The sequence below is a fragment of the Mercurialis annua genome, linkage group LG3 (genome assembly GCF_937616625.2).
Source record: "Mercurialis annua linkage group LG3, ddMerAnnu1.2, whole genome shotgun sequence".
Taxonomy (NCBI): domain Eukaryota; kingdom Viridiplantae; phylum Streptophyta; class Magnoliopsida; order Malpighiales; family Euphorbiaceae; genus Mercurialis; species Mercurialis annua.
In genome coordinates this window covers 28,625,064-28,697,152 of record NC_065572.1, presented here as the reverse complement: position 1 = coordinate 28,697,152, position 72,089 = coordinate 28,625,064, and positions in this window count along the sequence as shown.

Sequence of the window (72,089 nt, the reverse complement as noted above, 5' to 3'; positions counted from 1 at the left end):
CAAACTCTTGGATTTGTTTCATAGCGTTAGTAAACGATTGGCTTAAATTGATAAAAAGGTGAAACGCTTGGATTTAATTTGTAACGTTTGTAAACATTTGGCTTAAATTTCTAAAAATGTGAAACGCTTGGATTTGTTTCAAAACGTTTGTTAACGTTCGGCTTAAATTGCTAATAAGGTGAAACGCTTGGATTTGTTTTATAACGTTTGTAAACGTTTGGCTTAAATTGCTAAAAAGGTGAAACGCTAGGTTTCTTTTCGTAACATTTGTAAAGGTTTGGCTTAAATCGTTAAAAATGTGAAACGTTTGGATTTGTTTCGTAACGTTTTAAACGTTTGGCTTTGTTTCATAACGTTTGTAAACGTTTGGCTTTGTTTCGTAACGTTTGTAAACGTTTAGCTTAAATTGCTAAAAAGGGGAAACGTTTGGATATGTTTTGTAACGTTTGTAAACGTTTGGCGTAAATTGCTAAAAAGGCAAAACGTTTGGATTTGTTTCGTAATGTTTGTAAACGATTGGCTTAATTCGCTAAAAAGGTGAAACGTTTGGATTTGTTTCGTAACGTTTGTAAACGTTTGGCTTAAATTGCTAAATAGGTGAAACACTTGGTATATATCGCTAAAAAGGTGAAACGTTTGGATTAGTTTCGTAACGTTTTAAACGTTTGGCTTAAATCGCTAAAAAGGGGAAACATTTGGATTTGTTTTGTAAAGTTTGTAAATGTTTGGCTTAAATCGCTAATAAGGGGAAACATTTTGATTTGTTTCATAACGTTTGTAAAAATTTGGCTTAAATCGCTAAAAAGGTGAAACATTTGAATTTGTTCGTAATGTTTGCAAACGTTTGGATTAAATCACTAAAAGGGTGAAATGTTTGGATTTATTTCGTAACGTTTGTAAACGTTTGGCCTAAATCGCTAAAAAGGTGAAACATTTGGATTTGTTTCGTAGCGTTTGTAAACGTTTAGCTTAAATCGCTAAAAAGGTGAAATGTTTGTATTTATTTCGTACCGTTTGTAAACGTTTGGCTTAATTTTGCTAAAAAGTTGAAGCATTGGGATTTGTTTCCTAACCTTTGTAAACGTTTGGCTTAAATCGCTTAAAAGGGAAAAAGTTTGGATTTTTTTCATAACGTTTGTAAATGTTTGGCTTAAATTGCTAAAAAGGTGAAACGGTTCGATTTGTTTCATAACGTTTGTAAATATTTGGCTTAAATTTCTAAAAAGGTGAAACGCTTGGATTTGTTTTGTTACGTTTATAAACGTTTGGTTTAAATTGCTAAAAAGATGAAACGCTTGGTTTTTGTTTCGTAACGTTTGTAAACGTTTGACGTAAAATTGCTAAAAATGTGAAACGTTTGGATTTGTTTCGTAACGTTTGTAAACGTTTGGCTTCAATAGCTAAAAAGGGGAAACGTATAGATTTGTTTCGCAACGTTTGTAAACGTTAGGCCTAAATTGCTAAAAAGGCGAGACGTTTGTATTAGTTTCATAACGTTTTATACGTTTGGCTTAAATCGCTAAAAAGGGGAAACGTTTGGATTTGTTTCGTAACGTTTGTAAACGTTTCGCTTAAATTGCTAAAAAGGTGAAACGTTTGGTTTTGTTTGGTAACGTTTGTACACGTTCGGCTTAAATCGCTAAATAGGTGAAATTTTTGGACTTGTTTCGTAACGTTTGTAAATGATTGGCTTAAATTGCTAAAAAGGTGAAATGCTTGGATTTGTTTTGTAACGTTTGTAAACGTTTTGCTTAAATTCCTAAAAATGTGAAACGCTTGGATTTGTTTCAAAAGGTTTGTTAACGTTCGGCTTAAATTGCTAATAAGGTGAAACGCTTGGATTTGTTTTGTATCGTTTGTAAACGTTTGGCTTAAATTGCTAAAAAGGTGAAACGCTAGGTTTTTTTCGTAACATTTGTAAAGGTTTGGCTTAAATCATTAAAAATGTGAAACGTTTGGATTTGTTTCGTAATGTTTTAAACGTTTGGATTTGTTTCGTAATGTTTGTAAACGATTGGCTTAATTCGCTAAAAAGGTGAAACATTTGGATTTATTTCGTAACGTTTGTAAATGTTTGGATTAAATCGCTAAAAAGGTGAAACGTTTTGATTTGTTTCGTAACCTTTGTAAACGTTTGACTTAAATCGCTAAAAAGGTGAAACACTTGGATTTTTTCGCAATATTTGTAAACGTTCGGCTTAAATAGATAAAAAGGTAAACAGTTGGATTTGTTTCGTTTCGTTCGTAAACGTTCTTAAATTGCTAAAAAGGTGAAACGCTTGGATTTGTTTCGTAACGTTTGTTAACGTTTGGCTTAAATTGCTAAAAAGGTGAAACATTTGGATTTGTTTCGTAACCTTTGTAAACATTTGGCTTAAATTGCTAAAAAGGTGAAACATTTGATTTGTTTCGTAACCTTTGTAAACGTTTGGCTTAAATCGCTAAAAAGGGGAAACGTTTGGATTTTTTTCGTAACGTTTGTAAACGTTTGCCTTAAGTTGCTAAAAAGTTCAAACGCTTGGATTTATTTCGTAACGTTTGTAATTGTTTGGCTTAAATTACTAAAAAGGTATACCGCTTGGATTTGTTTCGTTACGTTTTTAAACGTTTGGCTTAAATTGCTAAAAAGGTGAAACGCTTGGTTTTGTTTCGTAACGTTTGTAAACGTTTGGCTTAAATTGCTAAAAATGTGAAATGTTTGGATTTGTTTCGTAGCGTTTGTAAACGTTTGGCTTCAATCGCTAAAAAGGTAAAACGTTTAAATTTGTTTCGTAACTTTTGTAAACGTTTGGATTAGTTTCGTAACGTTTTAAACGTTTGGCTTAAATCTCAAAAAAGGTTAAACGTTTGGATTTGTTTTGTAACGTTTGTAAATGTTTGGCTTAAATCGGTAATAAGGTGAAACATTTGGATTTCTTTCATAACGTTTGTAAACATTTGGCCTAAATCTTTAAAAAGGTGAAACGTTTGAATTTGTTTCGTAATGTTTGTAAATGTTTGGCTTAAATCGCTAAAAGGTTGAAATGTTTGGATTTGTTTCGTAACGTTTGTAAACGTTTGGCTTAAATCGCTAAAAAGGTGAAACATTTGGATTTGTTTCGTAGCGTTTGTAAACGTTTAGCTTAAATCGCTAAAAAGGTGAAACGTTTGTATTTGTTTCGTACCGTTTGTAAACATTTGGCTAATATTGCTAAAAAGGGGAAACGTTTGGATTTGTTTACTTATTTTTGTAAACGTTTGGCTTAAATTGCTAAAAAGGTGAAACACTTGGATTTGTTTTGTAACGTTTGTAAACGTTTGGCTTAAATTCCTAAAAATGTGAAACGCTTGGATTGTAAACGTTTGGCTTAAATTGCTAAATAGGTGAAACACTTGGTATATATCGCTAAAAAGGTGAAACGTTTGGATTAGTTTCGTAACGTTTTAAACGTTTGGCTTAAATCGCTAAAAAGGGGAAACATTTGGATTTGTTTTGTAAAGTTTGTAAATGTTTGGCTTAAATCGCTAATAAGGGGAAACATTTTGATTTGTTTCATAACGTTTGTAAAAATTTGGCTTAAATCGCTAAAAAGGTGAAACATTTGAATTTGTTCGTAATGTTTGCAAACGTTTGGATTAAATCACTAAAAGGGTGAAATGTTTGGATTTATTTCGTAACGTTTGTAAACGTTTGGCCTAAATCGCTAAAAAGGTGAAACATTTGGATTTGTTTCGTAGCGTTTGTAAACGTTTAGCTTAAATCGCTAAAAAGGTGAAATGTTTGTATTTGTTTCGTACCGTTTGTAAACGTTTGGCTTAATTTTGCTAAAAAGTTGAAACATTGGGATTTGTTTCCTAACCTTTGTAAACGTTTGCCTTAAATCGCTTAAAAGGGAAAAAGTTTGGATTTTTTTCATAACGTTTGTAAATGTTTGGCTTAAATTGCTAAAAAGGTGAAACGGTTCGATATGTTTCATAACGTTTGTAAATGTTTGGCTTAAATTTCTAAAAAGGTGAAACGCTTGGATTTGTTTTGTTACGTTTATAAACGTTTGGTTTAAATTGCTAAAAAGATGAAACGCTTGGTTTTTGTTTCGTAACGTTTGTAAACGTTTGACGTAAAATTGCTAAAAATGTGAAACGTTTGGATTTGTTTCGTAACGTTTGTAAACGATTGGCTTCAATAGCTAAAAAGGGGAAACGTATAGATTTGTTTCGCAACGTTTGTAAATGTTAGGCCTAAATTGCTAAAAAGGTGAGACGTTTGTATTAGTTTCATAACGTTTTATACGTTTGGCTTAAATCGCTAAAAAGGGGAAACGTTTGGATTTTTTTCGTAACGTTTGTAAACGTTTCGCTTAAATTGCTAAAAAGGTGAAACGTTTGGTTTTGTTTGGTAACGTTTGTACACGTTCGGCTTAAATCGCTAAATAGGTGAACTTTTTGGACTTGTTTCGTAACGTTTGTAAATGATTGTCTTAAATTGCTAAAAAGGTGAAATGCTTGGATTTGTTTTGTAACGTTTGTAAACGTTTTGCTTAAATTCCTAAAAATGTGAAACGCTTGGATTTGTTTCAAAAGGTTTGTTAACGTTCGGCTTAAATTGCTAATAAGGTGAAACGCTTGGATTTGTTTTGTATCGTTTGTAAACGTTTGGCTTAAATTGCTAAAAAGGTGAAACGCTAGGTTTTTTTCGTAACATTTGTAAAGGTTTGGCTTAAATCATTAAAAATGTGAAACGTTTGGATTTGTTTCGTAATGTTTTAAACGTTTGGATTTGTTTCGTAATGTTTGTAAACGATTGGCTTAATTCGCTAAAAAGGTGAAACATTTGGATTTATTTCGTAACGTTTGTAAATGTTTGGATTAAATCGCTAAAAAGGTGAAACGTTTTGATTTGTTTCGTAACCTTTGTAAACGTTTGACTTAAATCGCTAAAAAGGTGAAACACTTGGATTTTTTCGCAATATTTGTAAACGTTCGGCTTAAATAGATAAAAAGGTAAACAGTTGGATTTGTTTCGTATCGTTCGTAAACGTTCTTAAATTGCTAAAAAGGTGAAACGCTTGGATTTGTTTCGTAACGTTTGTTAACGTTTGGCTTAAATTGCTAAAAAGGTGAAACATTTGGATTTGTTTCGTAACCTTTGTAAACATTTGGCTTAAATTGCTAAAAAGGTGAAACATTTGATTTGTTTCGTAACCTTTGTAAACGTTTGGCTTAAATCGCTAAAAAGGGGAAACGTTTGGATTTTTTTCGTAACGTTTGTAAACGTTTGCCTTAAGTTGCTAAAAAGTTCAAACGCTTGGATTTATTTCGTAACGTTTGTAATTGTTTGGCTTAAATTACTAAAAAGGTATACCGCTTGGATTTGTTTCGTTACGTTTTTAAACGTTTGGCTTAAATTGCTAAAAAGGTGAAACGCTTGGTTTTGTTTCGTAACGTTTGTAAACGTTTGGCTTAAATTGCTAAAAATGTGAAACGTTTGGATTTGTTTCGTAGCGTTTGTAAACGTTTGGCTTCAATCGCTAAAAAGGTAAAACGTTTAAATTTGTTTCGTAACTTTTGTAAACGTTTGGATTAGTTTCGTAACGTTTTAAACGTTTGGCTTAAATCTCAAAAAAGGTTAAACGTTTGGATTTGTTTTGTAACGTTTGTAAATGTTTGGCTTAAATCGGTAATAAGGTGAAACATTTGGATTTCTTTCATAACGTTTGTAAACATTTGGCCTAAATCGTTAAAAAGGTGAAACGTTTGAATTTGTTTCGTAATGTTTGTAAACGTTTGGCTTAAATCGCTAAAAGGTTGAAATGTTTGGATTTGTTTCGTAACGTTTGTAAACGTTTGGCTTAAATCGCTAAAAAGGTGAAACATTTGGATTTGTTTCGTAGCGTTTGTAAACGTTTAGCTTAAATCGCTAGAAAGGTGAAACGTTTGTATTTGTTTCGTACCGTTTGTAAACATTTGGCTAATATTGCTAAAAAGGGGAAACGTTTGGATTTGTTTACTTATTTTTGTAAACGTTTGGCTTAAATTGCTAAAAAGGTGAAACACTTGGATTTGTTTTGTAACGTTTGTAAACGTTTGGCTTAAATTCCTAAAAATGTGAAACGCTTGGATTGTAAACGTTTGGCTTAAATTGCTAAATAGGTGAAACACTTGGTATATATCGCTAAAAAGGTGAAACGTTTGGATTAGTTTCGTAACGTTTTAAACGTTTGGCTTAAATCGCTAAAAAGGGGAAACATTTGGATTTGTTTTGTAAAGTTTGTAAATGTTTGGCTTAAATCGCTAATAAGGGGAAACATTTTGATTTGTTTCATAACGTTTGTAAAAATTTGGCTTAAATCGCTAAAAAGGTGAAACATTTGAATTTGTTCGTAATGTTTGCAAACGTTTGGATTAAATCACTAAAAGGGTGAAATGTTTGGATTTATTTCGTAACGTTTGTAAACGTTTGGCTTAAATCGCTAAAAAGGTGAAACATTTGGATTTGTTTCGTAGCGTTTGTAAACGTTTAGCTTAAATCGCTAAAAAGGTGAAATGTTTGTATTTGTTTCGTACCGTTTGTAAACGTTTGGCTTAATTTTGCTAAAAAGTTGAAACATTGGGATTTGTTTCCTAACCTTTGTAAACGTTTGCCTTAAATCGCTTAAAAGGGAAAAAGTTTGGATTTTTTTCATAACGTTTGTAAATGTTTGGCTTAAATTGCTAAAAAGGTGAAACGGTTCGATTTGTTTCATAACGTTTGTAAATGTTTGGCTTAAATTTCTAAAAAGGTGAAACGCTTGGATTTGTTTTGTTACGTTTATAAACGTTTGGTTTAAATTGCTAAAAATATGAAACGCTTGGTTTTTGTTTCGTAACGTTTGTAAACGTTTGACGTAAAATTGCTAAAAATGTGAAACGTTTGGATTTGTTTCGTAGCGTTTGTAAACGTTTAGCTTAAATCGCTAAAAAGGTGAAACGTTTGTATTTGTTTCGTACCGTTTGTAAACATTTGGCTAATATTGCTAAAAAGGGGAAACGTTTGAATTTGTTTACTTATTTTTGTAAACGTTTGGCTTAAATTGCTAAAAAGGTGAAACACTTGGATTTGTTTTGTAACGTTTGTAAACGTTTGGCTTAAATTCCTAAAAATGTGAAACGCTTGGATTGTAAACGTTTGGCTTAAATTGCTAAATAGGTGAAACACTTGGTATATATCGCTAAAAAGGTGAAACGTTTGGATTAGTTTCGTAACGTTTTAAACGTTTGGCTTAAATCGCTAAAAAGGGGAAACATTTGGATTTGTTTTGTAAAGTTTGTAAATGTTTGGCTTAAATCGCTAATAAGGGGAAACATTTTGATTTGTTTCATAACGTTTGTAAAAATTTGGCTTAAATCGCTAAAAAGGTGAAACATTTGAATTTGTTCGTAATGTTTGCAAACGTTTGGATTAAATCACTAAAAGGGTGAAATGTTTGGATTTATTTCGTAACGTTTGTAAACGTTTGGCTTAAATCGCTAAAAAGGTGAAACATTTGGATTTGTTTCGTAGCGTTTGTAAACGTTTAGCTTAAATCGCTAAAAAGGTGAAATGTTTGTATTTGTTTCGTACCGTTTGTAAACGTTTGGCTTAATTTTGCTAAAAAGTTGAAACATTGGGATTTGTTTCCTAACCTTTGTAAACGTTTGCCTTAAATCGCTTAAAAGGGAAAAAGTTTGGATTTTTTTCATAACGTTTGTAAATGTTTGGCTTAAATTGCTAAAAAGGTGAAACGGTTCGATTTGTTTCATAACGTTTGTAAATGTTTGGCTTAAATTTCTAAAAAGGTGAAACGCTTGGATTTGTTTTGTTACGTTTATAAACGTTTGGTTTAAATTGCTAAAAAGATGAAACGCTTGGTTTTTGTTTCGTAACGTTTGTAAACGTTTGACGTAAAATTGCTAAAAATGTGAAACGTTTGGATTTGTTTCGTAACGTTTGTAAACGTTTGGCTTCAATAGCTAAAAAGGGGAAACGTATAGATTTGTTTCGCAACGTTTGTAAACGTTAGGCCTAAATTGCTAAAAAGGTGAGACGTTTGTATTAGTTTCATAACGTTTTATACGTTTGGCTTAAATCGCTAAAAAGGGGAAACGTTTGGATTTTTTTCGTAACGTTTGTAAACGTTTCGCTTAAATTGCTAAAAAGGTGAAACGTTTGGTTTTGTTTGGTAACGTTTGTACACGTTCGGCTTAAATCACTAAATAGGTGAAATTTTTGGACTTGTTTCGTAACGTTTGTAAATGATTGGCTTAAATTGCTAAAAAGGTGAAACGCTTGGATTTGTTTTGTAACGTTTGTAAACGTTTTGCTTAAATTCCTAAAAATGTGAAACGCTTGGATTTGTTTCAAAAGGTTTGTTAACGTTCGGCTTAAATTGCTAATAAGGTGAAACGCTTGGATTTGTTTTGTATCGTTTGTAAACGTTTGGCTTAAATTGCTAAAAAGGTGAAACGCTAGGTTTTTTTCGTAACATTTGTAAAGGTTTGGCTTAAATCATTAAAAATGTGAAACGTTTGGATTTGTTTCGTAATGTTTTAAACGTTTGGATTTGTTTCGTAATGTTTGTAAACGATTGGCTTAATTCGCTAAAAAGGTGAAACATTTGGATTTATTTCGTAACGTTTGTAAATGTTTGGATTAAATCGCTAAAAAGGTGAAACGTTTTGATTTGTTTCGTAACCTTTGTAAACGTTTGACTTAAATCGCTAAAAAGGTGAAACACTTGGATTTTTTCGCAATATTTGTAAACGTTCGGCTTAAATAGATAAAAAGGTAAACAGTTGGATTTGTTTCGTATCGTTCGTAAACGTTCTTAAATTGCTAAAAAGGTGAAACGCTTGGATTTGTTTCGTAACGTTTGTTAACGTTTGGCTTAAATTGCTAAAAAGGTGAAACATTTGGATTTGTTTCGTAACCTTTGTAAACATTTGGCTTAAATTGCTAAAAAGGTGAAACATTTGGATTTGTTTCGTAACCTTTGTAAACGTTTGGCTTAAATCGCTAAAAAGGGGAAACGTTTGGATTTTTTTCGTAACGTTTGTAAACGTTTGCCTTAAGTTGCTAAAAAGTTCAAACGCTTGGATTTATTTCGTAACGTTTGTAATTGTTTGGCTTAAATTACTAAAAAGGTGAACCGCTTGGATTTGTTTCGTTACGTTTTTAAACGTTTGGCTTAAATTGCTAAAAAGGGGAAACGCTTGGTTTTTGTTTCGTAACGTTTGTAAACGTTTGGCTTAAATTGCTAAAAATGTGAAACGTTTGGATTTGTTTCGTAGCGTTTGTAAACGTTTGGCTTCAATCGCTAAAAAGGTAAAACGTTTAAATTTGTTTCGTAACTTTTGTAAACGTTCGGATTAGTTTCGTAACGTTTTAAACGTTTGGCTTAAATCTCAAAAAAGGTTAAACGTTTGGATTTGTTTTATAAAGTTTGTAAATGTTTGGCTTAAATCGGTAATAAGGTGAAACATATGGATTTCTTTCATAACGTTTGTAAACATTTGGCCTAAATCGTTAAAAAGGTGAAACGTTTGAATTTGTTTCGTAATGTTTGTAAACGTTTGGCTTAAATCGCTAAAAGGTTGAAATGTTTGGATTTGTTTTGTAACGTTTGTAAACGTTTGGCTTAAATCGCTAAAAAGGTGAAACATTTGGATTTGTTTCGTAGCGTTTGTAAACGTTTAGCTTAAATCGCTAAAAAGGTGAAACGTTTGTATTTGTTTCGTACCGTTTGTAAACATTTGGCTAAAATTGCTAAAAAGGGGAAACGTTTGGATTTGTTTACTTATTTTTGTAAACGTTTGGCTTAAATTGCTAAAAAGGTGAAACACTTGGATTTGTTTTGTAACGTTTGTAAACGTTTGGCTTAAATTCCTAAAAATGTGAAACGCTTGGATTGTAAACGTTTGGCTTAAACTGCTAAATAGGTGAAACACTTGGTATATATCGCTAAAAAGGTGAAACGTTTGGATTAGTTTCGTAACGTTTTAAACGTTTGGCTTAAATCGCTAAAAAGGGGAAACATTTGGATTTGTTTTGTAAAGTTTGTAAATGTTTGGCTTAAATCGCTAATAAGGGGAAACATTTTGATTTGTTTCATAACGTTTGTAAAAATTTGGCTTAAATCGCTAAAAAGGTGAAACATTTGAATTTGTTCGTAATGTTTGCAAACGTTTGGATTAAATCACTAAAAGGGTGAAATGTTTGGATTTATTTCGTAACGTTTGTAAACGTTTGGCTTAAATCGCTAAAAAGGTGAAACATTTGGATTTGTTTCGTAGCGTTTGTAAACGTTTAGCTTAAATCGCTAAAAAGGTGAAATGTTTGTATTTGTTTCGTACCGTTTGTAAACGTTTGGCTTAATTTTGCTAAAAAGTTGAAACATTGGGATTTGTTTCCTAACCTTTGTAAACGTTTTCCTTAAATCGCTTAAAAGGGAAAAAGTTTGGATTTTTTTCATAACGTTTGTAAATGTTTGGCTTAAATTGCTAAAAAGGTGAAACGGTTCGATTTGTTTCATAACGTTTGTAAATGTTTGGCTTAAATTTCTAAAAAGGTGAAACGCTTGGATTTGTTTTGTTACGTTTATAAACGTTTGGTTTAAATTGCTAAAAAGATGAAACGCTTGGTTTTTGTTTCGTAACGTTTGTAAACGTTTGACGTAAAATTGCTAAAAATGTGAAACGTTTCGATTTGTTTCGTAACGTTTGTAAACGTTTGGCTTCAATAGCTAAAAAGGGGAAACGTATAGATTTGTTTCGCAACGTTTGTAAACGTTAGGCCTAAATTGCTAAAAAGGCGAGACGTTTGTATTAGTTTCATAACGTTTTATACGTTTGGCTTAAATCGCTAAAAAGGGGAAACGTTTGGATTTGTTTCGTAACGTTTGTAAACGTTTCGCTTAAATTGCTAAAAAGGTGAAACGTTTGGTTTTGTTTGGTAACGTTTGTACACGTTCGGCTTAAATCGCTAAATAGATGAAATTTTTGGACTTGTTTCGTAATGTTTGTAAATGATTGGCTTAAATTGCTAAAAAGGTGAAACGCTTGGATTTGTTTTGTAACGTTTGTAAACGTTTTGCTTAAATTCCTAAAAATGTGAAACGCTTGGATTTGTTTCAAAAGGTTTGTTAACGTTCGGCTTAAATTGCTAATAAGGTGAAACGCTTGGATTTGTTTTGTATCGTTTGTAAACGTTTGGCTTAAATTGCTAAAAAGGTGAAACGCTAGGTTTTTTTCGTAACATTTGTAAAGGTTTGGCTTAAATCATTAAAAATGTGAAACGTTTGGATTTGTTTCGTAATGTTTTAAACGTTTGGATTTGTTTCGTAATGTTTGTAAACGATTGGCTTAATTCGCTAAAAAGGTGAAACATTTGGATTTATTTCGTATCGTTTGTAAATGTTTGGATTAAATCGCTAAAAAGGTGAAACGTTTTGATTTGTTTCGTAACCTTTGTAAACGTTTGACTTAAATCGCTAAAAAGGTGAAACACTTGGATTTTTTCGCAATATTTGTAAACGTTCGGCATAAATAGATAAAAAGGTAAACAGTTGGATTTGTTTCGTATCGTTCGTAAACGGTCTTAAATTGCTAAAAAGGTGAAACGCTTGGATTTGTTTCGTAACGTTTGTTAACGTTTGGCTTAAATTGCTAAAAAGGTGAAACATTTGGATTTGTTTCGTAACCTTTGTAAACATTTGGCTTAAATTGCTAAAAAGGTGAAACATTTGGATTTGTTTCGTAACCTTTGTAAACGTTTGGCTTAAATCGCTAAAAAGGGGAAACGTTTGGATTTTTTTCGTAACGTTTGTAAACGTTTGCCTTAAGTTGCTAAAAAGTTCAAACGCTTGGATTTATTTCGTAACGTTTGTAATTGTTTGGCTTAAATTACTAAAAAGGTGAACCGCTTGGATTTGTTTCGTTACGTTTTTAAACGTTTGGCTTAAATTGCTAAAAAGGTGAAACGCTTGGTTTTTGTTTCGTAACGTTTGTAAACGTTTGGCTTAAATTGCTAAAAATGTGAAACGTTTGGATTTGTTTCGTAGCGTTTGTAAACGTTTGGCTTCAATCGCTAAAAAGGTAAAACGTTTAAATTTGTTTCGTAACTTTTGTAAACGTTTGGATTAGTTTCGTAACGTTTTAAACGTTTGGCTTAAATCTCAAAAAAGGTTAAACGTTTGGATTTGTTTTGTAACGTTTGTAAATGTTTGGCTTAAATCGGTAATAAGGTGAAACATTTGGATTTCTTTCATAACGTTTGTAAACATTTGGCCTAAATCGCTAAAAAGGTGAAACGTTTGAATTTGTTTCGTAATGTTTGTAAACGTTTGGCTTAAATCGCTAAAAGGTTGAAATGTTTGGATTTGTTTCGTAACGTTTGTAAACGTTTGGCTTAAATCGCTAAAAAGGTGAAACATTTGGATTTGTTTCGTAGCGTTTGTAAACGTTTAGCTTAAATCGCTAAAAAGGTGAAACGTTTGTATTTGTTTCGTACCGTTTGTAAACATTTGGCTAAAATTGCTAAAAAGGGGAAACGTTTGGATTTGTTTACTTATTTTTGTAAACGTTTGGCTTAAATTGCTAAAAAGGTGAAACACTTGGATTTGTTTTGTAACGTTTGTAAACGTTTGGCTTATATTCCTAAAAATGTGAAACGCTTGGATTGTAAACGTTTGGCTTAAACTGCTAAATAGGTGAAACACTTGGTATATATCGCTAAAAAGGTGAAACGTTTGGATTAGTTTCGTAACGTTTTAAACGTTTGGCTTAAATCGCTAAAAAGGGGAAACATTTGGATTTGTTTTGTAAAGTTTGTAAATGTTTGGCTTAAATCGCTAATAAGGGGAAACATTTTGATTTGTTTCATAACGTTTGTAAAAATTTGGCTTAAATCGCTAAAAAGGTGAAACATTTGAATTTGTTCGTAATGTTTGCAAATGTTTGGATTAAATCACTAAAAGGGTGAAATGTTTGGATTTATTTCGTAATGTTTGTAAACGTTTGGCTTAAATCGCTAAAAAGGTGAAACATTTGGATTTGTTTCGTAGCGTTTGTAAACGTTTAGCTTAAATCGCTAAAAAGGTGAAATGTTTGTATTTGTTTCGTACCGTTTGTAAACGTTTGGCTTAATTTTGCTAAAAAGTTGAAACATTGGGATTTGTTTCCTAACCTTTGTAAACGTTTGCCTTAAATCGCTTAAAAGGGAAAAAGTTTGGATTTTTTTCATAACGTTTGTAAATGTTTGGCTTAAATTGCTTAAAAGGTGAAACGGTTCGATTTGTTTCATAACGTTTGTAAATGTTTGGCTTAAATTTCTAAAAAGGTGAAACGCTTGGATTTGTTTTGTTACGTTTATAAACGTTTGGTTTAAATTGCTAAAAAGATGAAACGCTTGGTTTTTGTTTCGTAACGTTTGTAAACGTTTGACGTAAAATTGCTAAAAATGTGAAACGTTTGGATTTGTTTCGTAACGTTTGTAAACGTTTGGCTTCAATAGCTAAAAAGGGGAAACGTATAGATTTGTTTCGCAACGTTTGTAAACGTTAGGCCTAAATTGCTAAAAAGGTGAGACGTTTGTATTAGTTTCATAACGTTTTATACGTTTGGCTTAAATCGCTAAAAAGGGGAAACGTTTGGATTTGTTTCGTAACGTTTGTAAACGTTTCGCTTAAATTGCTAAAAAGGTGAAACGTTTGGTTTTGTTTGGTAACGTTTGTACACGTTCGGCTTAAATCGCTAAATAGGTGAAATTTTTGGACTTGTTTCGTAATGTTTGTAAATGATTCGCTTAAATTGCTAAAAAGGTGAAACGCTTGGATTTGTTTTGTAACGTTTGTAAACGTTTTGCTTAAATTCCTAAAAATGTGAAACGCTTGGATTTGTTTCAAAAGGTTTGTTAACGTTCGGCTTAAATTGCTAATAAGGTGAAACGCTTGGATTTGTTTTGTATCGTTTGTAAACGTTTGGCTTAAATTGCTAAAAAGGTGAAACGCTAGGTTTTTTTCGTAACATTTGTAAAGGTTTGGCTTAAATCATTAAAAATGTGAAACGTTTGGATTTGTTTCGTAATGTTTTAAACGTTTGGATTTGTTTCGTAATGTTTGTAAACGATTGGCTTAATTCGCTAAAAAGGTGAAACATTTGGATTTATTTTGTAACGTTTGTAAATGTTTGGATTAAATCGCTAAAAAGGTGAAACGTTTTGATTTGTTTCGTAACCTTTGTAAACGTTTGACTTAAATCGCTAAAAAGGTGAAACACTTGGATTTTTTCGCAATATTTGTAAACGTTCGGCTTAAATAGATAAAAAGGTAAACAGTTGGATTTGTTTCGCATCGTTCGTAAACGTTCTTAAATTGCTAAAAAGGTGAAACGCTTGGATTTGTTTCGTAACGTTTGTTAACGTTTGGCTTAAATTGCTAAAAAGGTGAAACATTTGGATTTGTTTCGTAACCTTTGTAAACATTTGGCTTAAATTGCTAAAAAGGTGAAACATTTGGATTTGTTTCGTAACCTTTGTAAACGTTTGGCTTAAATCGCTAAAAAGGGGAAACGTTTGGATTTTTTTCGTAACGTTTGTAAACGTTTGCCTTAAGTTGCTAAAAAGTTCAAACGCTTGGATTTATTTCGTAACGTTTGTAATTGTTTGGCTTAAATTACTAAAAAGGTGAACCGCTTGGATTTGTTTCGTTACGTTTTTAAACGTTTGGCTTAAATTGCTAAAAAGGTGAAACGCTTGGTTTTTGTTTCGTAACGTTTGTAAACGTTTGGCTTAAATTGCTAAAAATGTGAAACGTTTGGATTTGTTTCGTAGCGTTTGTAAACGTTTGGCTTCAATTGCTAAAAAGGTAAAACGTTTAAATTTGTTTCGTAACTTTTGTAAACGTTTGGATTAGTTTCGTAACGTTTTAAACGTTTGGCTTAAATCTCAAAAAAGGTTAAACGTTTGGATTTGTTTTGTAACGTTTGTAAATGTTTGGCTTAAATCGGTAATAAGGTGAAACATTTGGATTTCTTTCATAACGTTTGTAAAAATTTGGCCTAAATCGTTAAACAGGTGAAACGTTTGAATTTGTTTCGTAATGTTTGTAAACGTTTGGCTTAAATCGCTAAAAGGTTGAAATGTTTGGATTTGTTTCGTAACGTTTGTAAACGTTTGGCTTAAATCGCTAAAAAGGTGAAACATTTGGATTTGTTTCTTAGCGTTTGTAAACGTTTAGCTTAAATCGCTAAAAAGGTGAAACGTTTGTATTTGTTTCGTACCGTTTGTAAACATTTGGCTAAAATTGCTAAAAAGGGGAAACGTTTGGATTTGTTTACTTATTTTTGTAAACGTTTGGCTTAAATTGCTAAAAAGGTGAAACACTTGGATTTGTTTTGTAACGTTTGTAAACGTTTGGCTTAAATTCCTAAAAATGTGAAACGCTTGGATTGTAAACGTTTGGCTTAAACTGCTAAATAGGTGAAACACTTGGTATATATCGCTAAAAAGGTGAAACGTTTGGATTAGTTTCGTAACGTTTTAAACGTTTGGCTTAAATCGCTAAAAAGGGGAAACATTTGGATTTGTTTTGTAAAGTTTGTAAATGTTTGGCTTAAATCGCTAATAAGGGGAAACATTTTGATTTGTTTCATAACGTTTGTAAAAATTTGGCTTAAATCGCTAAAAAGGTGAAACATTTGAATTTGTTCGTAATGTTTGCAAACGTTTGGATTAAATCACTAAAAGGGTGAAATGTTTGGATTTATTTCGTAACGTTTGTAAACGTTTGGCTTAAATCGCTAAAAAGGTGAAACATTTGGATTTGTTTCGTAGCGTTTGTAAACGTTTAGCTTAAATCGCTAAAAAGGTGAAATGTTTGTATTTGTTTCGTACCGTTTGTAAACGTTTGGCTTAATTTTGCTAAAAATTTGAAACATTGGGATTTGTTTCCTAACCTTTGTAAACGTTTGCCTTAAATCGCTTAAAAGGGAAAAAGTTTGGATTTTTTTCATAACGTTTGTAAATGTTTGGCTTAAATTGCTAAAAAGGTGAAACGGTTCGATTTGTTTCATAACGTTTGTAAATGTTTGGCTTAAATTTCTAAAAAGGTGAAACGCTTGGATTTGTTTTGTTACGTTTATAAACGTTTGGTTTAAATTGCTAAAAAGATGAAACGCTTAGTTTTTGTTTCGTAACGTTTGTAAACGTTTGACGTAAAATTGCTAAAAATGTGAAACGTTTGGATTTGTTTCGTAACGTTTGTAAACGTTTGGCTTCAATAGCTAAAAAGGGGAAACGTATAGATTTGTTTCGCAACGTTTGTAAACGTTAGGCCTAAATTGCTAAAAAGGTGAGACGTTTGTATTAGTTTCATAACGTTTTATACGTTTGGCTTAAATCGCTAAAAAGGGGAAACGTTTGGATTTGTTTCGTAACGTTTGTAAACGTTTCGCTTAAATTGCTAAAAAGGTGAAACGTTTGGTTTTGTTTGGTAACGTTTGTACACGTTCGGCTTAAATCGCTAAATAGGTGAAATTTTTGGACTTGTTTCGTAATGTTTGTAAATGATTGGCTTAAATTGCTAAAAAGGTGAAACGCTTGGATTTGTTTTGTAACGTTTGTAAACGTTTTGCTTAAATTCCTAAAAATGTGAAACGCTTGGATTTGTTTCAAAAGGTTTGTTAACGTTCGGCTTAAATTGCTAATAAGGTGAAACGCTTGGATTTGTTTTGTATCGTTTGTAAACGTTTGGCTTAAATTGCTAAAAAGGTGAAACGCTAGGTTTTTTTCGTAACATTTGTAAAGGTTTGGCTTAAATCATTAAAAATGTGAAACGTTTGGATTTGTTTCGTAATGTTTTAAACGTTTGGATTTGTTTCGTAATGTTTGTAAACGATTGGCTTAATTCGCTAAAAAGGTGAAACATTTGGATTTATTTTGTAACGTTTGTAAATGTTTGGATTAAATCGCTAAAAAGGTGAAACGTTTTGATTTGTTTCGTAACCTTTGTAAACGTTTGACTTAAATCGCTAAAAAGGTGAAACACTTGGATTTTTTCGCAATATTTGTAAACGTTCGGCTTAAATAGATAAAAAGGTAAACAGTTGGATTTGTTTCGCATCGTTCGTAAACGTTCTTAAATTACTAAAAAGGTGAAACGCTTGGATTTGTTTCGTAACGTTTGTTAACGTTTGGCTTAAATTGCTAAAAAGGTGAAACATTTGGATTTGTTTCGTAAGCTTTGTAAACATTTGGCTTAAATTGCTAAAAAGGTGAAACATTTGGATTTGTTTCGTAACCTTTGTAAACGTTTGGCTTAAATCGCTAAAAAGGGGAAACGTTTGGATTTTTTTCGTAACGTTTGTAAACGTTTGCCTTAAGTTGCTAAAAAGTTCAAACGCTTGGATTTATTTCGTAACGTTTGTAATTGTTTGGCTTAAATTACTAAAAAGGTGAACCGCTTGGATTTGTTTCGTTACGTTTTTAAACGTTTGGCTTAAATTGCTAAAAAGGTGAAACGCTTGGTTTTTGTTTCGTAACGTTTGTAAACGTTTGGCTTAAATTGCTAAAAATGTGAAACGTTTGGATTTGTTTCGTAGCGTTTGTAAACGTTTGGCGTCAATCGCTAAAAAGGTAAAAAGTTTAAATTTGTTTCGTAACTTTTGTAAACGTTTGGATTAGTTTCGTAACGTTTTAAACGTTTGGCTTAAATCTCAAAAAAGGTTAAACGTTTGGATTTGTTTTGTAACGTTTGTAAATGTTTGGCTTAAATCGGTAATAAGGTGAAACATTTGGATTTCTTTCATAACGTTTGTAAACATTTGGCCTAAATCGTTAAAAAGGTGAAACGTTTGAATTTGTTTCGTAATGTTTGTAAACGTTTGGCTTAAATCGCTAAAAGGTTGAAATGTTTGGATTTGTTTCGTAACGTTTGTAAACGTTTGGCTTAAATCGCTAAAAAGGTGAAACATTTGGATTTGTTTCGTAGCGTTTGTAAACGTTTAGCTTAAATCGCTAAAAAGGTGAAACGTTTGTATTTGTTTCGTACCGTTTGTAAACATTTGGCTAAAATTTCTAAAAAGGGGAAACGTTTGGATTTGTTTACTTATTTTTGTAAACGTTTGGCTTAAATTGCTAAAAAGGTGAAACACTTGGATTTGTTTTGTAACGTTTGTAAACGTTTGGCTTAAATTCCTAAAAATGTGAAACGCTTGGATTGTAAACGTTTGGCTTAAACTGCTAAATAGGTGAAACACTTGGTATATATCGCTAAAAAGGTGAAACGTTTGGATTAGTTTCGTAACGTTTTAAACGTTTGGCTTAAATCGCTAAAAAGGGGAAACATTTGGATTTGTTTTGTAAAGTTTGTAAATGTTTGGCTTAAATCGCTAATAAGGGGAAACATTTTGATTTGTTTCATAACGTTTGTAAAAATTTGGCTTAAATCGCTAAAAAGGTGAAACATTTGAATTTGTTCGTAATGTTTGCAAACGTTTGGATTAAATCACTAAAAGGGTGAAATGTTTGGATTTATTTCGTAACGTTTGTAAACGTTTGGCTTAAATCGCTAAAAAGGTGAAACATTTGGATTTGTTTCGTAGCGTTTGTAAACGTTTAGCTTAAATCGCTAAAAAGGTGAAATGTTTGTATTTGTTTCGTACCGTTTGTAAACGTTTGGCTTAATTTTGCTAAAAAGTTGAAACATTGGGATTTGTTTCCTAACCTTTGTAAACGTTTGCCTTAAATCGCTTAAAAGGGAAAAAGTTTGGATTTTTTTCATAACGTTTGTAAATGTTTGGCTTAAATTGCTAAAAAGGTGAAACGGTTCGATTTGTTTCATAACGTTTGTAAATGTTTGGCTTAAATTTCTAAAAAGGTGAAACGCTTGGATTTGTTTTGTTACGTTTATAAACGTTTGGTTTAAATTGCTAAAAAGATGAAACGCTTGGTTTTTGTTTCGTAACGTTTGTAAACGTTTGACGTAAAATTGCTAAAAATGTGAAACGTTTGGATTTGTTTCGTAACGTTTGTAAACGTTTGGCTTCAATAGCTAAAAAGGGGAAACGTATAGATTTGTTTCGCAACGTTTGTAAACGTTAGGCCTAAATTGCTAAAAAGGTGAGACGTTTGTATTAGTTTCATAACGTTTTATACGTTTGGCTTAAATCGCTAAAAAGGGGAAACGTTTGGATTTGTTTCGTAACGTTTGTAAACGTTTCGCTTAAATTGCTAAAAAGGTGAAACGTTTGGTTTTGTTTGGTAACGTTTGTACACGTTCGGCTTAAATCGCTAAATAGGTGAAATTTTTGGACTTGTTTCGTAATGTTTGTAAATGATTGGCTTAAATTGCTAAAAAGGTGAAACGCTTGGATTTGTTTTGTAACGTTTGTAAACGTTTTGCTTAAATTCCTAAAAATGTGAAACGCTTGGATTTGTTTCAAAAGGTTTGTTAACGTTCGGCTTAAATTGCTAATAAGGTGAAACGCTTGGATTTGTTTTGTATCGTTTGTAAACGTTTGGCTTAAATTGCTAAAAAGGTGAAACGCTAGGTTTTTTTCGTAACATTTGTAAAGGTTTGGCTTAAATCATTAAAAATGTGAAACGTTTGGATTTGTTTCGTAATGTTTTAAACGTTTGGATTTGTTTCGTAATGTTTGTAAACGATTGGCTTAATTCGCTAAAAAGGTGAAACATTTGGATTTATTTCGTAACGTTTGTAAATGTTTGGATTAAATCGCTAAAAAGGTGAAACGTTTTGATTTGTTTCGTAACCTTTGTAAACGTTTGACTTAAATCGCTAAAAAGGTGAAACACTTGGATTTTTTCGCAATATTTGTAAACGTTCGGCTTAAATAGATAAAAAGGTAAACAGTTGGATTTGTTTCGCATCGTTCGTAAACGTTCTTAAATTGCTAAAAAGGTGAAACGCTTGGATTTGTTTCGTAACGTTTGTTAACGTTTGGCTTAAATTGCTAAAAAGGTGAAACATTTGGATTTGTTTCGTAACCTTTGTAAACATTTGGCTTAAATTGCTAAAAAGGTGAAACATTTGGATTTGTTTCGTAACCTTTGTAAACGTTTGGCTTAAATCGCTAAAAAGGGGAAACGTTTGGATTATTTTCGTAACGTTTGTAAACGTTTGCCTTAAGTTGCTAAAAAGTTCAAACGCTTGGATTTATTTCGTAACGTTTGTAATTATTTGGCTTAAATTACTAAAAAGGTGAACCGCTTGGATTTCTTTCGTTACGTTTTTAAACGTTTGGCTTAAATTGCTAAAAAGGTGAAACGCTTGGTTTTTGTTTCGTAACGTTTGTAAACGTTTGGCTTAAATTGCTAAAAATGTGAAACGTTTGGATTTGTTTCGTAGCGTTTGTAAACGTTTGGCTTCAATCGCTAAAAAGGTAAAACGTTTAAATTTGTTTCGTAACTTTTGTAAACGTTTGGATTAGTTTCGTAACGTTTTAAACGTTTGGCTTAAATCTCAAAAAAGGTTAAACGTTTGGATTTGTTTTGTAACGTTTGTAAATGTTTGGCTTAAATCGGTAATAAGGTGAAACATTTGGATTTCTTTCATAACGTTTGTAAACATTTGGCCTAAATCGCTAAAAAGGTGAAACGTTTGAATTTGTTTCGTAATGTTTGTAAACGTTTGGCTTAAATCGCTAAAAGGTTGAAATGTTTGGATTTGTTTCGTAACGTTTGTAAACGTTTGGCTTAAATCGCTAAAAAGGTGAAACATTTGGATTTGTTTCGTAGCGTTTGTAAACGTTTAGCTTAAATCGCTAAAAAGGTGAAACGTTTGTATTTGTTTCGTACCGTTTGTAAACATTTGGCTAAAATCGCTAAAAAGGGGAAACGTTTGGATTTGTTTACTTATTTTTGTAAACGTTTGGCTTAAATTGCTAAAAAGGTGAAACACTTGGATTTGTTTTGTAACGTTTGTAAACGTTTGGCTTAAATTCCTAAAAATGTGAAACGCTTGGATTGTAAACGTTTGGCTTAAATTGCTCAAAAGGTGAAACGCTTGGATTTGTTTTATAACTTTTGTAAACGTTTGGAATAAATTACTAAAAAGGTGAAACGCTTGGTTTTGTTTCGTAGCGTTTGTAATGGTTTGGCTTAAATAGTTAAAAATGTGAAACGTTTGGATTTGTTTCGTAACGTTTTAAACGTTTGGATTTGTTTCGTAACGTTTTAAGCGTTTGGTTTTGTTTCGTAACATTTGAAAATGATTGGCTTAAATTGTTAAAAAGGTGAAACATTTGGCTTTGTTTCGTAAAGTTTGTAAACGTTTGGCTTAAATTGCTAAAAATGCAAAACTTTTGGATTTGTTTCGTAATGTTTGTAAACGTTTGGCTTAAATCGATAAAAACGTGAAACATTTGGATTTGTTTCGTAACGTTTGTAAACGTTTGGCTTCATTCGCTAAAAAGGTTAAACATTTAGATTTGTTTCGTAACGCTTGTAAACGTTTAGCATTACTAGCTAAAAAGGTAAAACGTTTGAATTTGTTTCGTAGCTGTTTTCAACGTTTGGCTTAAATCGCTAAAAAGGTGAAACTCTTGGATTTGTTTCAAACGTTTGTAAACGTTTGGCTTAAATTGCTAAAAAGGTGAAACGCTTGGATTTGTTTTGTAACATTTGGCTTAAATTGCTAAAAAGGTGAAACACTTGATTTGTTTCGTAACGTTTGTAAAGGTTTGGCTTAAATAGTTAAAAATGTGAAACATTTTGATTTGTTTCGTAACGTTTTAAGCGTTTGGTTTTGTTTCGTAACGTTTGAAAAGGTTGGCTTAAATTGCTAAAAAGGTGAAACTTTTGGATTTGTTTCGTAATGTTTGTAAACGTTTGGCTTAAATTGTTAAAAATGCAAAACGTTTGGATTTGTTTTGTAATGCTTGTAAACGTTTGGCTTAAACCGATAAAAAGGTGAAACGTTTGGATTTCTTTCGTAACGTTTGTAAATGTTTGGCTTAAATTGCTAAAAAGGTGAAACGCTTGGATTTTTTCGTAACGTTTGTAAACGTTTGGCTTAAACTGCTAAAAGGTGACACGTTTGATTTGTTTCGTATACTTTGTAAACGTTTGGCTTAAATCGCTAAAAAGGTGAAACGTTAGGATTTGTTTCGTAAAGTTTGTACACGTTTGGCTTAAATCGCTAAAAAGGTGAAACGCTTGGATTTGTTTCGTATCGTTTGTAAACGTTTGGATTAAATCGCTAAATAGGTGAAATGCTTGGATTTGTTTCGTAGCGTTTATATATGTCTGGCTTAAATTGCTAAAAAGGTGAAACGCTTGGAATTGTTTTGCAACATTTGTTAACATTTGGCTTAAATTACTAAAAAGGTGAAACATTTGGATTTTTTTTGTAACCTTTGTAAACATTTGACTTAAATCGCTAAAAAGGTGAAACGTTTGGACTTGTTTCGTAATGTGTGTAAACGTTTGGCTTAAATCGCTAAAAATGTGAAACGTTTGGATTTGTTTCGAAACGTCTGTAAACGCTTGGCTTCAATCGCTAAAAAGGTGAAACGTTTGGATTTGTTTCCTAACGTTTGTAAACATTTGGCATATATCGATTAAAATGTGAAATTATTGGATTTGTTGCGTAACGTTTTAAACGTTTGGCTTAAATCGCTAAAATGGGGAAACAATTGGATTTGTTTCGTAATGTTTGTAAACATTTTGCATAAATCGCAAAAAAGGTGAAATGTTTGGTTTTGTTTTGTAACGTTTGTAAACGTTCAACTTAAGTCGCTAAAAAAGTGAAAAGTTTAGATTTGTTTTGTAACGTTTGTATACATTCGGCTTACATAGCTAAAAAGGTGAAATACTTGGATTTCTTTTGGAATGTTTGTAAAAGTTTGGCTTAAATTGCTAAAAAGGTGAAACGCATGGATTTGTTTCGGAACGTTTGTAAACGTTTGGCTTAAATTGCTAAAAAGGTGAAACGCTTGGTTTTGTTTCGAAACATTTGTAATGGTTTAGCTTGAATCACAAAAAATGTAAAACGTTTGGATTTGTTTCGTAACGTTTGTAAATGTTTGGCTTCAATCGCTAAAAATGTGAAACGTTCGAATTTGTTTCGTAACGTTTGTAAACGTTTGGCTTAAATCGCTAAAAAGGTGAAATGTTTGGATTTGTTTCGTAACGTTTGTAAACGTTTGGCTTAAATTGCTAAACAGGTGAAATGTTTGGATTTGTTTGGTAACGTTTGTAAACGTTTGGCTTAAATTGCTTAAAAAGGTGAAACGCTTGGATTTGTTTCGTAATGTTTGTAAACGTTTGGCTTAAATTGCGGAAAAAGTGAAACGCTTGGTTTTGTTTCGTAACGTTTGTAAACGTTTGGCTTAAATCGCTAAAAATAAAAAAACGTTTGAATTTGTGTCGTAATGTTTTCAACGTTTGGTTTTGTTTCGTAACATTTGTAAGCTTTTGGCTTTAATCGCTAAAATGGTGAAACGTTTGGATTTGTTTCGTAATGTTTGTAAACGTTTGGCATAAATCGCTAAAAAGGTGAAATGTTTGGATTTGTTTCGTAACGTTTGTAAACGTTGGCTTAAATTGCTAAACAGGTGAAATGTTTGGATTTGTTTGGTAACGTTTGTAAACGTTTGGCTTAAATCGCTAAAAATGTGAAACGTTTGGATTTGTTTCGTAACGTCTGTAAACGTTTGGCTTCAATCGCTAAAAAGGTGAAATGTTTAGATTTGTTTCCTAACGTTTGTAAACATTTGGCAGAAATCGATTAAAACGTGAAATGATTGGATTTGTTTCGTAACGTTTTAAACGTTTAGCTTAAATCGCTAAAATGGGGAAACAATTGGATTTGTTTCGTAATGTTTGTAAACATTTTGCATAAATCGCTAAAAATGTGAAATGTTTGGTTTTGTTTCGTAACGTGTGTAAACATTCGACTTAAGTTGCTAAAAAGGTGAAAAGTTTACATTTGTTTTGAAACGTTTGTATACATTTGGCTTACATAGCTAAAAAGGTGAAACGCTTGGATTTGTTTCGGAACGTTGGTAAATGTTTGGCTTAAATTGCTAAAAAGGTGAAACGCTTGGATTTGTTTCGGAATATTTGTAAACGTTTGGATTAAATTGCTAAAAAAGTGAAACGCTTGGTTTTGTTTCGAAACATTTGTAAAGGTTTGGCTTAAATCGCTAAAAATGTGAAACATTTGGATTTGTTGCGTAACGTTTAAAACGTTTGGTTTTGTTTCTTAACGTTTGTACATGTTTGGCTTAAATCGCAAAAATATTGAAACGTTTGGATTTGTTTTGTAACGTTTGTAATGTTTTGGCTTAAATTGCTAAAAAGGCAAAACGTTTGGATTTGTTTAGTAACGTTTGTAAACGTTTGGCTTAAATCGCTAAAAAGATGAAACGTTTGGATTTGTTTCAGGGGAAACACTTGGATTTCTTTTGTAACGTTTGGAAACGTTTGGATTAAATCGCTAAAAAGGCGGAACGTTTGGATTTGTTTCGTAACGTTTGTAAATGTTTGGCATAAATCGCTAAAAAGGTGAAACTTTTGGATTTATTTCGTAACGTTTGTAAATGCTTGGCTTAAATTGCTAAAAAGGTGAAACGCTTGGATTTGTTTCGTAAAGTTTGTAAACTTTTTGCTTAAATTGCTAAAAAGGTGAAACGCTTGTATTTGTTTTGTAACGTTTGTAAACGTTTGGCTTAAATTGCAAAAAAAGGTGAAACGCTTGGATTTGTTTCGTAACCTTTGTAAACGTTTCGATTAAATTGATAAAAATGTGAAACGCTTGGATTTGTTTCGTAACTATAATATCCCGGAAATTTTTTAAAATTTTCTAATTATGTTTTCTGTAATAAAATTAAATTTTTAGGGGGGCGGTTCAATTCGTAGTTTAATTTTTGGTCTGGTTCAATTTCAGAAATTGCGTAGTCCTTTTTATTTTTGGTGGTTCAACCAAAATGGTTGAACTACCATATGTGAATCAGGTCTCGAAAGAGACCTGAACCAGAAGTGAGAATTCTCGTTCGAGAATTGTGATTCTCAAACGAGACCTCAGCATTTTAGGCTGAGTCTCGTTCGAGAATCAGCATTCTCGAACGAAAATGCCTCAGATTTGCTGGTCTCGTTCGAGACCAGCCGTACCCTTGTGAGGAGGGTAGTTTGGGGCTATTTTTCACTCATTTGTGAAGCCATAAATACGTAAAACTTTTACCCTAATCATTCTCCATACTTCAAACATACACTAGCCGTCATCAACTTCGATAATTCTCTGAAAATCGCTGCTCATAATCCCTCTTGAAGTTTGCTGAAATCATCGGTATGTATGTTCTTAAGTTTTCAGTTTTAACTTTAAACGGCACTTCCGGTAATTTGGTTCGTTTGTATTCGTTTCTAGATCGAAATTGATTCTGTTTGATCCCGGAGATTTTAGACTCGAGTATCTTCGATTCCCCACCTCATTTTCATTGAACGGTACGTAATCGACCTCGTTTCAGTTGCCGTACGGTTTCCGTTTTTGAATTGCTTTAACTGTTTCTTGAACCATTGCCTACTGCCGATCATTTTCTTTCTTTTTGTCCATGATATTCTTGTTAATGGCTATGAATCCATTGGTATGTTTAGTAGTTAATAGTTTAAAACTTTCGGATTGAGTTGTATTATCTTCCTCGCTCGATTCGTCGTTGCGGATCCTAAACTCATGTTGATGTGACATTGAGTTGTGATATTAGTTGCTTTGTTTGTCACTAGGATTGTTGATGAATTCAAGAATGATGTTTAATGGATTAAAAACCTATAGATTGAAGTTATGATCTGGGTTCAATAACAAAGAATGGTGAATTGTTATGGATGTTTGATGGATGGGGTTTGTTTCCTTTTAAAAGGAAAATGATGGCTAAATAGCCACTTTAACCACCAAATTATTTTGCTTAAAGAAAATTAATCCTTTAAGTTTAACTTTACCTAATAACTTGGATTTTATTTTGATTTACAAATTAAATATTGAAAACGATAATTAATTATAAATTTAGTTAATATAATTACTCGGGTAATTCTATTTAATTAAGAATATCAATTTGGCATGAAATTGGCTAAATTACAATTTAGCCCCTGAACTTATTTTATAACTTAATTAAGTTGATCGTTGGTTGGTTATTTTATTTTTTGATTTAAATATAAATAAAAGTAATTAAATTAATTTTGGATACCAAATTGGCTAAAGTAGAATTTAGTCCCTAATTGGCAAAAGTACAGTTTAGTCCCTAATTGGCTAAAGTACAATTTAGTCACTAAACTTTTATAAGTTGTATTTAATTAAGTTTTTGAGTTGTAACTTGGGTTACTTGGAATTGAATTTATTGAGTTCCGCTTTTAAATGGTTCTTATTTTATGGAGTTATTTTATAAATATAAACTCGGGTTTATATTTGATAAACGTGTTGAGTCGGGTTAGACTTGGGTCACCCGACAAGTGAGGTTAGCTTGGTAGTTAATGATAACTCGGCTAACCGACTATTTGGAAAATTATTTATTATTTAAAGATTATTAAATAATATTTATAAATTGGATTTTAAGCGAGAACTCAACAGACTTGTATTAATTGGGCTTTATTATCTAATGGGTATTTTTGTGTGTTCTGGCTTGTGTTATTCCGACGTGTTATTTGTGCTAGTCCTATGTGGTGTCTAGTACTCTCTAGAGTTAGGGTCTGTTTTTAATAATTATTTTATTTGTCTAGACCCGTCTATTGTTCGTGCTCCAGAGGCGAACCAGGATTAGTTGTTTGCCGGTATTCACGTGGATTAGCAAGCAGTGAGTTTGTACTTACTATTTACCGCTTTATTAAGTAAATTGTTATTTTAATATTAAATATATATAATGTACGTATATTTCGAACTGTTTTTATATTATGGCTTCTAGTTGGAACATGCTACCTAATGGGCATCATTAGGACTGCGTGCTCACCGGTATTGATCTGGGTAAGTTATATATGGAAATGTGGTAACTCGGTGTGAGCGTAGCTCTCGGGACCAAGTAGAGTAACTCGGTGTAGCTCAGCTCTCGGGACCAGACCTATTGGATTATGATATTTATTTAGAATTGTGGATTAGGGTTCCAACTATTATTTGTAACATTGTTAATAAATGTTTTAAACGGTTTTAAAGGTTTTCCACTTAATAAATGTAAATAGTGGTATAAACTCATCTCAGTATATCTGACCCCGTGGTTTTCCCAATTTTCCCAGGGTTATGATCTGAAAGAGTCTGGTGATCTCCGCATTTACTTTTCCTCGGAGGTTCCATTTATTTTGATGAATTGTAAACTGTTTTATTCTTATACCGCAGTAGTAACTAGACGTCTTTATTATTATTATATATTTTGTCGGATTGGTTCGACTGGTTATATTGTTTTGGCATGTTATATTATTTACATTGGTTTATGATAAATCTATTTTAGACTGGGAATTGGATAAGCATGTTATATTAACTGTTGAATATTATAACTGCTAGATTTAAGCTGAAGTCTCGGTTGCCCCCGAGCACTGGTTTTTTGCAGGTTTATGTGTTTATATGTTTATTGAAAGGCTAGCTAAGGGTTTTGGTACTACATTACCCATACCCTAGCGCCGGTCGCGATTCATGAAAATGGGTCGTTACAGTAACTTTTGTAAACGTTTGGCTTAAATCGCTAAAAAAGTGAAACGTTTGGATTTGTTTCGTAACGTTTGTAAAAGTTTGGCTTAAATCGCTAAAAAGGTGAAATGTTTGGATTTGTTTCGTAACGTTTGTAAACGTTTGGCTTAAATTGCTAACATGTGAAATGTTTGGATTTGTTTGGTAACGTTTGGATTAAATTGCTAAAAAGGCAAAACGCTTGGATTTGTTTCGTAATGTTTGTAAACGTTTGGCTCAAATTGCTAAAAAAGTGAAACGCCTTGTTTTGTTTTGTATCGTTTGTAAACGTTTGGCTTCAATCGCTAAAAATAAAAAACATTTGAATTTGTCTCGTAAGGTTTTCAACGTTTGGTTTTGTTTCGTAACGTTTGTAAACGTTTGTCTAAAGTCGATAAAAAGGTGAAACGTTTGGATTTGTTTCGTAACTTTTGTAAACCTTTGGCTTAATTCGCTAATAAGGTGAAAGTTTTGGATTCGTTTCATAACGTTTGTAAACATTTGGCTTAAATCGCTAAAAAGGTGAAACGTTTGGATTTGTTTCGTAATGTTTGCAAACGTTAGGCTTAAATCGCTAAAAAGGTGAATTGTTTGGATTTGTTTCGTAACGTTTGTAAACGTTTGGCTTAAATTGCTAAAATGATGATACATTTGGATTTGTTTCATAGCGTTTGTAAACGTTTGGCTTAAATCTCTAAAAAGGGGAAACATTTGGATTTGTTACGTACTGTTTGTAAACGTTTGGCTTAAATCGCTAAAAAGGTGAAAGCTTTGGATTTGTTTCGTAATGTTTGTAAATGTTTGGCATAAACTGCTAAAAAGGTGAAACTCTTGGTTTATTTTGTAACGTTTGTGAACGTTTGGCGTAAATTGCTAAATATAGGAAACGTTTAGATTTGTTTCGTAATGGTTTTTGTAAACGTGTAGCTTCAATCGCTAAAAATGTGAAACATTTGGATTTGTTTCGTAACGTTTGTAAACGTTTTGCTTATATTGCTAAAAAGGTGAAACGTTTGGATTTGTTTTGTAGCGTTTGTAAACGTTTCCATAAATTTTTTAAAAACGTGAAACGCTTGGATTTGTTTTATAACGTTTGTAAACGTTTGGCTTAAATTGCTAAAAAGGTGAAACGCTAGGTTTTTTTCGTAACATTTGTAAAGGTTTGGCTTAAATCGTTAAAAATGTGAAACGTTTGGATTTGTTTCGTAACGTTTTGAACGTTTGGCTTTGTTTCATAACGTTTGTAAACGTTTGGCTTTGTTTCATTACGTTTGTAAACGTTTGGCTTAAATTGCTAAAAAGGTGAAACACTTGGTTTTTGTTTCGTAACATTTATAAACGTTTGACTTAAATTAATAAAAATGTGAAACGTTTGGATTTGTTTCGTAACGTTTGTAAACGTTTGGCTTCAATCGCTAAAATGGGGAAACGTTTAGATTTGTTTCGTAACATTTGTAAATGTTTGGCATAAATTGCTAAAAAGGTGAAATGTTTGTAATAGTTTCGAAACGTTTTAAACGTTTGGCTTAAATCGCTAAAAAGGGGAAACGTTTGGATTTGTTTCGTAATTGTTTTGTAACGTTTGTACATGTTCGGCTTAAATCGCTAAATAGGTGAAATTTTTGGATTTGTTTCGTAACGTTTGTAAACGATTGACTTAAATTGCTAAAAAGGTGAAACGCTTGGATTTGTTTTGTAACTTTTGTAAACGTTTGGCTTAAATTCATAAAAATGTGAAACGCTTGGATTTGTTTCAAAACGTTAGTTAACGTTTGGCTTAAATTGCTAAAAAGGTGAAACGCTAGGATTTGATTCGTAGCGTTTGTAAAAGTTTGGCTTAAATTGCTAAAAAGGTGAAACGCTATGTTTTTCTTCGTAACATTTGTAAAGGTTTGGCTTAAATCGTTAAAAATGTGAATCGTTTTGATTTGTTTCGTGACGTTTTAAACGTTTGGCTTTATTTTGTAACGTTTGTAAATTTTTGGCTTAAATTGCTAAAAAGGTGAAACGTTTGGATATGTTTGGTAACGTTTGTAAACGTTTGGCTTAAATTGCTAAAAAGGGAAATCGTTTGGATTTGTTTCGTAATGTTTGTAAACGATTGGCTTAAATCGCTAAAAAGGTGAAACGTTTGGATTTGTTTCGTAACGTTTGTGAATGTTGGGTTTAAATCGCAAAAAAGATGAAACGTTTTGATTTGTTTTGTAACGTTTGTAAACGTTCGGCTTAAATCGCTAAAAAGGTGAAACACTAGGAGTTTTTCGCAACGTTTGTAAACGTTCGGCTTAAATCGATAAAAAGGTGAAACGGTTGGATTTGTTTCGTATCGTTAGTAAACGTTCTTAAATTGTTATAAATGTGAAACGCTTGTATTTTTTTCGTAACGTTTGATAATGTTTGGCTTAAATTGCTAAAATGGTGAAACATTTGGATTTGTTTCATAACCTTTGTAAACGTTTGGCTTGAATTTCTAAAAAGGTGAAACATTTGGATTTGTTTCGTAACCTTTGTAAACGTTTGGCTTAAATCGCTAAAAAGGGGAAACGTTTGGATTTTTTTCGTAACGTTTGTAAACGTTTGCCTTAAGTTGCTAAAAAGGTCAAACTTTTCGATTTGTTTCATAGCGTTAGTAAACGATTGGCTTAAATTGATAAAAAGGTGAAACGCTTGGATTTAATTTGTAACGTTTGTAAACATTTGGCTTAAATTTCTAAAAATGTGAAACGCTTGGATTTGTTTCAAAACGTTTGTTAACGTTCGGCTTAAATTGCTAATAAGGTGAAACGCTTGGATTTGTTTTATAACGTTTGTAAACGTTTGGCTTAAATTGCTAAAAAGGTGAAACGCTTGGTTTTCTTTCGTGACGTTTGTAAGGTTTCCCTTAAATTGTTAAAAATATGAAACGTTTGGATTGGTTTCGTAATATTTTAAACGTTTGGTTTTGTTTCGTAACGTTTGTAAACGTTTGGCTTAAATTGCTAAAAAGGTTAAACGTTTCGATTTGTTTCGTAATGTTTGTAAATGTTTGGCTTAAATTGCGAAAAAGGCAAAACGCTTGGATTTTTTTCGTAATGTTTGTAAACGTTTGGCTTAAATCTCTAAAAAGGTAAAACAGTTGGATTTTTTTCGTAACGTTAGTAAACGTTTGGCTTAAATCGCTAAAAAGGTGACACGTTTGGATTTGTTTCGTAACATTTGTAAACGTTTGGCTTTAATCGCTAGAAAGGTGAAACGCTTGGATTTGATTCGTAATGTTTGTAAACATTTGGCATATATCGCTAAAAAGGTGATACACTTGGATTTTTTTCGTAACGGTTAATAACGTTTGGCTTAAATTTCTAAAAAGTTGAAACACTTGGATTTGTTTTGTAACGTTTGTATACATTTGGCTTAAATTGCTAAAAAGGTGAAACGTATGGATTTGATTCGTATCCTTTGTAAACGTTTGGCTTAAAATTGCTAAAAATGCAAAACTTTTGGATTTGTTTCGTAATGTTTGTAAACGTTTGGCTTAAATCGATAAAAACGTGAAACGTTTGGATTTTTTCGTAACGTTTGTAAATGTTTGGCTTAAAATTGCTAAAAATGCAAAACGTTTGGATTTGTTTCAAAAGGTTTGTTAACGTTCGGCTTAAATTGCTAATAAGGTGAAACGCTTGGATTTGTTTTGTATCGTTTGTAAACGTTTGGCTTAAATTGCTAAAAAGGTGAAACGCTAGGTTTTTTTTGTAACATTTGTAAAGGTTTGGCTTAAATCGTTAAAAATGTGAAACGTTTGGATTTGTTTCGTAACGTTTTAAACGTTTGGCTTTGTTTCATAACGTTTGTAAACGTTTGGCTTTGTTTCATTACGTTTGTAAACGTTTGGCTTAAATTGCTAAAAAGGTGAAACGTATGGATTTGATTCGTATCCTTTGTAAACGTTTGGCTTAAAATTGCTAAAAATGTAAAACTTTTGGATTTGTTTCGTAATGTTTGTAAACGTTTGGCTTAAATTGATAAAAACGTGAAACGTTTGGATTTTTTCGTAACGTTTGTAAATGTTTGGCTTAAAATTGCTAAAAATGCAAAACGTTTGGATTTGTTTCAAAAGGTTTGTTAACGTTCGGCTTAAATTGCTAATAAGGTGAAACGCTTGGATTTGTTTTGTATCGTTTGTAAACGTTTGGCTTAAATTGCTAAAAAGGTGAAACGCTAGGTTTTTTTCGTAACATTTGTAAAGGTTTGGCTTAAATCGTTAAAAATGTGAAACGTTTGGATTTGTTTCGTAATGTTTTAAACGTTTGGATTTGTTTCGTAATGTTTGTAAACGATTGGCTTAATTCGCTAAAAAGGTGAAACATTTGGATTTATTTCGTAACGTTTGTAAATGTTTGGATTAAATCGCTAAAAAGGTGAAACGTTTTGATTTGTTTCGTAATCTTTGTAAACGTTTGACTTAAATCGCTAAAAAGGTGAAACACTTGGATTTTTTCGCAATATTTGTAAACGTTCGGCTTAAATAGATAAAAAGGTGAACAGTTGGATTTGTTTCGTATCGTTCGTAAACGTTCTTAAATTGCTAAAAAGGTGAAACGCTTGGATTTGTTTCGTAACGTTTGTTAACGTTTGGCTTAAATTGCTAAAAAGGTGAAACATTTGGATTTGTTTCGTAACCTTTGTAAACATTTGGCTTAAATTGCTAAAAGGGTGAAACATTTGGATTTGTTTCGTAACCTTTGTAAACGTTTGGCTTAAATCGCTAAAAAGGGGAAACGTTTGGATTTTTTTCGTAACGTTTGTAAACGTTTGCCTTAAGTTGCTAAAAAGGTCAAACGCTTGGATTTGTTTCGTAACGTTTGTAATTGTTTGGCTTAAATTACTAAAAAGGTGAACCGCTTGGATTTGTTTCGTTACGTTTTTGGCTTAAATTGCTAAAAAGGTGAAACGCTTGGTTTTTGTTTCGTAACGTTTGTAAACGTTTGGCTTAAATTGCTAAAAATGTAAAACGTTTGGATTTGTTTCGTAGCGTTTGTAAACGTTTGGCTTCAATCGCTAAAAAGATAAAACGTTTAAATTTGTTTCGTAACTTTTGTAAACGTTTGGATTAGTTTCGTAACGTTTTAAACGTTTCGCTTAAATCTCTAAAAAGGTTAAACGTTTGGATTTTTTTTTGTAACGTTTGTAAATGTTTGGCTTAAATCGTTAATAAGGTGAAACATTTGGATTTCTTTCATAACGTTTGTAAACATTTGGCCTAAATCGCTAAAAAGGTGAAACATTTGAATTTGTTTCGTAATGTTTGTAAACGTTTGGCTTAAATCGCTAAAAAGGTGAAAAATTTGGATTTGTTTCGTAGCGTTTGTAAACGTTTAGCTTAAATCGCTAAAAAGGTGAAACGTTTGTATTTGTTTCGTACCGTTTGTAAACATTTGGCTAAAATTGCTAAAAAGGTGAAACATTTGGATTTGTTTCGTAACCTTTGTAAACGTTTGGCTTAAATCGCTAAAAAGGGGAAACGTTTGGATTTTTTTTGTAACGTTTGTAAACGTTTGCCTTAAGTTGCTAAAAAGGTCAAACGCTTGGATTTGTTTCGTAACGTTTGTAATTGTTTGGCTTAAATTACTAAAAAGGTGAACCGCTTGGATTTGTGTCGTTACGTTGTTAAACGTTTGGCTTAAATTGCTAAAAAGGTGAAACGCTTGGTTTTTGTTTCGTAACGTTTGTAAACGTTTGGCTTAAATTGCTAAAAATGTAAAACGTTTGGATTTGTTTCGTAGCGTTTGTAAACGTTTGGCTTCAATCACTAAAAAGGTAAAACGTTTAAATTTGTTTCGTAACTTTTGTAAACGTTTGGATTAGTTTCGTAACGTTTTAAACGTTTGGCTTAAATCTCTAAAAAGGTTAAACGTTTGGATTTGTTTTGTAACGTTTGTAAATGTTTGGCTTCAATCGGTAATAAGGTGAAACATTTGGATTTCTTTCATAACGTTTGTAAACAGTTGGCCTAAATCGCTAAAAAGGTGAAACGTTTGAATTTGTTTCGTAATGTTTGTAAACTTTTGGCTTAAATCGCTAAAAGGTTGAAATGTTTGGATTTGTTTCGTAACGTTTGTAAACGTTTGGCTTAAATCGCTAAAAAGGTGAAACATTTGGATTTGTTTCGTAGCGATTGTAAACGTTTGGCTTAAATCGCTAAAAAGGGGAAACGTTTGGATTTTTTTCGTAACGTTTGTAAACATTTGGCTAAAATCGCTAAAAAGGGGAAACGTTTGGATTTGTTTACTTATTTTTGTAAACGTTTGGCTTAAATTGCTAAAAAGGTGAAACACTTGGATTTGTTTCGTAACCTTTGTATACATTTGGCTTAAATTGCTAAAAAGGTGAAACATTTGGATTTGTTTCGTAACCTTTGTAAACGTTTGGCTTAAATCGCTAAAAAGGGGAAACGTTTGGATTTTTTTCGTAACGTTTGTAAACGTTTGCCTTAAGTTGCTAAAAAGGTCAAACGCTTGGATTTGTTTCGTAACGTTTGTAATTGTTTGGCTTAAATTAGTAAAAAGGTGAACCGCTTGGATTTGTTTTGTTACGTTTTTAAACATTTGGCTTAAATTGCTAAAAAGGTGAAACGCTTGGTTTTTGTTTCGTAACGTTTGTAAACGTTTGGCTTAAATTGCTAAAAATGTAAAACGTTTGGATTTGTTTCGTAGCGTTTGTAAACGTTTGGCTTCAATCGCTAAAAAGGTAAAACGTTTAAATTTGTTTCGTAACTTTTGTAAACGTTTGGATTAGTTTCGTAACGTTTTAAACGTTTGGCTTAAATCTCTAAAAAGGTTAAACGTTTGGATTTGTTTTGTAACGTTTGTAAATGTTTGGCTTAAATCGGTAATAAGGTGAAACATTTGGATTTCTTTCATAACGTTTGTAAACATTTGGCCTAAATCGCTAAAAAGGTGAAACGTTTGAATTTGTTTCGTAAGGTTTGTAAACGTTTGGCTTAAATCGCTAAAAGGTTGAAATGTTTGGATTTGTTTCGTAACGTTTGTAAACGTTTGGCTTAAATCGCTAAAAAGGTGAAACATTTGGATTTGTTTCGTAGCATTTGTAAACGTTTACCTTAAATCGCTAAAAAGGTGAAACGTTTGTATTTGTTTCGTACCGTTTGTAAACATTTGGCTAAAATCGCTAAAAAGGGGAAACGTTTGGATTTGTTTACTTATTTTTATAAACGTTTGGCTTAAATTGCTAAAAAGGTGAAACACTTGGATTTGTTTTTGTAAACGTTTGTAATTGGTTTGGCTTAAATAGTTAAAAATGTGAAACGTTTGGATTTGTTTTGTAACGTTTTAAGCGTTTGGTTTTGTTTCGTAACATTTGAAAATGATTGGCTTAAATTGTTAAAAAGGTGAAACATTTGGCTTTGTTTCGTAAAGTTTGTAAACGTTTGGCTTAAATTGCTAAAAATGCAAAACTTTTGGATTTGTTTCGTAATGTTTGTAAACGTTTGGCTAAATCGATAAAAACGTGAAACATTTGGATTTGTTTCGTAACGTTTGTAAACGTTTGGCTTCATTCGCTAAAAAGGTTAAACATTTAGATTTGTTTCGTAACGCTTGCAAACGTTTAGCATTACTAGCTAAAAAGGTAAAACGTTTGAATTTGTTTCGTAGCTGTTTTCAACGTTTGGCTTAAATCGCTAAAAAGGTGAAACTCTTGGATTTGTTTCAAACGTTTGTAAACGTTTGGCTTAAATTGCTAAAAAGGTGAAACGCTTGGATTTGTTTTGTAACGTTTGGCTTAAATTGCTAAAAAGGTGAAACGCTTGATTTGTTTCGTAACATTTGTAAAGGTTTGGCTTAAATAGTTAAAAATGTGAAACATTTTGATTTGTTTCGTAACGTTTTAAGTGTTTGGTTTTGTTTCGTAACGTTTGAAAAGGTTGGCTTAAATTGCTAAAAAGGTGAAACTTTTGGATTTGTTTCGTAATGTTTGTAAACGTTTGGCTTAAATTGCTAAAAATGCAAAACGTTTGGATTTGTTTTGTAATGCTTGTAAACGTTTGGCTTAAACCGATAAAAAGGTGAAACGTTTGGATTTCTTTCGTAACGTTTGTAAATGTTTGGCTTAAATTGCTAAAAAGGTGAAACGCTTGGATTTTTTCGTAACGTTTGTAAACGTTTGGCTTAAACTGCTAAAAGGTGACACGTTTGATTTGTTTCGTATACTTTGTAAACGTTTGGCTTAAATCGCTAAAAAGGTGAAACGTTAGGATTTGTTTCGTAAAGTTTGTACACGTTTGGCTTAAATCGCTAAAAAGGTGAAACGCTTGGATTTGTTTCGTATCGTTTGTAAACGTTTGGATTAAATCGCTAAATAGGTGAAATGCTTGGATTTGTTTCGTAGCGTTTATATATGTCTGGCTTAAATTGCTAAAAAGGTGAAACGCTTGGAATTGTTTTGCAACATTTGTTAACATTTGGCTTAAATTGCTAAAAAGGTGAAACATTTGGATTTTTTTTGTAACCTTTGTAAACATTTGACTTAAATCGCTAAAAAGGTGAAACGTTTGGACTTGTTTCGTAATGTGTGTAAACGTTTGGCTTAAATCGCTAAAAATGTGAAACGTTTGGATTTGTTTCGAAACGTCTGTAAACGCTTGGCTTCAATCGCTAAAAAGGTGAAACGTTTGGATTTGTTTCCTAACGTTTGTAAACATTTGGCATATATCGATTAAAATGTGAAATTATTGGATTTGTTGCGTAACGTTTTAAACGTTTGGCTTAAATCGCTAAAATGGGGAAACAATTGGATTTGTTTCGTAATGTTTGTAAACATTTTGCATAAATCGCAAAAAAGGTGAAATGTTTGGTTTTGTTTTGTAACGTTTGTAAACGTTCAACTTAAGTCGCTAAAAAAGTGAAAAGTTTAGATTTGTTTTGTAACGTTTGTATACATTCGGCTTACATAGCTAAAAAGGTGAAATACTTGGATTTCTTTTGGAATGTTTGTAAATGTTTGGTTTAAATTGCTAAAAAGGTGAAACGCATGGATTTGTTTCGGAACGTTTGTAAACGTTTGGCTTAAATTGCTAAAAAGGTGAAACGCTTGGTTTTGTTTCGAAACATTTGTAATGGTTTAGCTTGAATCACAAAAAATGTAAAACGTTTGGATTTGTTTCGTAACGTTTGTAAATGTTTGGCTTCAATCGCTAAAAATGTGAAACGTTCGAATTTGTTTCGTAACGTTTGTAAACGTTTGGCTTAAATCGCTAAAAAGGTGAAATGTTTGGATTTGTTTCGTAACGTTTGTAAACGTTTGGCTTAAATTGCTAAACAGGTGAAATGTTTGGATTTGTTTGGTAACGTTTGTAAACGTTTGGCTTAAATTGCTTAAAAAGGTGAAACGCTTGGATTTGTTTCGTAATGTTTGTAAACGTTTGGCTTAAATTGCGGAAAAAGTGAAACGCTTGGTTTTGTTTCGTAACGTTTGTAAACGTTTGGCTTAAATCGCTAAAAATAAAAAAACGTTTGAATTTGTGTCGTAATGTTTTCAACGTTTGGTTTTGTTTCGTAACATTTGTAAACTTTTGGCTTTAATCGCTAAAATGGTGAAACGTTTGGATTTGTTTCGTAATGTTTGTAAACGTTTGGCTTAAATCGCTAAAAAGGTGAAATGTTTGGATTTGTTTTGTAACGTTTGTAAACGTTGGCTTAAATTGCTAAATAGGTCAAATGTTTGGATTTGTTTGGTAACGTTTGTAAACGTTTGGCTTAAATCGCTAAAAATGTGAAACGTTTGGATTTGTTTCGTAACGTCTGTAAACGTTTGGCTTCAATCGCTAAAAAGGTGAAATGTTTGGATTTGTTTCCTAACGTTTGTAAACATTTGGCAGAAATCGATTAAAACGTGAAATGATTGGATTTGTTTCGTAACGTTTTAAACGTTTAGCTTAAATCGCTAAAATGGGGAAACAATTGGATTTGTTTCGTAATGTTTGTAAACATTTTGCATAAATCGCTAAAAATGTGAAATGTTTGGTTTTGTTTCGTAATGTGTGTAAACATTCGACTTAAGTTGCTAAAAAGGTGAAAAGTTTACATTTGTTTTGAAACGTTTGTATACATTTGGCTTACATAGCTAAAAAGGTGAAACGCTTGGATTTGTTTTGGAACGTTGGTAAATGTTTGGCTTAAATTGCTAAAAAGGTGAAACGCTTGGATTTGTTTCGGAATATTTGTAAACGTTTGGATTAAATTGCTAAAAAAGTGAAACGCTTGGTTTTGTTTCGAAACATTTGTAAAGGTTTGGCTTAAATCGCTAAAAATGTGAAACATTTGGATTTGTTGCGTAACGTTTAAAACGTTTGGTTTTGTTTCTTAACGTTTGTACATGTTTGGCTTAAATCGCAAAAATATTGAAACGTTTGGATTTGTTTTGTAACGTTTGTAATGTTTTGGCTTAAATTGCTAAAAAGGCAAAACGTTTGGATTTGTTTAGTAACGTTTGTAAACGTTTGGCTTAAATCGCTAAAAAGATGAAACGTTTGGATTTGTTTCAGGGGAAACACTTGGATTTCTTTTGTAACGTTTGGAAACGTTTGGATTAAATCGCTAAAAAGGCGGAACGTTTGGATTTGTTTCGTAACGTTTGTAAATGTTTGGCATAAATCGCTAAAAAGGTGCAACTTTTGGATTTATTTCGTAACGTTTGTAAATGCTTGGCTTAAATTGCTAAAAAGGTGAAACGCTTGGATTTGTTTCGTAAAGTTTGTAAACTTTTTGCTTAAATTGCTAAAAAGGTGAAACGCTTGTATTTGTTTTGTAACGTTTGTAAATGTTTGGCTTAAATTGCAAAAAAAGGTGAAACGCTTGGATTTGTTTCGTAACGTTTGTAAACGTTTCGATTAAATTGATAAAAATGTGAAACGCTTGGATTTGTTTCGTAACAATAATATCCCGGAAAATTTTTAAAATTTTCTAATTATGTTTTCTGTAATAAAATTAAATTTTTAGGGGGGCGGTTCAATTCGTAGTTTAATTTTTGGTCTGGTTCAATTTCAGAAATTGCGTAGTCCTTTTTATTTTTGGTGGTTCAACCAAAATGGTTGAACTACCATATGTGAATCAGGTCTCGAAAGAGACCTGAACCAGAAGTGAGAATTCTCGTTCGAGAATTGTGATTCTCAAACGAGACCTCAGCATTTTAGGCTGAGTCTCTGTCGAGAATCAGCATTCTCGAACGAAAATGCCTCAGATTTGCTGGTCTCGTTCGAGACCAGCCGTACCCTTGTGAGGAGGGTAGTTTGGGGCTATTTTTCACTCATTTGTGAAGCCATAAATACGTAAAACTTTTACCCTAATCATTCTCCATACTTCAAACATACACTAGACGTCATCAACTTCGATAATTCTCTGAAAATCGCTGCTCATAATCCCTCTTGAAGTTTGCTGAAATCATCGGTATGTATGTTCTTAAGTTTTCAGTTTTAACTTTAAACGGCACTTCCGGTAATTTGGTTCGTTTGTATTCGTTTCTAGATCGAAATTGATTCTGTTTGATCCCGGAGATTTTAGACTCGAGTATCTTCGATTCCCCACCTCATTTTCATTGAACGGTACGTAATCGACCTCGTTTCAAGTGCCGTACGGTTTCCGTTTTTGAATTGCTTTAACTGTTTCTTGAACCATTGCCTACTGCCGATCATTTTCTTTCTTTTTGTCCATGATATTCTTGTTAATGGCTATGAATCCATTGGTATGTTTAGTAGTTAATAGTTTAAAACTTTCGGATTGAGTTGTATTATCTTCCTCGCTCGATTCGTCGTTGCGGATCCTAAACTCATGTTGATGTGACATTGAGTTGTGATATTAGTTGCTTTGTTTGTCACTAGGATTGTTGATGAATTCAAGAATGATGTTTAATGGATTAAAAACCTATAGATTGAAGTTATGATCTGGTTTCAATAACAAAGAATGGTGAATTGTTATGGATGTTTGATGGATGGGGTTTGTTTCCTTTTAAAAGGAAAATGATGGCTAAATAGCCACTTTAACCACCAAATTATTTTGCTTAAAGAAAATTAATCCTTTAAGTTTAACTTTACCTAATAACTTGGATTTTATTTTGATTTACAAATTAAATATTGAAAACGATAATTAATTATAAATTTAGTTAATATAATTACTCGGGTAATTCTATTTAATTAAGAATATCAATTTGGCATGAAATTGGCGAAATTACAATTTAGCCCCTGAACTTATTTTATAACTTAATTAAGTTGATCGTTGGTTGGTTATTTTATTTTTTGATTTAAATATAAATAAAAGTAATTAAATTAATTTTGGATACCAAATTGGCTAAAGTAGAATTTAGTCCCTAATTGGCAAAAGTACAGTTTAGTCCCTAATTGGCTAAAGTACAATTTAGTCACTAAACTTTTATAAGTTGTATTTAATTAAGTTTTTGAGTTGTAACTTGGGTTACTTGGAATTGAATTTATTGAGTTCCGCTTTTAAATGGTTCTTATTTTATGGTGTTATTTTATAAATATAAACTCGGGTTTATATTTGATAAACGTGTTGAGTCGGGTTAGACTTGGGTCACCCGACAAGTGAGGTTAGCTTGGTAGTTAATGATAACTCGGCTAACCGACTATTTGGAAAATTATTTATTATTTAAAGATTATTAAATAATATTTATAAATTGGATTTTAAGCGAGAACTCAACAGACTTGTATTAATTGGGCTTTATTATCTAATGGGTATTTTTGTGTGTTCTGGCTTGTGTTATTCCGACGTGTTATTTGTGCTAGTCCTATGTGGTGTCTAGTACTCTCTAGAGTTAGGGTCTGTTTTTAATAATTATTTTATTTGTCTAGACCCGTCTATTGTTCGTGCTCCAGAGGCGAACCAGGATTAGTTGTTTGCCGGTATTCACGTGGATTAGCAAGCAGTGAGTTTGTACTTACTATTTACCGCTTTATTAAGTAAATTGTTATTTTAATATTAAATATATATAATGTACGTATATTTCGAACTGTTTTTATATTATGGCTTCTAGTTGGAACATGCTACCTAATGGGCATCATTAGGACTGCGTGCTCACCGGTATTGATCTGGGTAAGTTATATATGGAAATGTGGTAACTCGGTGTGAGCGTAGCTCTCGGGACCAAGTAGAGTAACTCGGTGTAGCTCAGCTCTCGGGACCAGACCTATTGGATTATGATATTTATTTAGAATTGTGGATTAGGGTTCCAACTATTATTTGTAACATTGTTAATAAATGTTTTAAACGGTTTTAAAGGTTTTCCACTTAATAAATGTAAATAGTGGTATAAACTCATCTCAGTATATCTGACCCCGTGGTTTTCCCAATTTTCCCAGGGTTATGATCTGAAAGAGTCTGGTGATCTCCGCATTTACTTTTCCTCGGAGGTTCCATTTATTTTGATGAATTGTAAACTGTTTTATTCTTATACCGCAGTAGTAACTAGACGTCTTTATTATTATTATATATTTTGTCGGATTGGTTCGACTGGTTATATTGTTTTGGCATGTTATATTATTTACATTGGTTTATGATAAATCTATTTTAGACTGGGAATTGGATAAGCATGTTATATTAACTGTTGAATATTATAACTGCTAGATTTAAGCTGAAGTCTCGGTTGCCCCCGAGCACTGGTTTTTTGCAGGTTTATGTGTTTATATGTTTATTGAAAGGCTAGCTAAGGGTTTTGGTACTACATTACCCATACCCTAGCGCCGGTCGCGATTCATGAAAATGGGTCGTTACAGTAACTTTTGTAAACGTTTGGCTTAAATCGCTAAAAAAGTGAAACGTTTGGATTTGTTTCGTAACGTTTGTAAAAGTTTGGCTTAAATCGCTAAAAAGGTGAAATGTTTGGATTTGTTTCGTAACGTTTGTAAACGTTTGGCTTAAATTGCTAACATGTGAAATGTTTGGATTTGTTTGGTAACGTTTGGATTAAATTGCTAAAAAGGCAAAACGCTTGGATTTGTTTTGTAATGTTTGTAAACGTTTGGCTCAAATTGCTAAAAAAGTGAAACGCCTTGTTTTGTTTTGTATCGTTTGTAAACGTTTGGCTTCAATAGCTAAAAATAAAAAACATTTGAATTTGTCTCGTAAGGTTTTCAACGTTTGGTTTTGTTTCGTAACGTTTGTAAACGTTTGTCTAAAGTCGATAAAAAGGTGAAACGTTTGGATTTGTTTCGTAACTTTTGTAAACCTTTGGCTTAATTCGCTAATAAGGTGAAAGTTTTGGATTTGTTTCATAACGTTTGTAAACATTTGGCTTAAATCGCTAAAAAGGTGAAACGTTTGGATTTGTTTCGTAATGTTTGCAAACGTTAGGCTTAAATCGCTAAAAAGGTGAATTGTTTGGATTTGTTTCGTAACGTTTGTAAACGTTTGGCTTAAATTGCTAAAATGATGATACATTTGGATTTGTTTCATAGCGTTTGTAAACGTTTGGCGTAAATCTCTAAAAAGGGGAAACATTTGGATTTGTTACGTACTGTTTGTAAACGTTTGGCTTAAATCGCTAAAAAGGTGAAAGCTTTGGATTTGTTTCGTAATGTTTGTAAATGTTTGGCATAAACTGCTAAAAAGGTGAAACTCTTGGTTTATTTTGTAACGTTTGTGAACGTTTGGCGTAAATTGCTAAATATAGGAAACGTTTAGATTTGTTTCGTAATGGTTTTTGTAAACGTGTAGCTTCAATCGCTAAAAATGTGAAACATTTGGATTTGTTTTGTAACGTTTGTAAACGTTTTGCTTATATTGCTAAAAAGGTGAAACGTTTGGATTTGTTTTGTAGCGTTTGTAAACGTTTCCATAAATTTTTTAAAAACGTGAAACGCTTGGATTTGTTTTATAACGTTTGTAAACGTTTGGCTTAAATTGCTAAAAAGGTGAAACGCTAGGTTTTTTTTTCGTAACATTTGTAAAGGTTTGGCTTAAATCGTTAAAAATGTGAAACGTTTGGATTTGTTTCGTAACGTTTTAAACGTTTGGCTTTGTTTCATAACGTTTGTAAACCTTTGGCTTTGTTTCATTACGTTTGTAAACGTTTGGCTTAAATTGCTAAAAAGGTGAAACACTTGGTTTTTGTTTCGTAACATTTATAAACGTTTGACTTAAATTAATAAAAATGTGAAACGTTTGGATTTGTTTCGTAACGTTTGTAAACGTTTGGCTTCAATCGCTAAAATGGGGAAACGTTTAGATTTGTTTCGTAACGTTTGTAAATGTTTGGCATAAATTGCTAAAAAGGTGAAATGTTTGTAATAGTTTCGAAACGTTTTAAACGTTTGGCTTAAATCGCTAAAAAGGGGAAACGTTTGGATTTGTTTCGTAATTGTTTTGTAACGTTTGTACATGTTCGGCTTAAATCGCTAAATAGGTGAAATTTTTGGATTTGTTTCGTAACGTTTGTAAACGATTGACTTAAATTGCTAAAAAGGTGAAACGCTTGGATTTGTTTTGTAACTTTTGTAAACGTTTGGCTTAAATTCATAAAAATGTGAAACGCTTGGATTTGTTTCAAAACGTTAGTTAACGTTTGGCTTAAAGTGCTAAAAAGGTGAAACGCTAGGATTTGATTCGTAGCGTTTGTAAAAGTTTGGCTTAAATTGCTAAAAAGGTGAAACGCTATGTTTTTCTTCGTAACATTTGTAAAGGTTTGGCTTAAATCGTTAAAAATGTAAATCGTTTTGATTTGTTTCTTGACGTTTTAAACATTTGGCTTTATTTTGTAACGTTTGTAAACTTTTGGCTTAAATTGCTAAAAAGGTGAAACGTTTGGATATGTTTGGTAACGTTTGTAAACGTTTGGCTTAAATTGCTAAAAAGGGAAATCGTTTGGATTTGTTTCGTAATGTTTGTAAACGATTGGCTTAAATCGCTAAAAAGGTGAAACGTTTGGATTTGTTTCGTAACGTTTGTGAATGTTGGGTTTAAATCGCAAAAAAGATGAAACGTTTTGATTTGTTTTGTAACGTTTGTAAACGTTCGGCTTAAATCGCTAAAAAGGTGAAACACTAGGAGTTTTTCACAACGTTTGTAAACGTTCGGCTTAAATCGATAAAAAGGTGAAACGGTTGGATTTGTTTCGTATCGTTAGTAAACGTTCTTAAATTGTTATAAATGTGAAACGCTTGTATTTTTTTCGTAATGTTTGATAATGTTTGGCTTAAATTGCTAAAATGGTGAAACATTTGGATTTGTTTCATAACCTTTGTAAACGTTTGGCTTGAATTTCTAAAAAGGTGAAACATTTGGATTTGTTTCGTAACCTTTGTAAACGTTTGGCTTAAATCGCTAAAAAGGGGAAACGTTTGGATTTTTTTCGTAACGTTTGTAAACGTTTGCCTTAAGTTGCTAAAAAGGTCAAACTCTTCGATTTGTTTCATAGCGTTAGTAAACGATTGGCTTAAATTGATAAAAAGGTGAAACGCTTGGATTTAATTTGTAACGTTTGTAAACATTTGGCTTAAATTTCTAAAAATGTGAAACGCTTGGATTTGTTTCAAAACGTTTGTTAACGTTCGGCTTAAATTGCTAATAAGGTGAAACGCTTGGATTTGTTTTATAACGTTTGTAAACGTTTGGCTTAAATTGCTAAAAAGGTGAAACGCTTGGTTTTCTTTCGTGACGTTTGTAAGGTTTCCCTTAAATTGTTAAAAATATGAAACGTTTGGATTGGTTTCGTAATATTTTAAACGTTTGGTTTTGTTTCGTAACGTTTGTAAACGTTTGGCTTAAATTGCTAAAAAGGTTAAACGTTTCGATTTGTTTCGTAATGTTTGTAAATGTTTGGCTTAAATTGCGAAAAAGGCAAAACGCTTGGATTTTTTTCGTAATGTTTGTAAACGTTTGGCTTAAATCTCTAAAAAGGTAAAACAGTTGGATTTTTTTCGTAACGTTAGTAAACGTTTGGCTTAAATCGCTAAAAAGGTGACACGTTTGGATTTGTTTCGTAACATTTGTAAACGTTTGGCTTTAATCGCTAGAAAGGTGAAACGCTTGGATTTGATTCGTAATGTTTGTAAACATTTGGCATATATCGCTAAAAAGGTGATACACTTGGATTTTTTTCGTAACGGTTAATAACGTTTGGCTTAAATTTCTAAAAAGTTGAAACACTTGGATTTGTTTTGTAACGTTTGTATACATTTGGCTTAAATTGCTAAAAAGGTGAAACGTATGGATTTGATTCGTATCCTTTGTAAACGTTTGGCTTAAAATTGCTAAAAATGCAAAACTTTTGGATTTGTTTCGTAATGTTTGTAAACGTTTGGCTTAAATCGATAAAAACGTGAAACGTTTGGATTTGTTTCGTAACGTTTGTAAACGTTTGGCTTCGATCGCTAAAAAGGTTAAATATTTAGATTTGTTTCGTAACGCTTGTAAACGTTTAGCATTACTAGCTAAAAAGGTAAAACGTTTGGATTCGTTTCGTAGCTGTTTTCAACGTTTGGCTTAAATCGCTAAAAAGGTGAAACTCTTGGATTTGTTTCAAACGATTGTAAACGTTTGGATTAAATTGCTAAAAATGTGAAATGCTTGGATTGGTTTTGTAACGTTTGGCATAAATTGCTAAAAAGGTGAAACGCTTGGTTTTGTTTCGTAACGTTTGTAAAGGTTTGGCTTAAATAGTTAAAAATGTGAAACATTTTGATTTGTTTCGTAACGTTTTAAGCGTTTGGTTTTGTTTCGTAACGTTTGAAAAGGTTGGCTTAAATTGCTAAAAAGGGGAAACTTTTGGATTTGTTTCGTAATGTTTGTAAACGTTTGGCTTAAATTGCTAAAAATGCAAAACTTTTGGATTTGTTTTGTAATGCTTGTAAACGTTTGGCTTAAACCAATAAAAAGGAGAAACGTTTGGATTTCTTTCGTAACGTTTGTAAATGTTTGGCTTAAATTGCTAAAAAGGTGAAACGCTTGGATTTTTTCGTAACGTTTGTAAACGTTTGGCTTAAACTGCTAAAAGGTGACACGTTTGATTTGTTTCGTAACCTTTGTAAACGTTTGGCTTAAATCGCTAAAAAGGTGAAACGTTAGGATTTCTTTCGTAAAGTTTGTAAACGTTTTGCTTAAATCGCTAAAAAGGTGAAACACTTGGATTTGTTTCGTATTGTTTGTAAACGTTTGGATTAAATCGCTAAATACGTCAAACGCTTGGATTTGTTTCGTAACGTTTATATACATCTGGCTTAAATTGCTAAAAAAGTGAAACGCTTGGATTTGTTTTGCAACATTTGTTAACATTTGGCTTAAATTGCTAAAAAGGTGAAACATTTGGATTTTTTTTGTAACCTTTGTAAACATTTGACTTAAATCGCTAAAAAGGTGAAACGTTAGGACTTGCTTCGTAATGTGTGTAAACGTTTGGCTTAAATCGCAAAAAATGTGAAACGTTTGGATTTGTTTCGAAACGTCTGAAAACGTTTGGCTTCAATCGCTAAAAAGGTAAAACGTTTGGATTTGTTTCCTAACGTTTGTAAACGTTTGGCTTATATCGCTAAAAATGTGAAACGTTTGGATTTGTTTCGTAACGTCTATAAACGTTTGGCTTCAATCGCTAAAAAGGTGAAATGTTTGGATTTGTTTCCTAACGTTTGTAAACATTTGGCATAAATCGATTAAAACATGAAATGATTGGATTTGTTTCGTAACGTTTTAAACGTTTAGCTTAAATCGCTAAAATGGGGAAACAATTGGATTTGTTTCGTAATGTTTGTAAACATTTTGCATAAATCGCTAAAAATGTTTAATGTTTGGTTTTGTTTCGTAACGTTTGTAAACATTCGACTTAAGTCGCTAAAAAGGTGAAAAGTTTAGATTTGTTTTGAAACGTTTGTATACATTTGGCTTACATAGCTAAAAAGGTGGAATGCTTGGATTTGTTTCGGAACGTTTGTTAACGTTAGGCTTAAATTGCTAATAAGGTTAAACGCTTGGATTTGTTTTATAACGTTTGTAAACGTTTGGCATAAATTGCTAAAAAGGTGAAACGCTAGGTTTTTTTTCGTAACATTTGTAAAGGTTTGGCTTAAATCGTTAAAAATGTGAAACGTTTGTATTTGTTTCGTAAGGTTTTAAACGTTTGGCTTTGTTGCATAACGTTTGTAAACGTTTGGCTTTGTTTCGTAACGTTTGTAAACGTTTGGCTTAAATTGCTAAAAAGGTGAAACGTTTGGATATGTTTTGTAACGTTTGTAAACGTTTGGCTTAAATTGCTAAAAAGGCAAAACGTTTGGATTTGTTTCGTAATGTTTGTAAACGATTGGCTTAATTCTTTTAAAAGGTGAAACGTTTGGATTTGTTTCGTAACGTTTGTAAACGTTTGGCTTAAATTGCTAAATAGGTGAAACACTTGGTATAAATCTCTAAAAAGGTGAAACGTTTGGATTAGTTTCGTAACGTTTTAAACGTTTGGCTTAAATCGCTAAAAAGGGGAAACATTTGGATTTGTTTTGTAAAGTTTGTAAATGTTTGGCTTAAATTGCTAATAAGGGGAAACATTTTTATTTGTTTCATAACGTTTGTAAAAATTTGGCTTAAATCGCTAAAAAGGTGAAACATTTGAATTTGTTCGTAATGTTTGCAAACGTTTGGATTAAATCACTAAAAGGGTGAAATGTTTGGATTTATTTCGTAACGTTTGTAAACGTTTGGCTTAAATCGCTAAAAAGGTGAAACATTTGGATTTGTTTCGTAGCGTTTGTAAACGTTTAGCTTAAATCGCTAAAAAGGTGAAATGTTTGTATTTGTTTCGTACCGTTTGTAAACGTTTGGCTTAATTTTGCTAAAAAGGTGAAACATTAGGATTTGTTTCCTAACCTTAGCTTAAATCGCTTAAAAGGGAAAAAGTTTGGATTTTTTTCATAACGTTTGTAAATGTTTGGCTTAAATTGCTAAAAAGGTGAAACGGTTCGATTTATTTCATAACGTTTGTAAATGTTTGGCTTAAATTTCTAAAAAGGTGAAACGCTTGGATTTGTTTCGTTACGTTTATAAACGTTTGGTTTAAATTGCTAAAAAGATGAAACGCTTGGTTTTTGTTTCGTAACGTTTGTAAACATTTGACGTAAAATTGCTAAAAATGTGAAACGTTTGGATTTCTTTCGTAACGTTTGTAAACGTTTGGCTTCAATAGCTAAAAAGGGGAAACGTATAGATTTGTTTCGCAACGTTTGTAAACGTTAGGCATAAATTGCTAAAAAGGTGAGACGTTTGTATTAGTTTCATAACGTTTTATACGTTTGGCTTAAATTGCTAAAAAGGTGAAACGTTTGGATTTGTTTCGTAACGTTTGTAAACGTTTCGCTTAAATTGCTAAAAAGGTGAAACGTTTGGTTTTGCTTGGTAACGTTTGTACACGTTCGACTTAAATCGCTAAATAGGTGAAATTTTTGGACTTGTTTCGTAACGTTTGTAAATGATTGGCTTAAATTGCTAAAGAGGTGAAACGCTTGGATTTGTTTTGTAACGTTTGTAAACGTTTTGCTTAAATTCCTAAAAATGTGAAACGCTTGGATTTGTTTCAAAAGGTTTGTTAACGTTCGGCTTAAATTGCTAATAAGGTGAAACGCTTGGATTTGTTTTGTATCGTTTGTAAACGTTTGGCTTAAATTGCTAAAAAGGTGAAACGCTAGGTTTTTTTCGTAACATTTGTAAAGGTTTGGCTTAAATCGTTAAAAATGTGAAACGTTTGGATTTGTTTCGTAATGTTTTAAACGTTTGGATTTGTTTCGTAATGTTTGTAAACGATTGGCTTAATTCGCTAAAAAGGTGAAACATTTAGATTTATTTCGTAACGTTTGTAAATGTTTGGATTAAATCGCTAAAAAGGTGAAACGTTTTGATTTGTTTCGTAATCTTTGTAAACGTTTGACTTAAATCGCTAAAAAGGTGAAACACTTGGATTTTTTCGCAATATTTGTAAACGTTCGGCTTAAATAGATAAAAAGGTGAACAGTTGGATTTGTTTCGTATCGTTCGTAAACGTTCTTAAATTGCTAAAAAGGTGAAACGCTTGGATTTGTTTCGTAACGTTTGTTAACGTTTGGCTTAAATTGCTAAAAAGGTGAAACATTTGGATTTGTTTCGTAACCTTTGTAAACATTTGGCTTAAATTGCTAAAAAGGTGAAACATTTGGATTTGTTTCGTAACCTTTGTAAACGTTTGGCTTAAATCGCTAAAAAGGGGAAACGTTTGGATTTTTTTCGTAACGTTTGTAAACGTTTGCCTTAAGTTGCTAAAAAGGTCAAACGCTTGGATTTGTTTCGTAACGTTTGTAATTGTTTGGCTTAAATTACTAAAAAGGTGAACCGCTTGGATTTGTTTCGTTACGTTTTTTAACGTTTGGCTTAAATTGCTAAAAAGGTGAAACGCTTGGTTTTTGTTTCGTAACGTTTGTAAACGTTTGGCTTAAATTGCTAAAAATGTAAAACGTTTGGATTTGTTTCGTAGCGTTTGTAAACGTTTGGCTTCAATCGCTAAAAAGGTAAAACGTTTAAATTTGTTTCGTAACTTTTGTAAACGTTTGGATTAGTTTCGTAACGTTTTAAACGTTTCGCTTAAATCTCTAAAAAGGTTAAACGTTTGGATTTTTTTTGTAACGTTTGTAAATGTTTGGCTTAAATCGGTAATAAGGTGAAACATTTGGATTTCTTTCATAACGTTTGTAAACATTTGGCCTAAATCGCTAAAAAGGTGAAACGTTTGAATTTGTTTCGTAATGTTTGTAATGGCTTAAATCGCTAAAAAGGTGAAAAATTTGGATTTGTTTCGTAGCGTTTGTAAACGTTTAGCTTAAATCGCTAAAAAGGTGAAACTATTGTATATGTTTCGTTCCGTTTGTAAACATTTGGCTAATATTGCTAAAAAGGTGAAACATTTGGATTTGTTTCGTAACCTTTGTAAACGTTTGGCTTAAATCGCTAAAAAGGGGAAACGTTTGGATTTTTTTTGTAACGTTTGTAAACGTTTGCCTTAAGTTGCTAAAAAGGTCAAACGCTTGGATTTGTTTCGTAACGTTTGTAATTGTTTGGCTTAAATTACTAAAAAGGTGAACCGCTTGGATTTGTGTCGTTACGTTTTTAAACGTTTGGCTTAAATTGCTAAAAAGGTGAAACGCTTGGTTTTTGTTTCGTAACGTTTGTAAACGTTTGGCTTAAATTGCTAAAAATGTAAAACGTTTGGATTTGTTTCGTAGCGTTTGTAAACGTTTGGCTTCAATCACTAAAAAGGTAAAACGTTTAAATTTGTTTCGTAACTTTTGTAAACGTTTGGATTAGTTCCGTAACGTTTTAAACGTTTGGCTTAAATCTCTAAAAAGTTTAAACGTTTGGATTTGTTTTGTAACGTTTGTAAATGTTTGGCTTCAATCGGTAATAAGGTGAAACATTTGGATTTCTTTCATAACGTTTGTAAACAGTTGGCCTAAATCGCTAAAAAGGTGAAACGTTTGAATTTGTTTCGTAATGTTTGTAAACGTTTGGCTTAAATCGCTAAAAGGTTGAAATTTTTGGATTTGTTTCGTAACGTTTGTAAACGTTTGGCTTAAATCGCTAAAAAGGTGAAACATTTGGATTTGTTTCGTAGCGTTTGTAAACGTTTGGCTTAAATCGCTATAAAGGGGAAACGTTTGGATTTTTTTCGTAACGTTTGTAAACATTTGGCTAAAATCGCTAAAAAGGGGAAACGTTTGGATTTGTTTACTTATTTTTGTAAACGTTTGGCTTAAATTGCTAAAAAGGTGAAACACTTGGATTTGTTTCGTAACCATTGTATACATTTGGCTTAAATTGCTAAAAAGGTGAAACATTTGGATTTGTTTCGTAACCTTTGTAAACGTTTGGCATAAATCGCTAAAAAGGGGAAACGTTTGGATTTTTTCGTAACGTTTGTAAACGTTTGCCTTAAGTTGCTAAAAAGGTCAAACGCTTGGATTTGTTTCGTAACGTTTGTAATTGTTTGGCTTAAATTAGTAAAAAGGTGAACCTCTTGGATTTGTTTCGTTACGTTTTTAAACGTTTGGCTTAAATTGCTAAAAAGGTGAAACGCTTGGTTTTTGTTTCGTAACGTTTGTAAACGTTTGGCTTAAATTGCTAAAAATGTAAAACGTTTGGATTTGTTTCGTAGCGTTTGTAAACGTTTGGCTTCAATCGTTAAAAAGGTAAAACGTTTAAATTTGTTTCGTAACTTTTGTAAACGTTTGGATTAGTTTCGTAACGTTTTAAACGTTTGGCTTAAATCTCTAAAAAGGTTAAACGTTTGGATTTGTTTTGTAACGTTTGTAAATGTTTGGCTTAAATCGGTAATAAGGTGAAACATTTGGATTTCTTTCATAACGTTTGTAAACATTTGGCCTAAATCGCTAAAAAGGTGAAACGTTTGAATTTGTTTCGTAAGGTTTGTAAATGTTTGGCTTAAATCGCTAAAAGGTTGAAATGTTTGGATTTGTTTCGTAACGTTTGTAAACGTTTGGCTTAAATCGCTAAAAAGGTGAAACATTTGGATTTGTTTCGTAGCGTTTGTAAACGTTTAGCTTAAATCGCTAAAAAGGTGAAACGTTTGTATTTGTTTCGTACCGTTTGTAAACATTTGGCTAAAATCGCTAAAAAGGGGAAACGTTTGGATTTGTTTACTTATTTTTGTAAACGTTTGGCTTAAATTGCTAAAAAGGTGAAACACTTGGATTTGTTTTGTAACGTTTGTAAACGTTTGGCTTAAATTCCTAAAAATGTGGAACGCTTGGATTGTAAACGTTTGGCTTAAATTGCTCAAAAGGTGAAACGCTTGGATTTGTTTTATAACTTTTGTAAACGTTTGGCTTAAATTACTAAAAAGGTGAAACGCTTGGTTTTGTTTCGTAGCGTTTGTAATGGTTTGGCTTAAATAGTTAAAAATGTGAAACGTTTGGATTTGTTTCGTAACGTTTTAAGCGTTTGGTTTTGTTTCGTAACATTTGAAAATGATTGGCTTAAATTGTTAAAAAGGTGAAACATTTGGCTTTGTTTCGTAAAGTTTGTAAACGTTTGGCTTAAATTGCTAAAAATGCAAAACTTTTGGATTTGTTTCGTAATGTTTGTAAACGTTTGGCTAAATCGATAAAAACGTGAAACATTTGGATTTGTTTCGTAACGTTTGTAAACGTTTGGCTTCATTCGCTAAAAAGGTTAAACATTTAGATTTGTTTCGTAACGCTTGCAAACGTTTAGCATTACTAGCTAAAAAGGTAAAACATTTGAATTTGTTTCGTAGCTGTTTTCAACGTTTGGCTTAAATCGCTAAAAAGGTGAAACTCTTGGATTTGTTTCAAACGTTTGTAAACGTTTGGCTTAAATTGCTAAAAAGGTGAAACGCTTGGATTTGTTTTGTAACGTTTGGCTTAAATTGCTAAAAAGGTGAAACGCTTGATTTTGTTTCGTAACGTTTGTAAAGGTTTGGCTTAAATAGTTAAAAATGTGAAACATTTTGATTTGTTTCGTAACGTTTTAAGCGTTTGGTTTTGTTTCGTAACGTTTGAAAAGGTTGGCTTAAATTGCTAAAAAGGTGAAACTTTTGGATTTGTTTCGTAAAGTTTGTAAACGTTTGGCTTAAATTGCTAAAAATGCAAAACTTTTGGATTTGTTTCGTAATGTTTGTAAACGTTTGGCTAAATCGATAAAAACGTGAAACATTTGGATTTGTTTCGTAACGTTTGTAAACGTTTGGCTTCATTCGCTAAAAAGGTTAAACATTTAGATTTGTTTCGTAACGCTTGCAAACTTTTAGCATTACTAGCTAAAAAGGTAAAACGTTTGAATTTGTTTCGTAGCTGTTTTCAACGTTTGGCTTAAATCGCTAAAAAGGTGAAACTCTTGGATTTGTTTCAAAAGTTTGTAAACGTTTGGCTTAAATTGCTAAAAAGGTGAAACGCTTGGATTTGTTTTGTAACGTTTGGCTTAAATTGCTAAAAAGGTGAAACGCTTGATTTTGTTTCGTAACGTTTGTAAAGGTTTGGCTTAAATAGTTAAAAATGTGAAACATTTTGATTTGTTTCGTAACGTTTTAGGCGTTTGGTTTTGTTTCGTAACGTTTGAAAAGGTTGGCTTAAATTGCTAAAAAGGTGAAACTTTTGGATTTGTTTCGTAATGTTTGTAAACGTTTGGCTTAAATTGCTAAAAATGCAAAACGTTTGGATTTGTTTTGTAATGCTTGTAAACGTTTGGCTTAAACCGATAAAAGGGTGAAACGTTTGGATTTCTTTCGTAACGTTTGTAAATATTTGGCTTAAATTGCTAAAAAGGTGAAACGCTTGGATTTTTTCGTAACGTTTGTAAACGTTTGGCTTAAACTGCTAAAAGGTGACACGTTTGATTTGTTTCATATACTTTGTAAACGTTTGGCTTAAATCGCTAAAAAGGTGAAACGTTAGGATTTGTTTCGTAAAGTTTGTAAACGTTTGGCTTAAATCGCTAAAAAGGTGAAACGCTTGGATTTGTTTCGTATCGTTTGTAAACGTTTGGATTAAATCGCTAAATAGGTGAAACGCTTCGATTTGTTTCGTAGCGTTTATATATGTCTGGCTTAAATTGCTAAAAAGGTGAAACGCTTGGATTTGTTTTGCAACATTTGTTAACATTTGGCTTAAATTGCTAAAAAGGTGAAACATTTGGATTTTTTTGTAACCTTTGTAAACATTTGACTTAAATCGCTAAAAAGGTCAAACGTTTGGACTTGTTTCGTAATGTGTGTAAACGTTTGGCTTATATCGCTAAAAATGTGAAACGTTTGGATTTGTTTCGAAACGTCTGTAAACGCTTGGCTTCAATCGCTAAAAAGGTGAAACGTTTGGATTTGTTTCCTAACGTTTGTAAACATTTGGCATATATCGATTAAAACGTGAAATTATTGGATTTGTTGCGTAACGTTTTAAACGTTTGGCTTAAATCGCTAAAATGGGGAAACAATTGGATTTGTTTCGTAATGTTTGTAAACATTTTGCATAAATCGCAAAAAAGGTGAAATGTTTGGTTTTGTTTCGTAACGTTTGTAAACGTTCAACTAAAGTCGCTAAAAAGGTGAAATGTTTAGATTTGTTTTGTAACGTTTGTATACATTCGGCTTACATAGCTAAAAAGGTGAAATACTTGGGTTTCTTTTGCAACGTTTGTAAAAGTTTGGCTTAAATTGCTAAAAAGGTGAAACGCATGGATTTGTTTCGGAACGTTTGTAAACGTTTGGCTTAAATTGCTAAAAAGGTGAAACGCTTGGTTTTGTTTCGAAACATTTGTAATGGTTTAGCTTGAATCACAAAAAATGTAAAACGTTTGGATTTGTTTCGTAACGTTTGTAAATGTTTGGCTTAAATCGCTAAAAATGTGAAACGTTCGAATTTGTTTCGTAACGTTTGTAAACGTTTGGCTTAAATCGCTAAAAAGGTGAAATGTTTGGATTTGTTTCGTAACGTTTGTAAACGTTTGGCTTAAATTGCTAAACAGGTGATATGTTTGGATTTGTTTGGTAACGTTTGGCTTAAATTGCTAAAAAAGGTGAAACGCTTGGATTTGTTTCGTAATGTTTGTAAACGTTTGGCTTAAATTGCGAAAAAAGTGAAACGCTTGGTTTTGTTTCGTAACGTTTGTAAATGTTTGGCTTAAATCGCTAAAAATAAAAAAAACGTTTGAATTTGTGTCATAATGTTTTCAACGTTTGGTTTTGTTTCGTAACATTTGTAAACTTTTTGCTTTAATCGCTAAAAGGGTGAAACGTTTTGGATTTGTTTCGTAATGTTTGTAAACGTTTGGCTTAAATCGCTAAAAAGGTGAAATGTTTGGATTTGTTTCGTAACGTTTGTAAACGTTGGCTTAAATTGCTAAACAGGTGAAATGTTTGGATTTGTTTGGTAACGTTTGTAAACGTTTGGCTTAAATCGCTAAAAATGTGAAACTTTTGGATTTGTTTCGTAACGTCTGTAAACGTTTGGCTTCAATCGCTAAAAAGGTGAAATGTTTGGATTTGTTTCCTAACATTTGTAAACATTTGGCGAAAAACGATTAAAACGTGAAATGATTGGATTTGTTTCGTAACGTTTTAAACGTTTAGCTTAAATCGCTAAAATGGGGAAACAATTGGATTTGTTTCGTAATGTTTGTAAACATTTTGCATAAATCGCTAAAAATGTGAAATGTTTGGTTTTGTTTCATAACGTGTGTAAACATTCGACTTAAGTCGCTAAAAAGGTGAAAAGTTTAGATTTGTTTTGTAACGTTTGTATACATTCGGCTTACATAGCTCAAAAGGTGAAATACTTGGGTTTCTTTTGGAACGTTTGTAAAAGTTTGGCTTAAATTGCTAAAAAGGTGAAACGCATGGATTTGTTTCGGAACGTTTGTAAACGTTTGGCTTAAATTGCTAAAAAGGTGAAACGCTTGGTTTTGTTTCCAAACATTTGTAGTGGTTTAGCTTGAATCACAAAAAATGTAAAACATTTGGATTTGTTTCGTAACGTTTGTAAATGTTTGGCTTAAATCGCTAAAAATGTGAAATGTTCGAATTTGTTTCGTAACGTTTGTAAACATTTGGCTGAAATCGCTAAAAAGGTGAAATGTTTGGATTTGTTTCGTAACGTTTGTAAACGTTGGCTTAAATTGCTAAACAGGTGAAATGTTTGGATTTGTTTGGTAACGTTTGTAAACGTTTGGCTTAAATCGCTAAAAATGTGAAACGTTTGGATTTGTTTCGTAACGTCTGTAAACGTTTGGCTTCAATCGCTAAAAAGGTGAAATGTTTGGATTTGTTTCCTAACATTTGTAAACATTTGGCAGAAATCGATTAAAACGTGAAATGATTGGATTTGTTTCGTAACGTTTTAAACGTTTAGCTTAAATCGCTAAAATGGGGAAACAATTGGATTTGTTTCGTAATGTTTGTAAACATTTTGCATAAATCGCTAAAAATGTGAAATGTTTGGTTTTGTTTCATAACGTGTGTAAACATTCGACTTAAGTCGCTAAAAAGGTGAAAAGTTTAGATTTGTTTTGAAACGTTTGTATACATTTGGCTTACATAGCTAAAAAGGTGAAACTCTTGGATTTGTTTCGGAACGCTGGTAAACGTTTGGCTTAAATTGCTAAAAAGGTGAAACGCTTGGATTTGTTTCGGAACATTTGTAAACGTTTGGATTAAATTGCTAAAAAAGTGAAACGCTTGGATTTGTTTCGAAACATTTGTAAAGGTTTGGCTTAAATCGCTAAAAATGTGAAACGTTCGAATTTGTTTCGTAACGTTTGTAAACGTTTGGCTTAAATCGCTAAAAAGGTGAAATGTTTGGATTTGTTTCGTAACGTTTGTAAACGTTTGGCTTAAATTGCTAAACAGGTGAAATGTTTGGATTTGTTTGGTAACGTTTGTAAACGTTTGGCTTAAATCGCTAAAAATGTGAAACGTTTGGATTTGTTTCGTAACGTCTGTAAACGTTTGGCTTCAATCGCTAAAAAGGTGAAATGTTTAGATTTGTTTCCTAACGTTTGTAAACATTTGGCAGAAATCGATTAAAACGTGAAATGATTGGATTTGTTTCGTAACGTTTTAAACGTTTAGCTTAAATCGCTAAAATGGGGAAACAATTGGATTTGTTTCGTAATGTTTGTAAACATTTTGCATAAATCGCTAAAAATGTGAAATATTTGGTTTTGTTTCATAACGTGTGTAAACATTCGACTTAAGTCGCTAAAAAGGTGAAAAGTTTAGATTTGTTTTGTAACGTTTGTATACATTCGGCTTACATAGCTCAAAAGGTGAAATACTTGGGTTTCTTTTGGAACGTTTGTAAAAGTTTGGCTTAAATTGCTAAAAAGGTGAAACGCATGGATTTGTTTCGGAACGTTTGTAAACGTTTGGCTTAAATTGCTAAAAAGGTGAAACGCTTGGTTTTGTTTCGAAACATTTGTAATGGTTTAGCTTGAATCACAAAAAATGTAAAACGTTTGGATTTGTTTCGTAACGTTTGTAAATGTTTGGCTTAAATCGCTAAAAATGTGAAACGTTCGAATTTGTTTCGTAACGTTTGTAAACGTTTGGCTTAAATCGCTAAAAAGGTGAAATGTTTGGATTTGTTTCGTAACGTTTGTAAACGTTGGCTTAAATTGCTAAACAGGTGAAATGTTTGGATTTGTTTGGTAACGTTTGTAAACGTTTGGCTTAAATCGCTAAAAATGTGAAACGTTTGGATTTGTTTCGTAACGTCTGTAAACATTTGGCTTCAATCGCTAAAAAGGTGAAATGTTTGGATTTGTTTCCTAACATTTGTAAACATTTGGCAGAAATCGATTAAAACGTGAAATGATTGGATTTGTTTCGTAACGTTTTAAACGTTTAGCTTAAATCGCTAAAATGGGGAAACAATTGGATTTGTTTCGTAATGTTTGTAAACATTTTGCATAAATCGCTGAAAATGTGAAAAGTTTGGTTTTGTTTCATAACGTGTGTAAACATTCGACTTAAGTCGCTAAAAAGGTGAAAAGTTTAGATTTGTTTTGTAACGTTTGTATACATTCGGCTTACATAGCTCAAAAGGTGAAATACTTGGGTTTCTTTTGGAACGTTTGTAAAAGTTTGGCTTAAATTGCTAAAAAGGTGAAACGCATGGATTTGTTTCGGAACGTTTGTAAACGTTTGGCTTAAATTGCTAAAAAGGTGAAACGCTTGGTTTTGTTTCGAAACATTTGTAATGGTTTAGCTTGAATCACAAAAAATGTAAAACGTTTGGATTTGTTTCGTAACGTTTGTAAATGTTTGGCTTAAATCGCTAAAAATGTGAAACGTTCGAATTTGTTTCGTAACGTTTGTAAATGTTTGGCTTAAATCGCTAAAAAGGTTAAATGTTTGGATTTGTTTCGTAACGTTTGTAAACGTTGGCTTAAATTGCTAAACAGGTGAAATGTTTGGATTTGTTTGGTAACGTTTGTAAACGTTTGGCTTAAATCGCTAAAAATGTGAAACGTTTGGATTTGTTTCGTAACGTCTGTAAACATTTGGCTTCAATCGCTAAAAAGGTGAAATGTTTGGATTTGTTTCCTAACATTTGTAAACATTTGGCAGAAATCGATTAAAACGTGAAATGATTGGATTTGTTTCGTAACGTTTTAAACGTTTAGCTTAAATCGCTAAAATGGGGAAACAATTGGATTTATTTCGTAATGTTTGTAAACATTTTGCATAAATCGCTAAAAATGTGAAATATTTGGTTTTGTTTCATAACGTGTGTAAACATTCGACTTAAGTCGCTAAAAAGTTTAAAAGTTTAGATTTGTTTTGAAACGTTTGTATACATTTGGCTTACATAGCTAAAAAGGTGAAACTCTTGGATTTGTTTCGGAACGTTGGTAAATGTTTGGCTTAAATTGCTAAAAAGGTGAAACGCTTGGATTTGTTTCGGAACATTTGTAAACGTTTGGATTAAATTGCTAAAAAAGTGAAACGCTTGGTTTTGTTTCGAAACATTTGTAAAGGTTTGGCTTAAATCGCTAAAAATGTGAAACATTTGGATTTGTTGCGTAACGTTTAAAACGTTTGGTTTTGTTTCTTAACGTTTGTACATGTTTGGCTTAAATCGCAAAAAAATTGAAACGTTTGGATTTGTTTTGTAACGTTTGTAATGTTTTGGCTTAAATTGCTAAAAAGGCAAAACGTTTGGATTTGTTTCGTAACGTTTGTAAACGTTTGGCTTAAATCGCTAAAAAGATGAAACGTTTGGATTTGTTTCAGGGGAAACACTTGGATTTATTTTGTAACATTTGTAAACGTTTGGATTAAATCGCTAAAAAGGCGGAACGTTTGGATTTGTTTCGTAACGTTTGTAAACGTTTGGCATAAATCGCTAAAAAGGTGAAACTTTTGGATTTATTTCGTAACGTTTGTAAATGCTTGGCTTAAATTGCTAAAAAGGTGAAACGCTTGGATTTGTTTCGTAAAGTTTGTAAACTTTTTGCTTAAATTGCTAAAAAGGTGAAACGCTTGTATTTGTTTTGTAACGTTTGTAAACGTTTGGCTTAAATTGCAAAAAAAGGTGAAACGCTTGGATTTGTTTCGTAACGTTTGTAAACGTTTCGATTAAATTGATAAAAATGTGAAACGCTTGGATTTGTTTCATAACTATAATATTCCGGAAATTTTCTAATTATGTTTTCTGTAATATAATTAAAGAGACCTGAACCAGAAGTGAGAATTCTCGTTCGAGAATTGTGATTCTCGAACGAGACCTCAGCATTTTAGGCTGAGTCTCGTTCGAGAATCAGCATTCTTGAACGAAAATGCCTCAGATTTGCTGGTCTCGTTCGAGACCAGCCGTACCCTTGTGAGGAGGGTAGTTTGGGGCTATTTTTCACTCATTTGTGAAGCCTTAAATACGTAAAACTTTTACCCTAATCATTCTCCATACTTCAAACATACACTAGCCGTCATCAACTTCGATAATTCTCTGAAAATCGCTGCTCATAATCCCTCTTGAAGTTTGCTGAAATCATCGGTATGTATGTTCTTAAGTTTTCAGTTTTAACTTTAAACGGCACTTCCGTAATTTGGTTCGTTTGTATTCGTTTCTAGATCGAAATTGATTCTGTTTGATCCCGGAGATTCTAGACTCGAGTATCTTCGATTCCCCACCTCATTTTCATTGAACGGTACGTAATCGACCTTGTTTCAATCGCCGTACGGTTTCCGTTTTTGAATTGCTTTAACTGTTTCTTGAACCATTGCCTACTGCCGATCATTTTCTTTCTTTTTGTCCATGATATTCTTGTTAATGGCTATGAATCCATTGGTATGTTTAGTAGTTAATAGTTTAAAACTTTCGGATTGAGTTGTATTATCTTCCTCGCTCGATTCGTCGTTGCGGATCCTAAACTCATGTTGATGTGACATTGAGTTGTGATATTAGTTGCTTTGTTTGTCACTAGGATTGTTGATGAATTCAAGAATGATGTTTAATGGATTAAAAACCTATAGATTGAAGTTATGATCTGGGTTCAATAACAAAGAATGGTGAATTGTTCTGGATGTTTGATGGACGGGGTTTGTTTCCTTTTAAAAGGAAAATGATGGCTAAATAGCCACTTTAACCACCAAATTATTTTGCTTAAAGAAAATTAATCCTTTAAGTTTAACTTTACCTAATAACTTGGATTTTATTTTGATTTACAAATTAAATATTGAAAACGATAATTAATTATAAATTTAGTTAATATAATTACTCGGGTAATTCTATTTAATTAAGAATATCAATTTGGCATGAAATTGGCTAAATTACAATTTAGCCCCTGAACTTATTTTATAACTTAATTAAGTGGATCGTTGGTTGGTTATTTTATTTTTTGATTTAAACATAAATAAAAGTAATTAAATTGATTTTGGATATCAAATTGGCTAAAGTAGAATTTAGTCCCTAATTGGCAAAAGTACAGTTTAGTCCCTAATTGGCTAAAGTACAATTTAGTCCCTAAACTTTTATAAGTTGTATTTAATTAAGTTTTTGAGTTGTAATTTGGGTTACTTGGAATTGAAGTTATTGAGTTCCGCTTTTAAATGGTTCTTATTTTATGGAGTTATTTTATAAATATAAACTCGGGTTTATATTTGATAAACGTTTTGAGTCGGGTTAGACTTGGGTCACCCGACAAGTGAGGTTAGCTTGGTAGTTAATGATAACTCGGCTAACCGACTATTTGGAAAATTATTTATTATTTAAAGATTATTAAATAATATTTATAAATTGGATTTTAAGCGAGAACTCAATAGACTTGTATTAATTGGGCTTTATTATCTAATGGGTATTTTTGTGTGTTCTGGCTTGTGTTATTCCGACGTGTTATTTGTGCTAGTCCTATGTGGTGTCTAGTACTCTCTAGAGTTAGGGTCTGTTTTTAATAATTATTTTATTTGTCTAGACCCGTCTATTGTTCGTGCTCCAGAGGCGAACCAGGATTAGTTGTTTGCCGGTATTCACGTGGATTAGCAAGCAGTGAGTTTGTACTTACTATTTACCGCTTTATTAAGTAAATTGTTATTTTAATATTAAATATATATACTGTACGTATATTTCGAACTGTTTTTATATTATGGCTTCTAGTTGGAACATGCTACCTAATGGGCATCATTAGGACTGCGTGCTCACCGGTATTGATCTGGGTAAGTTATATATGGAAATGTGGTAACTCGGTGTTAGCGTAGCTCTCGGGACCAAGTAGAGTAACTCGGTGTAGCTCAGCTCTCGGGACTCTGGTATAAGTGTGATCAGTGGTAACTCGGTGTAGCTCAGCTCTCGGGACCAGACCTATTGGATTATGATATTTATTTAGAATTGTGGATTAGGGTTCCAACTATTATTTGTAACATTGTTAATAAATGTTTTAAATGGTTTTAAAGGTTTTCCACTTAATAAATGTAAATAGTGGTATAAACTCATCTTAGTATATCTGACCCCGTGGTTTTCCCAATTTTCCCAGGGTTATGATCTGAAAGAGTCTGGTGATCTCCGCATTTACTTTTCCTCGGAGGTTCCATTTATTTTGATAAATTGTAAACTGTTTTATTCTTAGACCGCAGTAGTAACTAGACGTCTTTATTATTATTATATATTTTGTCGGATTGGTTCGACTGGTTATATTGTTTTGGCATGTTATATTATTTACATTGGTTTATGATAAATCTATTTTAGACTGGGAATTGAATAAGCATGTTATATTAACTGTTGAATATTATAACTGCTAGATTTAAGCTGAAGTCTAGGTTGCCCCCGAGCACTGGTTTTTTGCAGATTTATGTGTTTATATGTTTATTGAAAGGCTAGCTAGGGGTTTTGGTACTACATTACCCATACCCTAGCGCCGGTCGCGATTCATGAAAATGGGTCGTGACAGTAACTTTTGTAAACGTTTGGCTTAAATCGCTAAAAAAGTGAAACGTTTGGATTTGTTTCGTAACGTTTGTAAACGTTTGGCTTAAATCGCTAAAAAGGTGAAATGTTTGGATTTGTTTCGTAACGTTTGTAAACGTTTGGCTTAAATTGCTAAACATGTGAAATGTTTGGATTTGTTTGGTAAAGTTTGTAAACGTTTGGCTTAAATTGCTAAAAAGGCAAAACGCTTGGATTTGTTTCGTAATGTTTGTAAACGTTTGGCTCAAATTGCTAAAAAGTGAAACGCCTTGTTTTGTTTTGTATCGTTTGTAAACGTTTGGCTTCAATCGCTAAAAATAAAAAACGTTTGAATTTGTCTCGTAATGTTTTTAACGTTTGGTTTTGTTTCGTCAAGTTTGTAAACGTTTGGCTTAAATCGATAAAAAGGTGAAACGTTTGGATTTGTTTCGTAACGTTTGTAAACCTTTGTCTTAATTCGCTAATAAGGTGAAAGTTTTGGATTTGTTTCATAACGTTTGTAAACATTTGGCTTAAATCGCTAAAAAGGTGAAACGTTTGGATTTGTTTCGTAATGTTTGCAAACGTTAGGCTTAAATCGCTAAAAAGGTGAATTGTTTGGATTTGTTTCGTAACGTTTCTAAACGTTTGGCTTAAATTGCTAAAATGGTGATACATTTGGATTTGTTTCATAGCGTTTGTAAACGTTTGGCTTAAATCTCTAAAAAGGGGAAACATTTGGATTTGTTACGTACCGTTTGCAAACGTTTGGCTTAAATCGCTAAAAAGGTGAAAGCTTTGGATTTGTTTCGTAATGTTTGTAAATGTTTGGCATAAACTGCTAAAAAGGTGAAACTCTTGGTTTTATTTTGTAACGTTTGTGAACGTTTGGATTAAATTGCTAAATATAGGAAACGTTTAGATTTGTTTCGTAATGGTTTTTGTAAACGTGTAGGTTCAATCGCTAAAAATGTGAAACATTTGGATTTGTTTCGTAACGTTTGTAAACGTTTTGCTTAAATTTCTAAAAAGGTGAAACGTTTGGATTTGTTTTGTAACTTTTGTAAACGTTTGCCTTAAATTTCTAAAAACGTGAAACGCTTGGATTTGTTTCAAAACGTTTGGCTTAAATTGCTAAAAAGGGGAAACGCTTGGTTTTCTTTCGTGACGTTTGTAAGGTTTGCCTTAAATTGTTAAAAATATGAAACGTTTTGATTGGTTTCGTAATATTTTAAACGTTTGGTTTTGTTTCGTAACGTTTGTAAACGTTTGGCTTAAATTGCTAAAAAGGTTAAACGTTTCGATTTGTTTCGTAATGTTTGTAAACGTTTGGCTTAAATTGCGAAAAAGGCAAAACGCTTGGATTTTTTTCGTGATGTTTGTAAACGTTTGGCTTAAATCTCTAAAAAGGTGAAACAGTTGGATTTTTTCGTAACGTTAGTAAACGTTTGGCTTAAATCGCTAAAAAGGTGACACGTTTGGATTTGTTTCGTAACATTTGTAAACGTTTGGCTTTATTCGCTAGAAAGGTGAAACGCTTGGATTTGATTCGTAATGTTTGTAAACATTTGGCATATATCGCTAAAAAGGTGATACACTTGGATTTTTTCGTAATGGTTAATAACGTTTGGCTTATATTTCTAAAAAGTTGAAACGCTTGGATTTGTTTTGTAACGTTTGTATACATTTGGCTTAAATTGCTAAAAAGGTGAAACGTATGGATTTGATTCGTATCGTTTGTAAACGTTTGGCTTAAAATTGCTAAAAATGCAAAACTTTTGGATTTGTTTCGTAATGTTTGTAAACGTTTGGCTTAAATCGATAAAAACGTGAAACGTTTGGATTTGTTTCGTAACGTTTGTAAACGTTTGGCTTCGATCGCTAAAAAGGTTAAACATTTAGATTTGTTTCGTAACGCTTGTAAACGTTTAGCATTACTAGCTAAAAAGGTAAAACGTTTGGATTTGTTTCGTAGCTGTTTTCAACGTTTGGCTTAAATCGCTAAAAAGGTGAAACTCTTGGATTTGTTTCAAATGATTGTAAACGTTTGGCTTAAATTGCTAAAAATGTGAAATGCTTGGATTGGTTTTGTAACGTTTGGCTTAAGTTGATAAAAAGGTGAAACGCTTGGTTTTGTTTCGTAACGTTTGTAAAGGTTTGGCTTAAATAGTTAAAAATGTGAAACATTTTGATTTGTTTCGTAACGTTTTAAGCGTTTGGTTTTGTTTCGTAACGTTTGAAAAGGTTGGCTTAAATTGCTAAAAAGGTGAAACTTTTGGATTTGTTTCGTAATGTTTGTAAACGTTTGGCTTAAATTGCTAAAAATGCAAAACGTTTAGATTTGTTTTGTAATGCTTGTAAACGTTTGGCTTAAACCAATAAAAAGGTGAAACGTTTGGATTTCTTTCGTAACGTTTGTAAATATTTGGCTTAAATTGCTAAAAAGGTGAAACGCTTGGATTTTTTCGTAACGTTTGTAAACGTTTGGCTTAAACTGCTAAAAGGTGACATGTTTGATTTGTTTCGTAACCTTTGTAAACGTTTGGCTTAAATCGCTAAAAAGGTGAAACGTTAGGATTTGTTTCGTAAAGTTTGTAAACGTTTGGCTTAAATCGCTAAAAAGGTGAAACGCTTGGATTTTTTTCGTATCGTTTGTAAACGTTTGGATTAAATCGCTAAATACGTCAAACGCTTGGATTTTTTTCGTAACGTTTATATACGTCTGGCTTAAATTGCTAAAAAGGTGAAACGCTTGGATTTGTTTTGCAACATTTGTTAACATTTGGCTTAAATTGCTAAAAAGGTGAAACATTTGGATTTTTTTGTAACCTTTGTAAACATTTGACTTAAATCGCTAAAAAGGTGAAACGTTTGGACTTGTTTCGTAATGTGTGTAAACGTTTGGCTTAAATCGCAAAAAATGTGAAACGTTTGGATTTGTTTCGAAACGTCTGAAAACGTTTGGCTTCAATCGCTAAAAAGGTGAAACGTTTGGATTTGTTTCCTAACGTTTGTAAGCATTTGGCATATATCGATTAAAACGTGAAATTATTGGATTTGTTGCGTAACGTTTTAAACGTTTGGCTTAAATCGCTAAAATGGGGAAACAATTGGATTTGTTTCGTAATGTTTGTAAACATTTTGCATAAATCGCAAAAAAGGTGAAATGTTTGGTTTTGTTTCGTAACGTTTGTAAAAGTTCAACTTAAGTCGCTAAAAAGGTGAAAAGTTTAGATTTGTTTTGTAACGTTTGTATACATTCGGCTTACATAGCTAAAAAGGTGAAATACTTGGGTTTCTTTTGGAACGTTTGTAAAAGTTTGGCTTAAATTGCTAAAAAGGTGAAACGCTTGGATTTGTTTCGGAACGTTTGTAAACGTTTGCCTTAAATTGCTAAAAAGGTGAAACGCTTGGTTTTGTTTCGAAACATTTGTAAAGGTTTAGCTTGAATCACTAAAAATGTAAAACGTTTGGATTTGTTTCTTAACGTTTGTAAATGTTTGGCTTAAATCGCTAGAAAGGTGAAACGTTCGAATTTGTTTCGTAACGTTTGTAAACGTTTGGCTTAAATCGCTAAAAAGGTGAAATGTTTGGATTTGTTTCGTAACGTTTGTAAACGTTTGGCTTAAATTGCTAAAAAAGTGAAATGGTTGGATTTGTTTGGTAACGTTTGTAAACGTTTGGCTTAAATTGCTAAAAAAGATGAAACACTTGGATTTGTTTCGTAACGTTTGTAAACGTTTGACTTAAATCGCTAAAAATAAAAAAACGTTTGAATTTGTGTCGTAATGTTTTCAACGTTTGGTTTTGTTTCGTAACATTTGTAAACGTTTGGCTTTAATCGCTAAAAAGGTGAAACGTTTGGATTTGTTTCGTAATGTTTGTAAACGTTTGGCTTAAATCGCTAAAAAGGTGAAATGTTTGGATTTGTTTCGTAACGTCTGTAAACGTTGGCTTAAGTTGCTAAACAGGTGAAATGTTTGGATTTGTTTGGTAACGTTTGTAAACGTTTGGCTTATATCGCTAAAAATGTGAAACGTTTGGATTTGTTTCGTAACGTCTGTAAACGTTTGGCTTCAATCGCTAAAAAGGTGAAATGTTTGGATTTGTTTCCTAACGTTTATAAACATTTGGCATAAATCGATTAAAACGTGAAATGATTGGATTTGTTTCGTAACGTTTTAAACGTTTAGCTTAAATCGCTAAAATGGGGAAACAATTGGATTTGTTTCGTAATGTTTGTAAACATTTTGCATAAATCGCTAAAAAAATTTAATGTTTGGTTTTGTTTCGTAACGTTTGTAAACATTCGACTTAAGTCGCTAAAAAGGTGAAAAGTTTAGATTCGTTTTGAAACGTTTGTATACATTTGGCTTACATAGCTAAAAAGGTGAAACGCTTGGATTTGTTTCGGAACGTTGGTAAATGTTTGGCTTAAATTGCTAAAAAGGTGAAACGCTTGGATTTGTTTCGGAACATTTGTAAACGTTTGGATTAAATTGATAAAAAAGTGAAACGCTTGGTTTTGTTTCGAAACATATGTAAAGGTTTGGCTTAAATCGCTAAAAATGTGAAACATTTGGATTTGTTGTGTAACGTTTAAAACGTTTGGTTTTGTTTCTTCACCTTTGTACATGTTTGGCTTAAATCGCAAAAAAAAATTGAAACGTTTGGATTTGTTTTGTAACGTTTGTAATGTTTTGGCTTAAATTGCTAAAAAGGCAAAACGTTTGGATTTGTTTCGTAAAGTTTGTAAACGTTTGGCTTAAATCGCTAAAAAGATGAAACGTTTGGATTTGTTTCTGGGGAAACACTTGGATTTATTTTGTAACGTTTGTAAACGTTTGGCTTAAATCGCTAAAAAGGCGGAACGTTTGGATTTGTTTCGTAACGTTTGTAAACATTTGGCATAAATCGCTAAAAAGGTGAAACTTTTGGATTTATTTCGTAACGCTTGTAAATGTTTGGCTTAAATTGCTAAAAAGATGAAACGATTGGATTTGTTTCGTAAAGTTTGTAAACTTTTGGCTTAAATTGCTAAAAAGGTGAAACGCTTGTATTTGTTTTGTAACGTTTGTAAACGTTTGGCTTAAATTGCAAAAAAAGGTGAAACGCTTGGATTTGTTTCGTAACGTTTGTAAATGTTTCGATTAAATTGATAAAAAGGTGAAACGCTTGGATTTGTTTCGTAACTATAATATCCCGGAAAATTTTTAAAATTTTCTAATTATGTTTTCGGTAATAAAATTAAATTTTTAGGGGGGCGGTTTAATTCGTAGTTTAATTTTTGGTCCGGTTCAATTTCAGAAATTGTGTAGTCCTTTTTATTTTTGGTGGTTCAACCAAAATGGTTGTACCACCACATGTGAATCAGGTCTCGAAAGAGACCTGTACCAGAAGTGAGAATTCTCGTTCGAGAATTGTGATTCTCGAACGAGACCTCAGCATTTTAGGCTGAGTCTCGTTCGAGAATCAGCATTCTCGAACAAAAATGCCTCAGATTTGCTGGTCTCGTTCGAGACCAGCCGGACCCTTGTGAGGAGGGTAGTTTGGGGCTATTTTTCACTCATTTCTGAAGCCTTAAATGCGTAAAACTTTTACCCTAATCATTCTCCATACTTCAAACATACACTAGCCGTCATCAACTTCGATCATTCTCTGAAAATCGCTGCTCATAATCCCTCTTGAAGTTTGCTGAAATCATCGGTATGTATGTCCTTAAGTTTTCAGTTTTAACTTTAAACGGCACTTCCGTAATTTGGTTCGTTTGTATTCGTTTCTCGATCGAAATTGATTCTGTTTGATCCCGGAGATTCTAGACTCGAGTATCTTCGATTTCCCACCTCATTTTCGTTGAACGGTACGTAATCGACCTTGTTTTAATCGCCGTACGGTTTCCGTTTTTGAATTGCTTTAACTGTTTCTTGAACCATTGCCTACTGCCGATCATTTTCTTTCTTTTTGTCCATGATATTCTTGTTAATGGCTATGAATCTATTGGTATGTTTAGTAGTTAATAGTTTAAAACTTTCGGATTGAGTTGTATTATCTTCCTCGCTCGATTCGTCGTTGCGGATCCTAAACTCATGTTGATGTGACATTGAGTTGTGATATTAGTTGCTTTGTTTGTCATTAGGATTGTTGATGAATTCAAGAATGATGTTTAATGGATTAAAAACCTATAGATTGAAGTTATGATCTGGGTTCAATAACAAAGAATGGTGAATTGTTATGGATGTTTGATGGGCGGGGTTTGTTTCCTTTCAAAAGGAAAATGATGGCTAAATAGCCACTTTAACCATCAAATTATTTTGCTTAAAGAAAATTAATCCTTTAAGTTTAACTTTACCTAATAACTTGGATTTTATTTTGATTTACAAATTAAATATTGAAAACGATAATTAATTATAAATTTAGTTAATATAATTACTCGGGTAATTCTATTTAATTAAGAATATCAATTTGGCATGAAATTGGCTAAATTACAATTTAGCCCCTGAACTTATTTTATAACTTAATTAAGTGGATCGTTGGTTGGTTATTTTATTTTTTGATTTAAATATAAATAAAAGTAATTAAATTGATTTTGGATATCAAATTGGCTAAAGTAGAATTTAGTCCCTAATTGGCAAAAGTACAGTTTAGTCCCTAATTGGCTAAAGTACAATTTAGTCCCTAAACTTTTATAAGTTGTATTTAATTAAGTTTTTGAGTTGTAACTTGGGTTACTTGGAATTGAAGTTATTGAGTTCCGCTTTTAAATGGTTCTTATTTTATGGAGTTATTTTATAAATATAAACTTGGGTTTATATTTGATAAACGTTTTGAGTCGGGTTAGACTTGGGTCATCCAACAAGTGAGGTTAGCTTGGTAGTTAATGATAACTCGGCTAACCGACTATTTGGAAAATTATTTATTATTTAAAGATTATTAAATAATATTTATAAATTGAATTTTAAGCGAGAACTCAATAAACTTGTATTAATTGGGCTTTATTACCTAATGGGTGTTTTTGTGTGTTCTGGCTTGTGTTATTCCGACGTGTTATTTGTGCTAGTCCTATGTGGTGTCTAGTACACTCTAGAGTTAGGGTCTGTTTTTAATAATTATTTTATTTGTCTAGACCCGTCTATTGTTCGTGCTCCAGAGGCGAACCAGGATTAGTTGTTTGCCGGTATTCACGTGGATTAGCAAGCATTGAGTTTGTAATTACTATTTACCGCTTTATTAAGTAAATTGTTATTTTAATATTAAATATATATACTGTACGTATATTTCGAACTGTTTTTATATTATGGCTTCTAGTTGGAACATGCTACCTAATGGGCATCATTAGGACTGCGTGCGCACCGGCATTGATCTGGGTAAGTTATATATGGAAATGTGGTAACTCGGTGTGAGCGTAGCTCTCGGGACCAAGTAGAGTAACTCGGTGTAGCTCAGCTCTCGGGACCAGATCTATTGGATTATGATATTTATTTAGAATTGTGGATTAGGGTTCTAACTATTATTCGTAACATTGTTAATAAATGTTTTAAACGGTTTTAAAGGTTTTCCACTTAATAAATGTAGATAGTGGTATAAACTCATCTCAGTATATCTGACCCCGTGGTTTTCCCAATTTTCCCAGGGTTATGATCTGAGAGAGTCTAGTGATCTCTGCATTTACTTTTCCTCGGAGGTTCCATTTATTTTGATAAGTTGTAAACTGTTTTATTCTTAGACCGCAGTAGTAACTAGACGTCTTTATTATTATTATATATTTTGTTGGATTGGTTCGACTGGTTATATTGTTTTGGCATGTTAAATTATTTAAATTGGTTTATGATTAATCTATTTTAGACTGGGAATTGGATAAGCATGTTATATTAACTGTTGAATATTATAACTGCTAGATTTAGGCTGAAGTCTCGGTTGCCCCCGAACACTGGTTTTCTGCAGGTTTATGTGTTTATATGTTTATTGAAAGGCTAGCAAAGGGTTTTGGTACTACATTACCCATACCCTAGCGCCGGTCGCGATTCATGAAAATGGGTCGTGACAGTAACTTTTGTAAACGTTTGGCTTAAATCGCTAAAAAGGTGAAACGTTTGGATTTGTTTCGTAACGTTTGTAAACGTTTGGCTTAAATCGCTAAAAAGGTGAAATGTTTGGATTTGTTTCGTAACGTTTGTAAACGTTTGGCTTAAATTGCTAACATGTGAAATGTTTGGATTTGTTTGGTAACGTTTGTAAACGTTTAGCTTAAATTGCTAAAAAGGCAAAACGCTTGGATTTGTTTCGTAATGTTTGTAAACGTTTGGCTCAAATTGCTAAAAAAGTGAAACGCCTTGTTTTGTTTTGTATCGTTTGTAAACGTTTTGCTTCAATCGCTAAAAATAAAAAACGTTTGAATTTGTCTCGTAATGTTTTCAACGTTTGGTTTTGTTTCGTAACGTCTGTAAACGTTTGTCTTAAATCGATAAAAAGGTGAAACGTTTGGATTTGTTTCGTAACGTTTGTAAACCTTTGGCTTAATTCGCTAATAAGGTGAAAGTTTTGGATTTGTTTCATAACGTTTGTAAACATTTGGTTTAAATCGCTAAAAAGGTGAAACGTTTGGATTTGTTTCGTAATGTTTGCAAACGTTAGGCTTAAATCGCTAAAAAGGTGAATTGTTTGGATTTGTTTCGTAACATTTGTAAACGTTTGGCTTAAATTGCTAAAATGATGATACATTTGGATTTGTTTCATAGCGTTTGTAAACGTTTGGCTTAAATCTCGAAAAAGGGGAAACATTTGGATTTGTTACGTACCGTTTGTAAACGTTTGGCTTAAATCGCTAAAAAGGTGAAAGCTTTGGATTTGTTTCGTAATGTTTGTAAATGTTTGGCATAAACTGCTAAAAAGGTGAGACTCTTAGTTTTATTTTGTAACGTTTGTGAACGTTTGGCGTAAATTGCTAAATATAGGAAACGTTTAGATTTGTTTCGTAATGGTTTTTGTAAACGTGTAGCTTCAATCGCTTAAAATGTGAAACATTTGGATTTGTTTCGTAACGTTTGTAAACGTTTTGCTTAAATTGCCAAAAAGGTGAAACGTTTGGATTTGTTTTGTAGCGTTTGTAAACGTTTGTTTTAAATTTCTAAAAACGTGAAACGCTTGGATTTGTTTCAAAACGTTTGTAAACGTTTGGCTTAAATTGCTAAAAAGGTGAAACGCTTGGTTTTGTTTCGTGACGTTTGTAAGGTTTGCCTTAAATTGTTAAAAATATGAAACGTTTGGATTGGTTTCGTAATATTTTAAACGTTTGGTTTTGTTTCGTAACGTTTGTAAACGTTTGGCTTAAATTAATAAAAAGGTTAAATGTTTCGATTTGTTTCGTAATGTTTGTAAACGTTTGGCTTAAACTGTGAAAAAGGCAAAACGCTTGGATTTTTTTCGTAATGTTTGTAAACGTTTGGCTTAAATCTCTAAAAAGGTGAAACAGTTGGATTTTTTTCATAACGTTAGTAAACGTTTGGCTTAAATCGCAAAAAAGGTGACACGTTTGGATTTGTTTTGTAACATTTGTAAACATTTGGCTTTAATCGCTAGAAAGGTAAAACGCTTGGATTTGATTCGTAATGTTTGTAAACATTTGGCATAAATCGCTAAAAAGGTGAAACACTTGGATTTGTTTTGTAATGGTTAGAAACGTTTGGCTTAAATTTCTAAAAAGTTGAAACGCTTGGATTTGTTTTGTAACGTTTGTAAACATTTGGCTTAAATTGCTAAAAAGGTGAAACGTATGGATTTGATTCGTATCCTTTGTAAAAGTTTGGCTTAAAATCGCTAAAAAGGTGAAACGTTTGGATTGGTTTCGTATCGTTTGTAAACGTTTGGCTTAAATCTCTAAAAAGGTGAAAAGTTTGGATTGGTTTTGCAATGTTTGTAAACGTTTGGCTTCAATCGCTAAAAAGGTGAAACATTTGGATTTGTTTCGTAATGTTTGTAAACATTTAGCATAAATCTCTAAAAAGGTGAAATGTTTTGTTTTGTTTCGTAACGTTTGTAAACGTTCGGCTTAAATCACTAAAAGGGTGAAACGTTTAGATTTGTTTCGTAACGTTTGTATACGTCCGGCTTAAATTGCTAAAAGGGTGACACGCTTCGATTTGTTTCGTAACGTTTGTAAACGTTTGGCTTAAATTACTAAAAAGGTGAAACGCTTGGATTTGTTTTGGAACTTTTGTAAACGTTGGGCTTAGATTGCTAAAAAGGTGAATCGCTTGGATTTGTTTCGGAACGTTTGTAAACGTTCGGCTTATATTGCTAAAAAGGAGAAACACTTTGTTTTGTTTCGTAACATTTGTAAAGGTTTGGCTTAAATCGCTAAAAATTATAACGTTTGGATTGGTTTCGTAACGTTTTAAACGTTTGGTTTTATTTCGTAACATTTTGAAAGGTTTGGCTAAATTGCTAAAAATGTGAAACGTTTCGATTTGCTTCGTAACGTTTTAAACGTTTGGATTTGTTTCGTAACGTTTTAAACGTTTGGATTTGTTTCG